The sequence below is a fragment of the Aquarana catesbeiana genome, linkage group LG12, assembly GCF_042186555.1.
Source record: "Aquarana catesbeiana isolate 2022-GZ linkage group LG12, ASM4218655v1, whole genome shotgun sequence".
NCBI classification, from domain to species: Eukaryota; Metazoa; Chordata; class Amphibia; order Anura; family Ranidae; genus Aquarana; species Aquarana catesbeiana.
In genome coordinates, this window is record NC_133335.1 from 92,428,268 (window position 1) to 92,500,356 (window position 72,089).

A 72,089-nucleotide genomic window follows, 5' to 3' on the forward strand; every position below is an offset into this window, starting at 1 on the left:
AGCATTCACTGCTCGTTCCCGCACGTGCTCAGTGGCATCCTGGGAAGCCTGAGACTAGCTCCCAGGAGTCTGGGAGAGGCTAGAAACACGCCTACTCCCACGGGAGGAGAACCAGGAAGTGCAAAGAAGAATAGAAAAATAAAAGGTAATTACGGCGCTTTAAATTTTTTTAAACGGCATGTCAGCATCTAGGCAAGGAAGAGAATACATACAGATATTGTTAAAAATTTGGGTGGAACCCCGCTTTAAATCCATCCAGAGAGATATTTTGTTCCTCCTGTTCAGTGCAGAGAGGGGAGGGGCCGATCTGTGCAGCAAACCCAGACTGGAGATTTGTGAAGAGAGAAGCCAATTCATTGGCTGCATGGATCGGCCCCTTCCCTCTCCACCAAACATGAGGAACAAGAGGTGATGTAGCTGAAACACAAGAGCAAAGCTCTCACAGGGGCGCCAGTGGCCATTTTGTTGGAGTCAAGAGCCGGAAAACTGCTCCGGAGCCAAACATTCCTGGTTTTCCAAGGACAAAACTCAAAATCCTGATTTGGGACGGCCTCCTATCGGGACGAGGGTCCCAAAATCAGTCCCAAAATCGGGACTGTTGGCAACTATGCAGCTGATCAATCTGCTGCTCTGCTCTGCTAAGCCTGACTTCCTGGTCTTTCATTACTTTCTGCTGTGTTAGTTTGTCAGAATGTTTAGATTATCCTGTGCCTTATAGGTCTGGGGAATTTTGCCTGCCTGCCTAGCTGCCTTAGCACTGAAGATTCGGATGGAGAAGTTTAATTTAATTTTTTTTTATTCATTTTATTTTTTGTTTTAAAAAAAAAAAGTTATTTATTTGTTTAAAAGAGAGCACATTCTCTGTGTTTTAAAGAGAGAAGGGCCCAGTGCGAGATAAATGCCCGCAAAGAGGTTCCAAATCAACATTCCAGTCTCAAAGGCGTAAAAAAGGGGACTAGACATGACAAATCGCAGATTTAGACGCCCGTTGTCACGGCAATCCAGATCTCCCTCGCTCTTACCTCACTTTAGTCGCTCGGACCCGAGCCAAGAGAGGTCAAGACATCAGAAAGCCTCTAGAAAGAGCAAATCTGGGCGCAGACGCAGAAGAGGATCCTCTTCTTCGGATAGGTCTTCATCGCCAGCCCAGGCAGAAGAAAGATCCTGTTGGGCCTGCTCAGCTGAGGTCCTCAGAGGAAAGCGGGTATGTGCATTTGGCTTCAAGGGGGCGGCTCGGGACAATGCTGCGAAAGCACACCAGGTTAAATCCTACATTAAGCACACAGACAAGGAAGGGTTAAAGAGTGTTTCTAGGAATCCTGCTCCTCCTGCTGTATCTTCAGGATCTACAGATTTGGATCATGTGTTTTCATTGCGTTTTAACTCTGAAGTCGATAGCAATTCAGATCCATCTGAGGCAGAATTGGTCTCGGAATCGCATACGTTTGGTCTTAGCTTTGGTTCCCCTCTTGGTGGAGACTGTTTAGGATGCGATGGAGTGGCAGGAAGAATCATCGCCTCCAAAAAAACAGCAGAGATACTATTTGTATTTAAGGAAATCATTACCTTCCTTCGCATTCATTTCTGAAACTAAAGAAGTAACTGACGAGTGGGCGAGGCCTGAGAAGAAGCTCAATGTGCATAATAGAGTATCAAAGCTGTACCTACCCCTTGGGCTACTACGCCTAAGGTGGATGCTTTATTACAGAGATTCGCCCGCCACATTACGCTTCAGCTGGAGGATTCAGTCTCTTTTAGGGATCCAATGGGTTGCAGAATAAACGCAGACCTAAAAAGGTTGTATAGTTTGGCCAGAACAGCCTGCAGACCGGCGGTAGCACTCACTTCTGTGGCAGCGCCCCTTAGAGTGTGGGTAGCATAGCTAGTGGATGGATATTTGGATGAAAGTCTGGGAAGTGGCAGTTCTTCTTTGCAGTTTGGCAAGACTGCTGTAGAGTTTGTGGCTGAAGTGGCTGTCGACCAGGTCAAGATGACAGCAAAGATAACGGCTCATTCCGTCACAGCCCGCAGAGCCTTATGGTTGAAGCATTGGTCGGCCGATAAAGCTTCTAAGCACAGTCTGTGTTCAGTTCCATTCGATGGAAGCTGCTCTTCGTGAAGACTAAGAATCGGCTATTCAGCGAGTTTCCGGCGGCAGATTTGGCCTAATCCCGCAGAAGAGTAAAAGACAATAGACACCTCTCCCAGCTGGTCTAGTGCCTAGGATTCGGCGCTCTCACCGCCGCAGCCCGGGTTCTATTCCTGGTCAGGGAATTCTTCTTCCAGCCCTTCTGGTTTAACAAGAGATCCAAAAAAAATGAGGATTCTGAGAGGCCAGTGCTTACAGGCTTGGTAGGCTTCACTCAGTGGAAGAGAGTCGGTTCGACCTTCAGGGAGCTTCCAAGCCCAGGGCCAACAAAGCTCCTAAGGCTTCAGATAAGTCCTTCTGAAGGTGTCACCACTCAGCCCTCTCAAGTAGGAGCAAAACTAGCCCAATTCAGGGAGGTTTGGGCAGGCAAAATACAGGATGCCTGGATTGTAGCCATCATTCGATTGCGTTATCGTCTCAAGTTCAGAACAAGGCCTCCTCAGACCTTGTTCGTAGAACTTCCTATGGATTTGGAAAGGAGGCAATGTTTGCAAGGATATATAGGGGAGCTGTTGGCTACAAGGGCCATCCTTCCGGTTCCAAAGCACGAATTGGGTCAAAGTCCATGTTCCCCTCTGTTTTTGGTCCAGGGGTTTCAGACCAGTTTTGGACCTCAAAGTCCGGAATTCTTACATGAAGGTTCCACCATGCAAAATGGCGATCATTTCTTTTGTGGAGTCAGGAGACTGGATGGTTTCCATCGATCTGGCGGATGCGTATTTTCATGTTTCTATAGACGCATCTCACCATCGCTTTCTCAGGTTTTCTGTAGAAGGCTCTCATTTTCAATTTCAATGTCTCCCATTCGGTCTCTGCACAGCTCCAAGAAAGTTTTCAAAGCTACTATCTGCTGTTGTCGCGTCTCTCAGGGTCAGGAGCACAAATATTCCATTATCTAGACGCGATGCTACTTCTGGGTCCATCTAAAAGCTCCTTCTAGTTCATGTGAATCTCACCTGCAAAACACTAGCTCAGTTTGGCTGGTTGATCAACTTTCGGGAGACACAAATGCTTCCGACCCAAATGTTGGAGTATTTAGGAGTACAATTCAACACGGATCGGGGTCGTGTTTCTCTTCCTCAAAGGAAGGTCCAGGAGATCCAGTCTCAGACAAAAGCAGTGATGACCAGGCCTTCTGTGATGGTGAAGGAATGCATGCAGTATCTGGGGGTTCTATCAGCCACGATTCCAGTAGTCCCGTGGGTCAAGTGGCGCAGAAGTAAGTTTCTATGCAACTTTCTTCTTCAGTCACTCCTTGTTCCAGAAAATCTATCCGCCAGTTCCGATGATCTGGTCCCTGGTGGTGGTTAGAAGCTCACAATCTTTCCTGCGGAGTTCCATTGAAGGCCTCAGAACCAGTAGTGGTGGTGACCAATGCCAGTCTGGAAGACTGGGGGGCACACTGCCTGGGACAGCAGGTTCAAGGCTAATGGAACTTTTGTGGCCCAAAGAGGTCAACTTTCCTGGGATTGGATGCTGTCAGACGCACTCCCTTAGCGTTCCAACCTGTTATTAGACTTCTGGTGGTGTACACAATACCGTGCACCCATAGTGCAGTTGCTACTACTTTTCTGGTGGTGTACACAGTACACAATACAGTGTAGTGAGGTGTTGCAAAACAAAATCCCCATTATGTCCGGAAGGCCACCAAGGAGAGGCAGACGCTCACAGGCCACTAAAAGAGGGCAAGCAGGCTCTGTGTCTACAGTCCACTGTGCTGGCCATGGACATGGTGCATCTTCTGCAGCTGGCCGTGGGGCACGCTTGTCCTTTTTTTCTGCTGCTGGGACAGGGGCAGAAAAATTGGGCCTTTGGTGGTGGTGCCACAACACTGTAACCCCTCACAGATACTCTTGTTGGGCGCAGGAATGGGCCCTGTTATGAAATATTAGATCAGAAATTGTAATTACATGCCCCTGTTAAACAGGGACAGAAAAATTGGGCCTTAGGCAGTGGTGGTGGTGCCCTAAACCAAAAATATTGTTGGAAGCTAGTATCATCAAGATTGAGGAGCAATAGTATAGTCACTCAGCATAGGCAGTCTTCAAGGGATCCCACATCCATAGAAAAATCAATCAGTTACATCAGCATCAGGTGCTTGATAGCTGCTGCTGATCCAAGACTGATTCATTTTTATGAATGTGAGCCTATCAAGGGAGTCTGTGGACAGGCACGCTCTATGATCCATTACAAACCCTCCAGCAGCACTGAATGTGTGTTCATAAAGAACGCTGGATGCAGGACAGGCCAGTAGATCAATTGCATATTGAGCAAGTTCTGGCCAGTGGTCCATCCTCAAGACCCAGTAACCCAGTGGATGCTCTGTTTGAAAGGTCTCCAAGTCTGCTCTTGCCACTAGATATTCCTGCACCATGTAATGCAGACGCTGGCGATGGTTGCTTGAACTGATCAGACCTTGGCGCTGAGGACTGAAAAATTGTCTAAAGTCATCGGTCAGCCGACCACCTTCTCCACTGCTTTTCCTCTGACTGAACAAAGCTGTCATGGTTATGCAGTAATCTTTGTCTGTCAGCTTACCTCTCCTCCATGTGTTCACCTTTAGAGGCCAGCCACTCTCACCTGGTTACTTAAATAATATGTCCTCAAAGCATGGCTCCACCCCAGCCCCTATCAGGGAACTCTATATTAACCTGTGCACTGCAAGCCTGCCTTGTTGATCAACCTTTGTGTGTTTAGCTTCCTGTGCATCTTGCCGTGTCTTCTACATCTGATTCCAGTTACCGGTCTTGGCTTGTTCTTGACTATCCCTGCCTGCTTGTGACTCTGACCTTTGGCGTGTTCTATGTTTATCCTTGTCTGCTAGTCGCCCCGACCTTTGGCTTATTCCCTTACTATCTCTGTCCTCCTGTAGCCTACTGTGGGCGTGAGCTGGGAGACCCTGGGGGTCGCAACCTGGAGCCAGTTGCAGCCCAGTCCATCCTCACAACTAGAGGCTCTGGTGAACACCTACTGGCTCTTAGACTACGCGCCCTGGGGAATCTTATGCTCTAGCCCCTGTGGGATCTGTGTTGGTGTTCCAGCGAACCTGCCTTCCTTAACCATCTAGACTCCCATCCGTAGCAGTCAGCCGTAGGGTCTACTACCTTTGCGGTGCACTCCTGACCCCAACGGTGTGCATCTGTCTCACAGGGTCTGGAAATGCATTGCACAAACCTTTGTTCAAGGCCTCCTGAAGATGTTTCAACCTCTGCCCCCTCTGCGAAGGCAGGATGAGTTCTGCAACCTTACCCTTGTAATGTGGATAAAGAAGGGTTGCCAGCCAGTAATGATTCCTAGGATACCACGAATCCTAGGGTCCTTACGCTGCATGGCCTCTCTGATTCTGCAAAGCCTGCAAATGTTTGCAGAGGCATTCGATTCTGAGTCCTCTGCGTCACTAAGGATCACATGATCTGTAACAACCTCCTCCCAGCCACGTACAACTCCTTGGGTTTCTGGGAACTGAAAACCATCCCTTGAAGACTGCTGCTGATTGTTATCCTCCACGTCCATGCTGACACAATCCTCCTCCTCCACAGGAAGAAGTCCTGTGTGTTTGGCGAGCCTGCATGAATAATATATGGATAAAGGGGACTTTGAGAGGTAAGGAAGTCCTCCACTTCCACACACTGTTCTGCCTCAAGTGCCCAGTCTATTATTCCATGAAGCGTGTGCTCCAACAGGAAGATTAGAGGGACAGTATCACTGATGCATGCATTGTCACTGCTCACCATCTTCGTGGCCTCATCAAATAGTGACAGGACAGTGCATGCATTCTTGATCAGTAGCCACTGGCGTAGCAAAAAGAAGCCAAGCTCCCCTGACCCTGTCCTGGTGCCATACTCACACAGGTACTCATTGATGGTCCTCTGCTGCATGTACAGCCGCTGCAGCATTGCCAACATTGACTTCCACCTGGTGGACATGTCACGAATGAGGCGGTTGGTGGGCAGGTTGCATTCCCTTTGAATGTCAGCCAGCCGAGCACTGGCATTGCATGACCATTGGAAATGACCACAGACTTTTCTGGCCTTCCTCAGGAGATCTTGTAAGCCTGGGTACTTGCTCAAGAACCACTGCACCACCAAATTCAGGATGGGTGCCAAACATGGAACATGGGTCAAGTGTCCCTGTCGGAGGGCGGAGAGAAGGTTGGTGCCATTGTCACATACAACCATTCCTGGCTGAAGCTGGTGTGGCACCAACCACCTCTGAGCCTGCCCTTGCAGAGCTGACAGAATCTCTGCCCATGTGTGGCTCCTGTCCCCTAAGCAGTGGCTTAACCTTAAACTACCTGGAGGGTTCTTTACGGTATGAGCGACAAGGAATTCCCTTCCACTGGTGGTGGTCTCAGTGGGGGGCATCGATTGTTTCAAGAAACTATTAGATAAGCACCTGAATGACCGCAACATATACACAATGTAATACATATCAATGTAAGACATATCACACACATAGGTTGGACTTGATGGACTTGTGTCTTTTTTCAACCTCACCTACTATGTAACTATGTAACTCATGCACTGCATGGCATCTTTTTGCCTGAGTGCTTGCGTAGCCCCTTGAATGCTTATGGAGCACCGCTGGTTCAGAGAATGAATCTGCAGAAGAGGCCATAGAGGAAGAAGAAGAGGAGGGGGTGGAGGAGAGAGCTGTGGCAGAATCACCGCTAGCATTTTGGAGGCGTAGTGGTGGAACAAGCTCCAACAATACTGAACCTTGTGATACATCCTTCCCAGCTGCCAGCAGAGTTACCCAATGCGCCGTAAGGGAAAGGTAACATCCCTGCCCATGCCTGCTAGATCATGAGTCTGCGGTAATATATACCTTACTGCTGACCGTCCAGTCCAACAAGATAAAAACATTGCCTTCCACATGCTGGTAAAGAGCTGGAATGGCCTTCCATGAAAAGAAATATCGTTCTGGAACCTGCAACTGAGGTACAGCACATTCCACAAATTCACGAAAGGGGGCAGAGTCTACCAGCTGAAAAGGCAATAGTTGCAGTGCTAGCAATTTGGCCAAGATGGCATTCAAGCTAGCATTCAGACTGTGAGCATGTGGATGGCTGGAACCAAATTTCTTTTTATGGTTTAGCAACTGGGGTAGGGAAATTTGCCTTCTAAAATCAGATGGTGGTGTACTGCTAGCAGATTGGCTGCAAGTACTTGGGACACCTATTGCTATACCTTCATTCCTCTCAGTGCAGGTTTTCGAGAGGACTGGAGTAGGGTTGGAGATCCCAGATGAGGAGTAAGGAGAAGTCCGCCTTTTTCTTTGATGTGGGTCTTTCAAGTGCTGTTGCCAACGGACTTGTTGCCTTATGAGTTTATGTGAAATCTACATTAATAGCTGTAAAATATTGGAATTATGAATATATTTAATTTATATTTAATTTATTTATATTCAATGAATATATTTAATTTAGCTTTTATCTATGTAGGGCGGAACATATTATCTACACAGAAATCTCTGGTAGACCAGACAAGTCGGTGCCTAGGCTTGTGTATACAAACTGTGGGATCCAAACCTCATTGAGAATACGCGGGTTACCGGAAACAGAACAAGCAGAAAACCTAATAGAAAAAATGAACAATCTCTTCAACCAAATCTTGGGAAAGAATGCAACCAACATAATAGGAATAGAAAGTGTCTTTCCAGTAAAAAAACCTCAAAGGTTCTCAAGGGAAACACCTAGAGATGTAATAGTACGCTTCGAAAAATGGGAAGAAAAAAAACAGATCTGGATAAACCTAAAGAGGAAAACACAAATAGAGTTTGCGGAAGGTAAAATACAAATATTTCAAGATTTGTCTCAAGAAACGTTGAAAAGACGACGGACATTAAAACCACTATTAGGAATCCTCCGGGAGCAAGAAATTCAATACAACTGGGGTTTTCCAGCATGTCTAATAGCAAGGAAAAACGGAATAAGTGCGAGGCTAAGATATGTGGAGGAGATTCCGGACTTTTGCAACAAACTAGAAATCCCCTCCCCAGAACTGGAAAAATATGCAAATAGACAGGAGCAAATAACGGCAGGAGATGACCTGCAATGGCAATTAAATTCAAGGAACAGACATCAAGATGTGGAATCTCGAGGAAATTAATAACTGAGAAAATACCACACATTAGTGCAAGGGGCCTTAGAGTGGAAGGGGGGGGGGGCTGGGGTTGATGGGATGGGAAAAAAGGAAAGTGAAAGGATTGGTAAAACACAACAAAAATGCAGGGAGAGGAAGACAGGGACTCGCGGAGTGGACAGGGGGTCGCCCTATTAGTGCTTAGGCGAGGGGGGAATAGGGTGTCTCACAGAGCTCCGCCTCACAATAAATAGAGCAGAGGGGGCAGGGTGTGCCCCACAAAACAAAGTAAAATGCTCTCAGCTCTAGAGAATATGGGGGTAAAAAACCCATATCAGAAAAAAGGGAGGGGGAGGGTGGGAGGAGGGAAAAGGGAGGGAAGGAGGGAGGGGAGGGAAAGGTCTGATCCACATGAGTGGTTACATAGGCGCACCTATTTTGAGACAAGAGATGAGGAGACCCCGTGCGTCCGCTGGGTGTCCCCTCCACCCGGCCTTCTAAGAGGACCGGGTGGGGGGGAGGGCCGGAGGACGGGCGGGGAAGAAAAGGCACAAGAATGGAAAACGTAAACAGCATAAAAATAATCTCCTATAATGTCCGAGGACTAAATTCCCCAGGGAAGAGAAACATCATTCTCCGAGAACTAGAAAAAAGTAAAGCAGAAATAATTTTCCTACAGGAGACGCATATAACCCAAAACTCAAATACCAAAATGTATTCAAGAAACATACCAACATGGTATCAAGGAGACTCGCCAATAAGAAGGGCCAAAGGAGTAGCCATCGGTTTAGGGAAAAATGTACGTTTTCTAATAGATCAAAGGAAAATAGATCCGGAGGGTCGATATCTTTTTATTACAGGAACTATACAAGGGGTAAAATATACATTGGCTAATGTCTATTGTCCTAATAAGAACCCTAAAAAATATTTGATAGATATCATTAAAATACTAATGGAATTCAAACAAGGAAAATTAATACTAGCCGGAGACTTCAACTTCAGCATGGATAACAAAATGGACAGCACCTCAATAGTAAGGGACAAAGAGGTAAAACAACTAAAGAAATTAAAAAGAACACTATATGAACAGCAACTAATAGATCCTTGGAGAATTCAGCACCCCAGCACAAAGGACTACACATTCTACTCAACAGTACACAAAAGTTACCCCAGATTGGATTACATCATGGTCGAACATAGAAACTTGGAAGAAATAGAAGAAACAAAAATAGGTATAATAACCGCCTCAGATCACAGCCCAGTAACGTTGAGAATGAAAATAAAAGGAGAAGTCTTTGAAAGGGGTCCATGGAGAATCAACGAAACTTTATTAGAAGACAGCGAGACCGAAAAAAGTATCATAGAAGAAATTAAAAGATATTTTGAGGAAAACGATACACCAGAGGTATCGAAAGCAACTATATGGGAGGCGCATAAATCTGTTATTAGGGGCAAATTAATAGCCATAGGGGCAAGAAAAAAACAGGAAAGGAAAACAAACATGCAACAAATAATTAAAGAAATTTATGAATTGGAACGAAAACACAAAAATCAAGTAAACAACAAAATCTTCGGCCTATTATCTCAAAAGAGAGAGCAATTAAAAGACTGGATGGAACAAGAAGAAAGGAAGGAGTACAACAGAGTAGTACAAGAAAAATACAAATGGGGTAACAAACCAGGAAAATACCTAGCAAATTTGGTAAAAAAAAAGAAGTCTTTGAATTACATTGAGAAGATCAAAAATGAAAAAGGAGAAGTGGTAAATAAAACTACAGATATAGCGATAACATTTCAAAAATACTTCAGCTCCCTATATGCAATAAAAGGACAGGAAAGTTGGAAAGAAGCGAATACAAGAACAAAGAGGATACAAGAATATCTAAAAAAAGCAAATTTACCAAAAATAAAAATAGACCAACTAGAAGAATTGGAAAAAAATATTACGCAAGAAGAGGTAAAACTGGCATTAAAGGAAACTCCCGTAGGAAAAAGTCCAGGACCAGACGGGTTCACGGTCAAATACTATAAAAAATTTGAAGAACAGCTGACTCCAAAACTATTAGAATATATGAATTCCTTAGGGGAAGATGAAGAAATAAGAAGTGAATCGCTACTAGCTCATGTTACAATACTACCAAAAGAAGGGAAAGACAAAGTTAACTGCTCAAGCTACAGGCCAATAGCCCTATTAAACGCTGATACGAAGCTGTATTCCAAGATCCTGGCCACTAGGATAAAAAAACTAATCCCACAGTGGATCAACCCGGACCAGACTGGTTTTGTCCCGGGGAGAGAGGGGCGGGACAACAGCCTAAAATCATTACTGATGTTGCACAAGAAGGTGCAGAATGAGACCCCAGTTCTATTCCTGTCATTGGATGCAGAAAAAGCATTCGACAGGGTAGACTGGGGTTTCATGATGGATACATTGCGGCACTTGGGTATCGGGACAAAAATGATGAAGTGGATAACAAATTTGTATAATGGCCCGACAGCAGTCGTAAAAGTAAACGGTAGACTCTCTCCAAAAATTAAGATGCAGAACGGAACACGGCAAGGCTGTCCACTGTCTCCACTATTATACGTATTGGCTTTAGAACCATTATTAGCAACACTCCGCAATAACAAAGAGGTAGAAGGAGCGAGACTAGGAGGAAAAGAGCATAAGATCGCAGCTTACGCGGACGACATCTTGATGTACGTATCCAACCCAAGAGTGTCACTCCCAAACATATTGAAAGAAATAAAAAAATACGGAGAACTGTCAAACTTCAAAATTAATCCAATAAAAACGGAAATATTAAACATAGGACTAGAGAAAAAGGAAGTTCAGTTTTTACAAAAAGAATTCCCATTTACGTGGGTAAAAGAACTAAATTACCTTGGAATTAAAATAACTCCTAGAGTGGAAAAAATTTACCAGGCAAATTTTATCCCATTGATCAATGAGGTCAAAGAAGAAATGAAAAAGTTAAGAATACAGCCACTTTCATGGATTGGAAGAATAAATATGTTCAAGATGATGATACTACCCAAAATAAATTACAGATTACAGATGTTACCAGTAAAGATCCCGCAGAGCTTTTTTAAAATAATTAAAACAATTTTGTTAAAATACATATGGTTTAATAAAAAACCAAGAATCAAATACACGCTGATTACAAGGAAAAAGGAGCACGGAGGTCTGGCCGCTCCAGATATAAGTAGGTACTATAAAGTCATAGTTTTAACACGAATGTTAGAGTGGACAAATGAGAAAAATGAAAAAAAATGGGTGGAAATGGAAAACATAATAAGCGGAGTCACATTACATAAGAATATTTGGATTCCACGGAAATATAGAACATTGGACACTGACACACACGAAATAACAAAAAATTTATTTAAAATTTGGGACACCATTCACTTAAAGAATGAATGGAAATATAATTCACCACTATTAGCACTCACAGGATCGAATTTCTTCACCCCTGGGAAGGAAATATTTGGAATTCAAGGAATACGTAACCCACAATTGAAAGATATCACTAGAAATGGCAAAATAAGAACACGAGTAGAAATAGAGGAAAGGAATGGATGGAAGATGAATGAATGGAATTATAATCAACTAAGGCACTTAGTAAGCACAATACCACACCCACTGAGAGACGAAACGAAATTAACCGCACTGGAAAAGCTATGTAGCAATGAAATACCATTGAAAAACGGAACATCAAAAATTTATAGTACACTGACAGATTTGGAAGCACAAGAAAGACCAGAATACATAAATCAATGGGAAAAAGAAATGAATATAAAAATAGATAACCAAAAAGTGGAAAAAATGATAGAAATGGGATATAATAAGGCCTGGGACATGAAGACTATTGAAATGAATTATAAACTAGTATCAAGATGGTATATGACCCCAGTAAGAATACACAGATTTCATCAAGACAAAACCTCTTTGTGTTGGAGAAAATGTGGCCAAATAGCAACGATCATACACATATGGTGGGAATGCCCAATAATAATGGAGTACTGGAAGGAAGTGTTAAATAACATAAAAGAAATAACTGAAGAAGAAATAGAACAAAACATCTGGACTTGCCTCTTCCATATCTATAATAAACCTAAGAAACAATATAGAAAATCAATAGTACCTAACCTCCTGAATGCGGCCAAGGCCTTAATTTCCAAGAATTGGCTAAAAAGTGGAAAACCAGACATTAGAAACTGGCTAAAGGAAATAGATTATCACTACAAAATGGAAGGAGGAGAGAAAAGGGATAATAGTAGATGGGAAAGTTGGAAAAAATACAAAGTCTCAGACATTTATTTAGATAAGATAAAAGAAAGAATAGGTGCAGAGCCAAGTGGATAAATAAATAACATAAAGGAACGGACCAAACACAGGGGAGGGGGAGGGGGGGGTGGGGGGAAATAAGAGGGACTGAGAGAGAATAAGATAATAGTGGGTTCAAAAAAAAAAAAATAATAATTTATTTATATTCAATGAATATATTTAATTTAGCTTTTATCTATGTAGGGCGGAACATATTATCTACACAGAAATCTCTGGTAGACCAGACAAGTCGGTGCCTAGGCTTGTGTATACAAACTGTGGGATCCAAACCTCATTGTTTTACACATACTCACTTCAAAGGATCCCATGCTGGGATATGCAATGAAGGGAGGCCAACCCGTAATCAATACTTAACTTCCCAGGAAAATTCAAGTTAAGCTCCTGCTCAGAATAGTCACAAGGATTTGCATTAAAGGGGGCTGACTTATGCAAAGTATAGTGATTGAAGATGTAGCCAGTCCTTAACCAGGAATAGGGAAGCTCACCAATCAGAGCCACGCTATGCCAACCAATGAGGCATCAGCATGTAATGATATACGCAAACTAGATGGGAGGGAACACACACACTTTTATGGGAGAGCAACCATCAGAATGGAACCTTGGTGCAAAGGGTAATTATGGGAAAGGTCTGCATTTTACTTGTAACTCTCATTTAACCCAAATCATATCTGAGAGATATTAAATCTCAAATATAGTATACGGGAAAAAGACTGCATGGGAGGTCGTCATATGTCTGGTCAAGCATGTGGTGCCCAAGCGGCTGCTGTTGTGGCCACACTTGATCCGCTTGATCCACCACCGCCTAAGGCCCAATTTTTCTGCCCCTGTTTAACAGGGGCATGTAATTACAATTCTTGATATAATATTTCACAGCAGGGCCCGTTCCAGCACCCACCAAGAGTAACTGTAACTGATGGTTTACAGTGTTCTCGTACCACCAACACCTAATGCCACGTACACACGAGCGGACTTTACGGCAGACTTTGCCCGGCGGACGGGATTTGGTCGGACAATTCGATCGTGTGTGGGCTCCAGCGGACTTTGTTTTCTCAAAAGTTGGACGGACTTAGATTTGAAACATGTTTTAAATTAATCCGTTGAAATCGAGTCCGGTCGAAAAGTCCGCCATCTGTATGTTAGTTCGACGGACAAAAAGCCACGCTAGGGCAGCTATTGGCTACTGGCTATGAACTTCCTTGTTTTAGTCCGGTCGTACGTCATCACGTACGAATTCGACGGACTTTGGTGGATTGTGTGTAGGCAAGTCCGTTCATTCAGAAAGTCCGTTGTAAAGTACATCGAAAAGTCCGCCGGGCAAAGTCTGCCGTAAAGTCCGCTCGTGTGGGCATAAGGCCCAATTTTCCGTGGAGTGTATAGGGCAGGCCATATAGTATATTCAGGCAGTCCCCTATTTTCAAGCATCCAACTTACAAACGACTCCTACTTACAAATGGAAGGAGACAACAGGAAGTGAGGGGAAATCTACCCCTAGGAAAGGAAATTCTCTCCTGCAAGAGTTAATATGGGAAAAACGTGTCTCCACTGATGCTTTATTACCAGTCCTTGTTTCCCTAATAACCCAAAATTTTCAAAATCTAATTCATTGGGACAGAAAATGAGGTGAAATCTTCTGAACAGGGGCACAGACAGCAAAAAAAAATGTTACAGGGGTGATAACCCTGCCCTATATTATCCAAAAAGCTTAAAAATAGATTTTTGGGCTGGAGCTACACTTAAAAAATGTACCCGTTCCAAATTACAAACAGATTCAACTTAACAACAAACCTACAGTCCCTGTCTTGCTTGTACCCGGGGACCTCCTGTATACTGCTGTTCAGAGTATATAGGGCCTGGTGGCCCCACGCCTTTTTTTTTATTTGGGTGCGGGGTTCCCCTTAATATCCATACCAGACCCAAAGGGCCCGGTAATGGGCTGGGGGGGGGCAACATTATATTACAGCCGCAAGCAGTTTTTAAGCAGTTTTAAGCAGTTTTAAATGACTTTTTTCCCTTTAGAAATGTCATTTTGTGCCGGGACTGTTCTAAACACGGGAAAAATGCGCCACTTTACAGGCATATCATAGACACCCCCCAGGCACGATATTTAAAGGAATATTACACTTTTATTGTTTCACTTTAAGCATTATTAAAATCACTGCTCCCTAAAAAAAGGACATTTTTAAACCTTTTTTTTTGCATTGATACATGTCCCCTGGGGCAGGACCCGGATCCCCAAACTTTTTATGACAATAACTTGCATATTCGCCTTTAAAATTAGCACTTTTGATTTTTCACGTTTGAGTCCCATAGACTTTAATGAGATTCGTGTGTTCGCACAAATTTTTGGTCTGCTGTGAACCGAGCGGGGGGGGGGGGGGGGATAGGGTTGTTCAGCTCATCCCTAATGTATAGATTTAAATTGCAAAGGTTTTTTTTTTTTTTTATTTAATTTGTATGTTTATTAAGTTTTCACAAAGCAAAATGCACAATTCATGTATTAGGATCAAAAAGTGAAATATGATAAAGAACATGTATATAAAATAATAAACAGGACATGAAAAAGAACAATAGTAATACATCATCGCTCAGTTTTTGTAGCTGCAAGTGTAGATACAGAAAGGGGACTGAATAAATATCATCTAATACAGACCAATGTTTACATGTACCCGAGATCTGGAGCTTTGCTTTGGAGCTCCAGCTTTGGAGCTGGAGAGATTACCTCCAGTGTTGTATTCTGAGGCATTCCAGATTGCCCATACTTTGTTAAACCTTGGCAGAGAGTTGTCTATCATTGCTGACAAGTGTTACATCCTGTGTATATCAGCTATGGCCATAAGAAATTGCAGAAAAGTAGGGGGGTAGTAGCATAGGTGTGCGCAGCCTATTGCATTAGGGTGTGCACCCTAAAGCTCAAACACACATGCATGTGTGTGTGTCTATATATGTATGACCCTGGCAAATTGAGCTCTCTGCCGGCACAGTGAAAGAGAAGAGCATAGACATTTCTCTTATGGCAGAGCGATAATACTAATGCACATGGGGTGATTAGGGTGTGCCTGGGCACACCCGGCACACCCTGTGCGCACGCCTATGGGTAGACAACCAACACTGATGTATAGCACGTTTTGCTGCTAACAGAATAAAAGCCATCAATCTCCTAGTAGCCTTAGTAGTGTCTGGGAGTGGAAGACCTAATAGGAAGTGTATGTTATTTAAAGGAATAGGGATATCTAGGACCTTTTGCAAGAGGTTATGAACTTGTGTCCAAAAGGGTGTGATGTCGGAACATTCCCAAAAGATATGGTAATGAGTGCCTATAGCAGCACCACATCTCCAAAATTGCCCAGAGGTAGTCAACTTTCGAGCATGTAAGAAATCCTATACCAAAATATAAGTATTTTGTACACATTCTCTCTCTGTGCCACACATCGTGAGACTTGATGAAGAGTCCTCTATTTTCTCCCAATCACCTAAGGATATATGGGACCATTTTCTCATACATGTGTGACTAGTTTCAATCAGGATGGGAGCTGCATGAAAGATTTTATAAATAGATGAGATCAAGTGGGATTCATAGGGGCCCTTCAAGCACAGTAATTCAAATTCAGTTGGCATGTCTAAAGTCAGAGGGGGAGATTTGGTAGCAAAAAAATGTTTAATTTGTAGGAAGTAATAAAAAAGATATTTTGGGATGTTTGGATTGCAGCTCTGTAAAAGAGAAGTTTATGCGTCACTGGGTGTACCAAATGATGTAATTGAAAAATTCCAGCTTGGGTCCAGGGTAACATATGGTTATAGGATAAGCTGTCCGGAATATCTAGGTTGAATGAAATGCTCACAAGTGGCGAGTAGGGATGAGCCCGATGTTCAAGTCGAACGTACATTCGATTGGATCAACAGGTGTTCTCCCGTTCGCTGAATTCGCAAATTTGAGTGCCGCGGAATGCCCCATAATGCACTGCGAGATCGCAGTGCATTGGCATCCTATGATTGGCCAAAGCATGCACCTGACCTGCATGCTTTGGCCAATCACAGCACGCTCTGCTGAGAGAGCCATAATTGGCCAATCATTGCTCAGGCTGGCTAAGTCCATGCCCCACACTATGTTGCTTAGGCTGCTTACCTAGCAGCTGTACATAGTGTAATGAATGAGAGCAGCAAAATGACATTTCTAAAGGAAAAAATTTAATTCAAAACTGCTCGCGGCTGTAGTGTATTGTCGGATCCCGGCAATATACATAAAAATCTTCGAAAAAAAATGGCGTGAGCCCCCCCCCCACAGTCCATTACCCGGCCCTTCAGGTCTGGTATGGATATTAAGGGGAACCCCGCACCAAAATAAAGAGAAAATGGCGTGGGGTCCCCCCAAAATCCATACCAAACCCTTATCCAAGCACAAAACCTCTCAGGCCGCATGAAAAGGGGGGGTACAAGAGAGCAGCTCCCCTCCTGAACCGTACCAGGCCACATGCCCTCAACATGGGGATGTTGATGGGGACAAGGGCCTCATCCCTGCAACCCTTGCAAGGTAGTTGTGGGGGGGTCTGCGGGCGGGGGGCTTATCAGAATCTGGAAACCCCCTTTAACAAGGGGGCCCCCAGATCCCACCCCCCATGTGAATGGCTATAGGGTACATTGTACCCCTACTAATTCACCAAAAAGTGTCAAAGTAAAAATTACAGTAGGCCGTTTTGGACAATTCCTTTTATTAGAGAAAACAAAAAGTGTCCTGCGATGTAAGTCCATCCATCCAAAAATACTCCGCCTCGATGGGGGGCGTCCCCGCGACTGCAGCCTTTTCACAATGAAAGCTCTTATATATCCAAGGGCGGAGTCACCCAGTGACGTAAACTGGTGACTCTGCCCCTCTGACGTCACATGACATCACATGAGATCAGAAGTGGTGGGGTCACTGGGTCACCCCGCCCTTGGTTATATAAGAACTGTAATCACAAAAAGCCTGCAGTTGGCGGGTCGCCTCCAGTTGAGTTTTTCGCTTTTTTGGGGGGGATCTTCGGCACTGTGATTGAAGATGGATGGACATCGCGGACACTTTTTTTTTATTTGTTAATAAAGGAATTGTTAAACTGTCTCCTGTTGTTATTTTTTTTTACCCGATACCCATTACCCTGGGCAAGGGTTGTGGGGATGAGGCCCTTGTCTCCATCAACATAGGGCAAGGTGTTTTGGGGGAGTTTGCGGGGTTCCCCTTAATATTCATACCAGATCCGAAGGGCCTGTTATGGACTGGGGGGAACCCTCGCCGTTTTTTTCAATGATTTTTAGCAATTTTAAATTACATTTTTTCCTTTAGAAATGTAATTTTGCTGTGGTACTGTTATGAACATGAGAAAAAATGCGCTACTTTACAGGCAGACTAAGGAGACCCCCAGGCACAATATTTAAAGGAATATTTAATTTTTATTGTTTCACTTTTAAGCATTATTAAAATTACTGCTCCTGAAAAAACAGGGGTTTTTAAAACTTTTTTTTTTTGCATTGATACATGTCCCCTGGGGCAATACCCAAGTCCCCAAACACTTTTTATGGCAATAACTTGCATACAAGACTTTAAAATTAGCACTTTTGGTTTTTCATGTTTGTGTCCAATAGACATTAACGGTGACCGCACAAATTTTTGGCCTGTTTGCATGTTCTGCTGTGAACCGAACCGGGGGGGGGTGTTTGTCTCATCCCTAGTGGCGAGCATGGAGAAGAGAGAGGGTATTTACTATAGCATCGCTTCCAAATCAACAGAGTGAATAACATCGGGTTTAGACATACACCTCTCAATTGAGGCATAAATTTGTCTGAGGAAGGCCATAGCATGGAATAGGGGTGTGCAGGGGAAGTGACCCCCATTTTAATTTCAGACCATCTGTTCGGGGCATATCTGGACATCCAAGAGGCAATAGCCCTTAAGTGTGTGGCATAATAACAATATTTTAAGAGATTGGGGGCTCCCAATCCTCCTCTATTGCGCAAAGCCTGAACCACCAAGCTTGCTATCCTATGGGAGGCATTGTTCCATATAAAATTAAGAAAATTTCTCTGAAGTGCATTTAAGTGGGGCATTGGGATCAACGCTGGGAGGGTCTCAAATAGATATAGTAATTTGGGAAGTGTCAATATTTTAAATACTTTTAAAGTCTTTTGAGAACATTGATTCTCCCAAGAAGAGAAAGAGGGAGGTTAGTCCAGGCTTTTAGTAAATGGTTTATTTCTGCAAACAGAGGGGGAAAATTAGCCTGAAATAATGTAGAGTATGAGGAAGTTAGTTGGACGCCCAGATATTTATGCGAGTGGGAGCACCAGTGATAATTAAAATTTCCCTGAAGGGAGGTGAGAAGGTTTGTTGGGATATTAATAGGAAGGTCTTCTGTTTTAGTTAAACTTAGATTAACTTTGAACCCTGATATGACTCCAAAAGAATGCAGGGTATCATGAAGGGAGGGAAGGGAGATGTGGGGATTGGTCAGTGTCAATAAGATGTCATCAACAAATAGGGACAGCTTATATTCCCTGCGTCGTAGCATAACCCCCATATACCGGAATGGGAATGGATAGCTGTAGCCAGGGGCTCCAAACTAAGTATGAAGAGCAAAGGTGACAAGGGGGCAGCCCTGTCTGGTGCCATTAATTAGGGGAAATGCCTGCAACAGATGAGAATCAAGCTGTACTTGGGAAGCAGGTTTCAAATATAATGCCCGGAGGTCCTGTATAAACGGACCCGAGAATCCATGCCGAGACAGAACTGCAAACATAAATTACCAATTTAAACGGTCAAGCACTTATTGGGCAGCTTACCTTAACACTAGGGCAGGCCATTTGGGTTTGGTTAGGAGATCTATAAGGTCAATGGTACGTCTTGTATTATCCTTTGCGTGTCTAGTGGGAGCAAAACCTACCTGGTCCTTGTTTATTAGTGATGGGAGTAATAGGGACAACCTATTTGCAAGGATTTTCGTAAATATTTTGTAGTCTGAATTTATTAAAGCAATAGGGCAATAATTGTCAGGGATAGTCAGGTCTTCATCTGGTTTTGGGATGACTGTAATGAAAGCATGTAAGAATTGTGGGTGGGGTACCCCTCATCAGGGAAGCAAACTAATTTACCATGTGAGCATTTAAAATTGGAAGGAAGGACTTATAATAGGAGTAAGGAAGTCCATCAGGGCCTGGTGATTTATGTGATGGCAAATGTTGTATAACCTCAGTTATTTCCTCAGTAGTTATAGGCATATTTAATTTAGAATGGTCACCAGGAGTTATTTTGGGCAGCTGTAAGGAAGTAAAAAAAAAGAGTCAAATTTCTCTTGTGTAAACTGGGAGTTTGGGTCTGCACTCAAACAGTAAAATTCACCAAAAACCTTAGACATGGTCCCAGGGCAGTAGGTTGGGGTACCATTGGAGTGCATCAAAAAATCAGGCATAGAGATAAAGGGACGTGGTTTAAATTTATGAACTAGCATCCTATGAGGCTTATTACCATATTCGTAAAACGTTTTTTTTTAAGCCCATAACATAGATTTAGATATCTTACTTACTATATCTTACTATCTTAATATGATTACAGAGAGAGACAACAGCAGGCAGACGGTGCACAGTGGGGGAAAGGAGTAAACGCTCCTCCGCCGCAGCTAATTGAGTTAGAAGGGAAGATTGTTGAATGTTAGATTCACGTTTCAGGCAAGATCCAGCGGATACACATTCACCCCTGATACCGTGTCCTCATTGAGTTGAAAGAATTCAGTCACTTTCTGTTGCAGTTGAATCTTGATATCAGGGATACCAAGAAAAGATTCATTAAGGCGCCAATGGCATGTCCTAGGGGTCGGAGCAGAAAGAAGAAGGTCAAGGATTATAGGTGCATAATCCGACCAAGTAATAGGATTTATTTCCAAGTTGACAACATGGGCCAGTAAAGGCGCAGATACAAAAAAATGATCAAGTTGGATATATCATTTGTGAGGTGGGGAGTAAAATGTAAATTTTTTCTGGGTTGGATGCTTTACCCGCCATGTATCAAAGAGATTATGGGATCGAATACATTTTTGGAAAGAGGATAACTTTTGAACATGGAGTGATGAGGTAGTTTGAAAAAGGGTGAATCTATCCTTGGTCGGACACATACAAAGGTTAAAGTCTCCACCCATAATCATGAAGGGTTGGGAGAAAGACTGGATTTTCTCAAACGTCCAAGAAACCCAATCTGCCCCGAGTTAGGTGCATACACGTTGGCTAAAGTAAAAGAAGTGTTTATGTGGTCACAGCTCAGGAGAATATAACGACCATGAGGGTCTAGGAAAGATGATTTCATTTGTATAGGACAGAAGCATTTGAGGAGTGCTACCCCAGCCTTGCCGGAAGGATCAGAAGCTACAAAAGTGGTATGGAATAGCTTGGATGCAAATTTGAATGAGCCCTCTGCATGGAAATGTGTCTCCTAAACCATGACCACATCTGATTTAGAGCATTGAACTCCTTCAGTGCCAAACTACGCTTATGAATGGAGTTCAATTCCTTACGTTACATGAGATTATGCTTAAAGCCATAGCAGATACAAAGTGAAAAGAGCAAATGGTATTCTAAAAATTGTAAAAAGGAGTATAGACCATGATGTAAGAAGTAACAAAACCATTATAGTATAAACATTGAAAAGAAGAAAGAATACTGCTGTCAGATCACACTTGTGATCCCAGAAAAGATCAAAAAAGACCTTAAAAAAGAAGAAAAATGAAAAATAGAAATTGAAAAAACAAGAACCACATTGGAATTAGGCCTGAGGAGGACATACAACCAGGAGTCCAAGGTCTATCCAAGCACCATGGAGAGGGGCTTGACGACCCATAAGATTCAACTTATAGGCCCCATCCTCTTCCGAGTAGCTTGTAGAAAAAACAAACAGGAAACATCCAAGCGAGTAACATCAAAACAGGCAACTTTAGGCAATGGGGAAATCAGAAGATGATCTTCAGGTGGAATATATGGTGCTTGCAGCTTGTTGGAGAGTTGAGGAAGCTTTCTGTAAACTTTGCCGGACTGGGGTCCAGATCTTTCCAGGCGTGGAAAGCAGCCTTGGAGCAGGTGCAGGAATCTGAAGATCTTCCTCAGGAACTGGTGGGAGACCTAAATTCCGGATGAACCTCTCACTTTCTTGAAGGACTTTCAATGAGTATTGTGTCCCGTCTCTAGACGCAGAGAGTCGGAAAGGAAATCCCCAGCGATATAGAACTTGATGATTCTGCAGTATCCGTCGTTTTCGCTAAAGTGATGGGTGACAGGTGAGTGAAGATTTGAATTTTGGCTCCTTTAAATGCAACCCGTGTTTTATTGCGGGTGGGTATGGTGAGAGCCACTTTGCTTTCATAATAGTGGAAACGAACAAAGATGTCTCTGGGTTTGGCACCTTGAGGTGGTTTAGGGGCCAGAGATCTATGAGCCCTGTCCAGGAGCCAGTCAATATCCGAGAATTGGGGTGCCAAAGTAACAAACAAAGCGAGGAGGTAGGGACGTATCTCTTTATCATCGACAGATTCAGGGACCCCACGGATCTGTGGATTCTGACAACGTTCCCTGTTTTCTAAATCCTCTTGTTGTATTTGGGAAAATGTATGTTTAAGAGCAACGTTATCTTCCTCTAAGACATGAACATACTGCACTAGTTCATCAAATTTGGTTTCCAGGGTATTTGTGCGTTCCCCCAAATGATCAATCTCCCCTCTGAGCTCATGTGCTATTTTCCCAACTTCTTTAGCACTGTTCTGGGTTAGATTCTGAATCAGGGTTTGCAGCTTTAAATCTAAGACCTCCACAGTGGCCATCAATGCGCATTCTAGCAGTGGAGATGATTGTGCCTTGCTTAGGGGTTTTTCAGTTAAAAGAGAAAGATCAATGAGTGCCAGAGAGTCAGTGGGCTCTGCCGGGTCCTCCAGATTACCTGAGACCGGGGATTGTGGCCTACACAGGAAGCGATCCATAAATTGGGAAGGTCTAAGCGAGGACTGAGGTAAGTTCTTCTGGTATATGTGTTTTCGGTCACTGATCTTACCCATGAGATGCCTGTGAGGTGCCTGGGTGCTTCTGGGATGGGATGAGAGGTCTCCCGGTGTTTTAGATGCAGCTGAAGCGGAGGGGGAGCTTTGGGAGAAGGAACAGAGTCCAGTGCTCGGATCTTACACATCCGCCATCTTACGAGCCGCGCATGCACCCCAAATTGCTAAGGTTTTAACCATAATGAAAATCTCTTACACAATTTTCCTGAACTAATTTCCTCTAGAAGAAGTTTTAGTGATAGATCAGGTGTCTGTAATATGATCTTACTAGATCTCACAATGTTTTCTGTTACTAATGACTGCAAAATAAACACTTAACAATTGCTTAATATGTGTGTCAAAGGTCTTTTCCATATTATCTGGAGAAGAAGCCTATTATTTTCTGATCACCTTCTTTTAATTGAGACAAACTCACTGAGATTGAATTCTCAGATACATCAGTTTGCAATACAAAAGGAATAGAAGAACACATTTCAACAGTATTCAATGAAGGAGCATTCCGCAGATCCCTTTTCAACATTTCAAAGGCATCTTTCTGGATTTGACCCCATTAATCAAACACAACATCTTTTTGGCTCAAAAGATCAAATAATAGTTTAACTTTATCATTAAATTTCTGTATAAACTCTCTAATGATTTACTTCACTCAAACGTTTATATAATGCCTTGTTGGAACAGCAGAAAAGGTTCTAACGTTTTCCTGTGATTAATTGTCTCTGTCCATGACTAATTTGCATATGAAGGAATTCTACCTGACTTTTCATCTACTGAACTGTCTCTGTGTTCAGATTCAGCCCTGCTGTTTGTAACAGTAAATAACTCAAACAAAAGAGTGATATGTTCCTCTATACTTTGTGTAGTCAGCAAAAACTTGTCCACATGCGGGAAAATACATTTCTGATCTAGAGAATTTTGATATTTTTTCAACACTTGTGCACTATACTGTCACTAATGTCCAATTCTGGAATTACTCTAGTGAATGCATACGTTTCTTTATTAAATCTGAAGTTAAGTTTATTTTGACAGCTTTTAGCTAATGGTACTGAAAAATGGTACTGAAAAATGGCTGTTCGAGAATTCCAGTACAGAGAATACTTTGGCCTTGGTATCCAGGTGTGACATTAAATTTAAATCAGGAACAACAGGTTTGTTATTTGTAATGCGTTTATTCAGTGATCTTAAATCAAATGATAAATAATACAAATTATCAGCATTCTTGATAGGCCAAATACAACTATTTACCACTGATTGTGCTTTCTTTAATATTCCTTGTTGTGAAAACTCTGGCAACTTATATTTAATTTGGGGTTTAAGATCTCTATCCTGAATGTCTTCTTCAATATCTTTAAACAAGCCTGTATCATTTTTGGTCTGATTCCAAAGATTTTTATGTGATTGACCCAATTGTTCCAATATGAGATGTTAGTTTTCAGAAATCATGGAATCTCAAAAGTCACATTAGGAACTTTATTGGCCTTCACAGATAATTTTGTGTTTAGTTAAACTGAGTTTGGCTCCTAAATCTATTAACCATTTAGTTTTCCTACCATTCAATAGACCTTGTACATATGGTCTTCCACTTTCATCCAATAAAATTGGAGCAACATAATTTAATGTTGGAGGAGTCAAAACTTAATTTAATCCTGATTTTGGCAATCAAGTAAAGCATCTCTGTCAGTGACAGCATTGTTTGTCATATTGATTGAACTATCATTAACAATCAGTGTACTGATCTGTTTGACTTCTGAGGCATAAGGCTTATCAATCAACCTATGGTTTGGACACAAATGAATAGGTTGCTTAGAAGTTTTCTCATTTTCTAATTCCAAAGTTTTTCTTTGTGAATCTAATTTATATTTTAAACATTTTTTCCGTACATGGCCACATTTCTTACTATAAAGGCAAATAGCATTTCCTGTCTGCTCTGAAACTTTGGTTCTGCCTATGATGTGTATCTCATCATGATTGGGTGTGGCCATACACATGGCAACTCTCTGATCACCATCTTGCTTTTGTCTGTCTATACTTTGTGAGCATTCTGCAGCTGTATAAATTAATTTTGTTTTAAGCAAAACGACATGGTCCTGTTCATCAATTTCTACAGACTGCATATCTGATACAAAAGAATTCTGTTTAGAGTTTAAACTAAAGTTTAATCTCTGAACTCTTGTCTGACTCTGCTTTAGAATTAACACAAATCCTTTTCACATTATTCTATAATTCAGAAATTAACTTTAACTAACTTTAATACATTTCTAACCTGTTTTTCTGAAACTCTTAAGAGAAAATTTCGATTTTTGTATCTTAAAGTTAGCCTGTAAGCATTCATTGAACATTCATCATCTTTAACAAATTTTGACCGATTTTTGAATTCTAATTTACTCTTTCTATATAATTAATCAATAAAATTCATCACTTACCAATATAGGACAGACTTTCTTCATGTAACGCGCATTCCCTCTCTTGGCGGGAAATTACGTCATCAAGAAACAGGGTTTTCTTGCACGTGTGCACGTCCCACCAATTTTAGGTTCATTCGATGATGCTAAAAGTTCATCTGCTGTTTTATATTTCTCCTGAAAGCTTGACTTCATAGCCGTCTTTCCTCCCTTCAAGCGGAAGGAGAAATAATTTTAAAATGTTAGATATTCGAACAAAGCGAAACTGGCTGGCGTGCCACTTTTAAATATAATAATATTCTCTCAATATTCTGTAAACTTATATTGATGAGAAAAGTCTCAAAATAGAGAGCCCGTTAAGTTCTTATGTAAAAACTCAAAAATGGATTTAATATTAAAATCGCATAAGATTACAAGAACGATATTAAAATACAAAATGTAAAAATATCAATAATGTAGTTATATTCTTGAGATGAAGATTGTGTATATAATCAGATGTGTGTGTCTGTGTAAGAAGCTAAATGGTAGCTTCCCTCGTGTCTCTAGCAGTCTGCCTCTCAAACCCTATGTACATCTACCTTTTTACTCCATGAAAACAGCCCCCACCTTCTCCTAAAATGGTATGGTTTAAAGTACTTCTTTGTATTTTAGTTCAACAATCATCTCTAGTGACAAATGGATTGAGCAAACTTTCAATAAACACAGGCTTCAATTCAACTACCTCTTCCTTTCATGTAATAGTGTGAATTGACTAGCAAGCTAACTGTTGATATTATTTTCCGAGAAATATCTCTGTTATTGAAGGAGCGGGAGGGGTAACTTTCAACTAAATAATTCATTCTATACAAAATATATTCTATCTATTTATCATCGAAATCAAGTAATACATATACCAATATATCAGTGACAGTGGTAGGGGGCGCTAGTGTTGATTGGTTCAACTAACAATCAATTAATATTCAACATTGACACATATATGGCATAATAAAGTGCTCCATGCTAAATAATTGAAATTTAACATTTCAAAAACACACGTATTAAAAACATGATTGAATCAATTAATTTAAAAGTCTATATGTTCTTATGTGATATTTTTTAACACTCAACACCATCACCATAAGCTGATAACTGTACAGTTGCACCCTGAGTTGAGTTTCCTACTCACCAGAAGGACGGGACCTCTTTAACTAAAAAGAACGTCAAAATACGCTTTGTTTTGTGGGTCTTTAAACTTGCTTGAGTAGTGACCGGAGATGAATCATGGTATCTTTTTTCTAAATAACATCCTTCTGTCCACCACGTTATCCCATTAAAAATAAGATAGAGAGGGTTCCATAGCATAAAACCATTTATTTTAAAACAACATGCATGTCAAATGGCTGCTTACTTTTAAAAGGTCCTTTTCCCGGCACTGAGGACACTGGCATATAGTACTATTAGCAGGAATGCACCGGCGCTCTGCTCTCATAGTCCGGCGTGCATTCCACCGACGTAGTAAAGTAAACCGGAAGTTCGGGACCCGGAAGTGACGTGATCGGAATGCGCCTCAGCGTACGTTTCGAAGCAATACAGTACATTGAGGCGCATTCCGGTCAAGTCAGTACTGGGTCCCGAACTTCTGGTTTACTGTACTACGACATTGAATCTTTACAGTGCTTGCCCCAGTAAATTTGAAATCTGTTGGTTGTTATGGGGTACTGTACTTTTGTGCCCTGCTATTTGCACACTTGTATAAGCCTCATAGAGTGTGAACTTACCTGAGATTGCCTCTCCTAACAATTACAGCATTGATTTAGGAATGTATTGTGTATGCCAGGTGATAGTAGCATTAAAGGATAAGTTCACTTAAAAAAAAAGTACAAATGTTGTGTTTTTTTTTTGTTTTTTTTTTAGGAGCCTGCAATGCATTGCACCCACTATTGGCAAATTGCAGATGCAATGTCAGACTGCTGCAGACTGTCAGTACAGCTGTCTGTCTGTACCTCCCATATGGGCAGATAGTTACTGAAGTGCAGGAAGAGTATTAAACAACTAAAGCGCTCACCAGTATCCTCACAGTTCACTGAGAACTACAAGCCATCTGCCATGGTGGCAGAGGGGACTTGTACTTTATTCATTCACAGATCTGTGTGAATGAATGACATGGCTTCCAAAGCCATGTTGTTTTTAAAATGTGAAAGTGGGTGTGGGGAGAATATCCCCTCCCCAAGTCTTGGGGGGGGGGGATTGAGGAGTGCGAGAAGATGTACACAGTTGCATGTTACACAATAAATACGGGTGTAACATGCTACTGAAGGTGAACTGAGTCCTTAAGGTGAAAATATCCCATGGTGGCTAAATGAGTAAATTCTCTAATGCACACTTTCAAGAAAATTCAATACTCTTTGCCAGGCCTTATGGCTTAGAAATAACTGAAAAGTCATACTTAGAGTGACCCTATAGTACTGTAGGGCCTGAGGGAAGAACCATGGTGCCTAGCAGGGGGCATGCTATCTGACACACCTGGAAGCTTCAGATTGCAACCATGCTCCTAGCATTACATGAGAAAAAACATTTCATTTTCTGCTCCAGGGAAGAAGGTATTTAGCTTCTTCTAACACGGGGGGTTGGTAAATGGATTTTTTGTAGACAATCCACAGGATCACTATATACAGTATCTTACAAAAGTGAGTACACCCCTCACATTTTTGTAAATATTTTATTATAGCTTTTCATGTGACAGAAATTACACTTTGCTACAATGTAAAGTAGTGAGTGTGCAGCTTGTATAACAGTGTAAATTTGCTCTCCCCTCAAAATAACTCAACACAGCCATTAATACAAAAAGTCATTACTTTTTGTACTTATTTTTGATGAATCAACAAACCATGCTGGCTGCTTATTTTACGCATTAATATTTTAAGTTAAGCGCTGATATTTGGTTACTGCTTTACCACACAGCCATTAATGTCTAAACTGCTGGCAACAAAAGTCAGTACACCCCTAAGTGAAAATGTCCAAATTGGGCCCAATTGGCCATTTTCCCTCCCCGTTGTCATGTTACCTGTTAGTGTTACAAGATCTCAGGTGTGAATGGGGAGCAGGTGTGTTAAATTCGGTGTTATCCCTCTCACTCTCTTTTATACTGGTCACCTCATGGCAAAGAACTCTCTGAGGATCTGAAAAAAAAAGAATTGTTGCTCTACATAAAGATGACCTAGGCTATAAGAAGATTGCCAAGTCCCTGAAACTGAGCAGCAGCATGGTGGCCAAGACCATACAGCGGTTTAACAGGACAGGTTCCACTCAGAACAAGCCTCGCCATGGTCGACCAAAGAAGTTAAGTGCACATGCTCAACGTCATATCCAGAGGTTGTTTTTGGGAAATAGACGTATGAGTGCTGCCAGCATTGCTGCAGATGTTGAAGGGGAGGGGGGTCAGCCTCTCAGTGCTCAGACTATATGCCGCACACTGCATCAAATTGGTCTGCTTGGCTGTTGTCCCAGAAGGAAGCCTGGTGAATACACCCCTCACATTTTTGTAACTATTTTATTTATATCTTTTCATGTGACTACGCTGAAGAAATTACTTTGCTACAATGTAGTGTAGTGAGTGTACAGCTGGTATAACAGTGTAAATTTGCTGTAGCCTCAAAATAACTCATAACTAAACTGCTGACAACAAAAGTGAGTACTCCCCTAAGTGAAAATGTCCAAATTGGGCCCAAAGTGCCAATATTTTGTGTGGCCACCATTTATTTTCCAGCACTGCCTTAACCTTCTTGGACATGGAGTTCACCAAAGCTTCACAGGCTGCCACTGGAATCCTCTTCCCCTCCTCCATGACGACATCATGGAGCTGGTGGATGTTAGAGAACTTGTGCTCCTCCACCTTCCGTTTGAGGATGCCCCACAGATGCTCTATAGGGTTTAGGTCTGGAGACATGCTTGGCCAGTCCACCTTTACCCTCAGCTTCTCTAGCAAGGAAGTGGTCGTCTTGGAGGTGTGTGGGGTTGTTATGTTGGAATTCTGGCCTGCGGCCCAGTCTCCGATGGAAGGGGATCATGCTCTGCTTCAGTATGTCACAGTATATGTTGGCATTCATGGTTCCCTCAATGAACTGTAGCTCCCCAGTGCTGGCAGCACTCATGCAGCCCCAAACCATGACACTCCCACCACCATGCTTGACTGTAGGCAAGACACACTTTGTCTTTATACTTCTCACCTGATTGCCGCCACATACGCTTGACACCCTCTGAACCAAATAAGTTTATCCATGTCCTTATTCTGCTTGTCTTCAGCTAACTGTTTGCGGGCTTTCTTGTGCATCATCTTTAGAAGAGGCTTCCTTCTGAGACGACAGCCATGCAGACCAATGTGATGCAGTGTGCAGCGCATGGTCTGAGCACTGACAGGCTGACCCCCCACCCCTTCAACCTCTGCAGCAATGCTGCCAGAACTCATATGTCTATTTCCCAAAAACAACCTTTGGATATGATGCTGAGCACGTGCACTCAACTTTTTTGCTTGACCATGGCGAGGTCTGTTCTGAGTGGAACCTGTCCTGTTAAACCGCTGTATACTCTTGGTCACCGTGCTTCAGCTCAGTTTCAGGGTCTTGGCAATCTTCTTATAGCCTAAGCCCTCTTTAAGTAGAGCAACAATTCTTTTTTTCAGATCCTCGGAGAGTTCTTTGCAATGAGGTGCCATGTTAAACTTCCAGTGACCAGTGCGAGAGAGTGAGAGTGATAACTAGGGATGGGCCGAACTAGAACATGCGAATAGGCAAAAATTTGTGTGAACATGCAAACCCTATAAAAGTCTATGGGACATAAACATGAAAAATTAAAAGTGCTCATTTTAAAGGCTTATATGCAAGTTATTGCATAAAAAGTGTATGGGGGCACGGATACTGCCCTAGGGGACATCAACGCAAAAAAAAAGTTTTGAAAACGACCGTTTTTTTTTGTTTTTTTTTTAGGAGCAGTGAATTTAATAATGCTTAAAGTGAAACAATAAAAATTTAAATATTGCTTTAAATATCGTGTCTAGTGGGTCCCCTTAAGCAGGCCATATACGGTCGAATTTTGAACGAATTTTCTTTTTAAAATCAGAAAGTTCGTTTTTTTTGTGATCCGATGATGCCACCATTGAGTTTCGAAATTCGGCCAACCAAGCCTTCAATTTCACTGCATGTTGCTACAGAAAAAAAAATTTGTGGCTGGGAATCTTATTTTCTCTCTGTAAATTTTCTTTTCCTATTAAATTTCTCGCATGATTCTCCTATCATTGATTAGAAAATCATTCGTTTTTCTAAAAATTTCCAACATGTCCAATTCCTCAAATTAATTGGCGCACGAAAATCGGCTGTTGTTGCAGCCCACTAATGGTACAAAATTCATACGAAAATTCTTTCATACGATTTTCGAAAGAAAATTCTTACGAAATTCGAACCGTGTATGGCCGGCATAATGCCCCGTACACACGGTCGGATTTTCCGACGGAAAATGTGTGATAGGACCTTGTTGTCGGAAATTCCGACCACGTGTAGGTTCCATCACACATTTTCCATCTGATTTTCCGACACACAAAGTTTGAGAGCAGGCTATACAATTTTCCAACAACAAAATCCGTTGTCGGAATTTCCGATCGTGTATACACAAATCCGATGCACAAAGTGCCACGCATGCTCAGAATAAATAAAGAGATGAAAGCTATTGGCTACTGCCCCGTTTATAGTCCCGACGTACGTGTTTTACGTCACCGCGTTCAGAATGATTGGATTTTCCGACAACTTTGTGTGACTGTGTGTATGCAAGACAAGTTTGAGCCAACATCCGTCGGAAAAAATCCTAGGATTTTGTTGTCGGAATGTCCGATCAATGTCCGACCGAGTGTACGGGGCATTAGTCTGCCTGTAAAGTGGCACATTTGTCTGATGTGTTTTACAGTGCCACAGCAAAATGATATTTCTAAAGGAAAAAATGTAATTTAAACTTGCTGGCGGCTGTAATGTATTTCCAGCTCCTGACAATATAGATAAAAATCAAGGAAAAATTTGGCGTGGGTTCCCCCCCAGTCCATACCAGGCTCTTTTCCGAGCATGCAGCCTGGAGGACAGGATGGGGGTGATGAGCAAGCGCCCCCCCGAACCAAAAAGTATCAAAAAGTAAAAACCACAAAAGACAGTTTTTGACAATTCCTTTATTAAAAAAAAGTGTCCCACGATGTCCATCCATCTTCAATCACACCACCCGATGGACCCGAAAAATAGAAAAAAAAACCCCAAAATACTCCACCTCCATGGGAGGGCTTCCGCCGACTGCTATCTTTTTACTGTGACAGCTGTTATATAGACAAGGGCGGGGCCAACCTGTGATGTAACCGAGTGACCCCGCCCCTTCTGATGTCATGTGCAGTCAGAGTGTGGGGGGTCATCTGGTTATGTCAGTGGGTGGCCCAGCCCTTGGCTATATAACAACTGTCACAGCGAGAAGACAGTAGTGGGCAGGAACCCTCCCATGGGCTTTTTCTTTCTGGTCAGTCGGGCAGCGTGCTTGAAGATGGATGGACATCGTGGGACACTTTTTTAATAAAGGAATTGTCAAAAACTATCTTTTGTGGTTTTTCCTTTTTTGACACTTAATTGGTGAATGGGTAGGGGTACAATGTACATATCCATTCACATAGGGGGCGGGATCTGGGGCCCCCCTTGTTAAAGAGGGCTAACATAATCTGATAAACCCCCCCGCCCGCAGACCCCCACAACCACCGAGCAAGGGGTGTGGGGATGAGGCCCTTGTCCCCATCAACATGGGGACAAGGTGCTCTGGGGGGGACCCTAAAGCACCCTTCCCATGTTGAGGGCATGTGGCCTGGTATGGTTCAGGAGGGAGGGCGGTTGCTCGTCCCCCCCTATCCTCTCCTCCAGGCTGCATGCTCGGATAAGGGTCTGGTATGGATTTTGGGGGGACCCTAAGCCAATTTTTTTTTTTTTTTTTAATTTTGGCATGGAGTTCCCCTTAAAAACCATACCAGACCAGAAGGGCCTGGTATGGACTGAGGGGACCCCATGCCATTTTTATTTCTTAATTCTGTCGTAGGATTCCACTTAACCACTTCAATACACTGTGTTATATACTGTACACTGACTGCATCGTGTGTCTGTGTATATATATATATATATATATATATATATATATATATATATAATGCTACACTGCCTGCATTATGCAGAGTGTGTGTGTGTGTGTGTGTGTGTGTATATATATAGCTATAGATATATATATTGTACAGGACGCGGTGGCTGGGTCCTGGAAGGACGCTATGTTTCCCCTCTGTTTGGACTGTGGTCCCTTTAAGGGAACAAATAAAGGGTTAACTCACCTGTCAGAGGAAATGGGTTTAAAACAAGACAGGAAGTTAGAGAGGGAGTGTAGAGGAGAATGAGGAGGAAGGTGGAGTGTGTGCAGCTTGTTGCTACTGCTGTGTGAAGACAGACCTGTGTCTGGAGAGTGGTCTGCGCTGTGGGAGTCTGCAGCCTATGTAAAGGGGATTCTTTGCCCAGGGACTGGGAAAGGCTGGCCAGCCTTGAGAGTTGGGGAGACTGAGGAAGCCAGTGAGTCCAGGGGGCTGTAAAGAATTGCCAAATCTGTTGAGAGAAAGCAGAGGAACTGCTGACAAGAGAGCCAGGTGGCTCGGTATGTTTCCTTATTTTTGGAGTGCTTAATGAAGTTAAACCCCTGCGTGGGAATCCTGAATGGACCTTTTTGCTTTTGTTTTTTCTGTTTAATAAACGTGGGCTACCAGGCCCTTAACTATAACGCCTGTCTGATGTGGGCTCACTGCACTAAAAACGCATTTATCACTTGAGCTAAACACCCCAATATATATAGATATATCTATATCTATATCTATATCTATATATTATACTAAACTGCCTCTGCCTGCACGCCACTAACTATCCTGCCTCTAGCTAACATTCGCCCATCCCTAGCGGTAACACCAAATTTAACACACCTGCTTCCCATTCACACCTGAGACCTTGTAACACTAACGAGTCACATGACACCGGGGAGGGAAAATGGCTAATTGGGCCCAATTTGGACATTTTCACTTAGGGGTGTACTGACGTTTGTTGCCAGCGGTTTAGACATTAATGGCTGTGTGAGTTATTTTGAGGGACAGCAAATATACACTTTACATTTATACAAGCTGTACACTCACTACTTTACATTGTAGCAAAGCGTCATTTCAACAGTGTTGTTACATGAAAACATATAATAAAATATTTACAAAAATGTAAGGGGTGTACTCACTTTTGTGAGATACTGTAGATATATATATATAAATAAGAAGCTCTATATTAGGAGATACAGATCCAGGTCACCTCCACTCATCAACTCAGCCATGGCAATAAAGCAGAGGTGTGAAATATGTACCAGTTGATCAAAGCTTTTTGTTATAGGTCAAGAAGCAGAATTGTGAGCTACATAAACATGACAGCTCCGTTAAGGTCATAGTGGGACATAAAACTCCTGTTTGTATTTAGGACACTGTGTAATGTATTACATTTCTGCATGAATGCATATTCCAGTTCTTTCCTCTGCCTCTGTATTTTAAAGATGAACTCCACACAGAAAACAATGTATTTAACTATATTCCTCAATAGCTACAAGGGAGATTAATCCAATTTGTGTGCATCAAATACTTTTGCCTACCCAGAAATGACCTTGTGAAAGTAGTAGTGACATCATCATTGTGCTTTTACATAGACTTGTGAAGGGAGCAGACTCAGAGCCCACTACAGGCTGCCTATAGAAAAGTATACAAGGTGGAGGAGACAAAACCAGTCACCCTGCACAAAGAGAGAGAGAGAGCAGCAGTGAGCGATCTACACAGAGGGAATCTTTCACACTGGATTACTGCACAGAGCTGGAAGGAATGCATGAAGCACACCCAGATTCAAGAAGGAATACACATGGCTCTTGTATTTACAGTAGACAATATTTGCTTATTCCAGAGTTTAGCATGAGGCCGGGTTCACACTATTGCGAATTGGATGCGAATTGGATGCAGCCTTAAAGTTCTCTAAAAGAGCAATGACCATGGATTCTCAAAACTGTGGTCAGTTTTGTGACCAAATTGTTGGTCACCAGAATGTCCATCCTATTGCTCTTAATTATGCCTTCTCAATGAGAAAAAGTAAGTATGGTATTATTCTGGTAAGTGCCACTCTAGTTTTTTAGTTAGTTTTAGTTTAAATCACGTTATTACCCTATAGGAAAAAGACAAGGAAGCATCTCCCGCCTCACTACTAGGCTGTATATAGCCATAATGTTCTTATTGTAATGGATCCTCATCAATATGAAATGTTTACAGTGCCTTGAAAAAGTATTCACACCCCTTGAAATTTTCCACATTTTATCATGTTACATCCAAACACGTAAATGTATTTTATTGGGATTTTATGTGATAGATTAACACAAAGTGGCACATAATTATGAAGTAGAAGGAAAATGATAAATGGTTTTCCATATTTTTTTACAAAATAAATATATGAAAAGTGTGGCGTGCATTTGTATTCAGCCCCCTTTGCTCTGATACCCCTAACTAAAATCTATTGGAACCAATTGCCTTCAGAAGTCACCTACATTGTGAATAGAGTTCACCTGTGTGTAATTTAATCTCAGTATAAATACAGCTGTTCTGTGAAGCCCTCAGATGTTTTTTTAGAGAACCTTAGTGAGCAAACAGGATCATGAAGGCCAAGGAACACACCAGACAGGTCAGGGATAGAGTTGAGGAGAAGTTTAAAGCAACGTTAGGTTATAAAAAGATATCCCACGCTTTAATGATCTCACAGAGCACTGTTCAATCCATCATCCAAAAATGGAAAGTGTATGGCACAACTGCAAACCTACCAAGACAAGGCCGTCCACCTAAACAAACCGGCAAGGAGAGCATTAATCAGAGAAGCAGCCAAGAGGCCCATGGTAACTCTGGAGGAGCTGCAGAGATCCACAGCTTAGGTGGGAGAATCTGTCCAAAGAACAACTATTAGTCGTACACTCCACAAATCTGGTCTTTATGGAAGAGTGGCAAGAAGAAAGCCATTGTTGAAAGAAAGTCATGAGAAGTCCCATTTGCAGTTTGCGAGAAGCCATGTGGGGGACACAGAAAACATGTGGAAGAAGGTAGTCTGGTCAGATGAGACCAAAATTGAACTTTTTGGCCTAAAAGCAAAACGATATGTGTGTTGGAAAAGTAACACTGCACATCACCCTGAACACATCCCCACCATCCCCACTGTGAAACATGGTGGTGACAACATTATGTTGTGGGGATGCTTTTCTTTAGCAGCCAAGAGTCCCATGGTAACTCTGGAGGAGCTGTGGAGGACAACTCTTAGTCGGGCACTCCCCAAATCTGGCCTTTATGGAAGAGTGGAAAGAAGAAAGCCATTGTTGAAAGAAAGCCATAAGAAGTCCTGTTTATTCAATATAAATAAACATTATTTCCCAGTCACTTGACTTCCTTCATTGCTGCTGTGTGCTTCATATAAAGTCCCAGCACTCGCTCTTATTTTTAATCAATTATAGGGATGGAGGCAGTTAACCCTTTGGTTCCTGCTTCATTTAAAGTCCCAAAACCCCCTTTTATCTCATTTAACTAACTAATTAGGGATGGAAGCACACCGCAGCAATTAATTACAATACCATCTTAAATCCATGCATGGCCGTTGACACCAATGGCCATGTCAATTTCCAGTTTAAATTTTATCTTTCCTTCCCCTATTCAACAAATCCCCTTTTCAATAATATACACATTACTGTACTCTTATTATTTTTTAACCTTATATTTATTTTAAATTTTTTTGTCCTGGCTGTTATGTCCCAGGTCTGCATCGACGCATCTGTGTTTGTCGGATGGTTTTACCGATCCGCTTGTTATTGTCTCTAATCCGGAAGCTGTGATGCGCAGCACGTCCCATTCCCTCCCCATCGCCGTCTCCCTGGGATGCGGGACGGGAGGACGCACCATCCCCACATGCCGACTTTGCTCTGCACGCAATGTCCACGTGGAATGCCATCGCCGGCTGAGTGTCTCAAACTGGCAGACACATGAGAGAGTTGGATAGGCGCTAATCGCCAGACGGTTGAGCCGCCCAGGTGAAAGTGTTCCTCTCTCTTACGTTGTGTTTGCCTGGGTGATGCTTGGGGCAGGGTGGTACACCTATATAGGCACCTCCTAAGGCCGGTTCACACACACATCACTCTCTCCTCACATCTTGGATCACTCACATGTCCATGGATCTTGACTTCCATCTGTTATCAACAGGTACTCATCCACCTCCACTATTCACCTTTCTTGATTTTCAGCCTATGTGCTCCTTTTTCTTTTTTACTCCTGGCTGTCGTTTTTAGTTTTTTTATCCCCTTTTAACTCCCATTCCTTTTCATTTTACTCACCTTTTCCTTACCTTTCCACTCACACTCTCCATTCACCTCACTTACACATTTATACTTTAATATACCCTCTACCCTAACCTATAGTTACAACCCTAAACACTTTGTACACATTTTTTCACCTAGACCCCCCACTGGGGTCTTCACCTCCACCTCCCACTAGGGCTTTTCAACCACATTCACGGCCTAGGATCTGTCTGTGCCAGTTGTTTTCACCTCTGCAAGCCTTCACGGCCCCCCCGGAGATAAAACCCTGCGGTGTAATCCGGAAGCTGTGATGTGCAGAACGTCCCTTTCCCTCCCGACTTTGCTCTCCACGCCCCTGGCAAGCAATGTCCATGTGGAACGCCATCTATTTTTAATCAATGATGGTGATAGAGGCAGTTATCTCTTTGGTTCCTGCTTCATTTAAAGTCCAAAAACCCCCTTTTCTCTCATTTAACATCCCAAAGGTGGATGTTCATTTCCTAGAAATTAATAGAAATAGGCAAACCGAGGGATGCACGGGAAATATCTCTGAGCAGTGGGGACAAATAAATACAGTATAAGACATAGAGGAAAAGTGAGAGGATTTAGAAGATAAATGTTTAAAAAAAATAGTCAGTCAAAGTAAAATTTCATCTCTCTCCCTAGTCCTCTTTATACACACAGCTGTGTCCCTGAGCCCACAGGTTTGTATTATCTCCTCAGATGGCTACCAGACTGTGCATGAGCACTGACATCTTGTAGGCATACCTGTACTGTATTGTATGTCCAATTCAAGTCTATGCAGTTTTAATACGCAGTCATCGACAGTCCTCTTGTAGTGCAGGAGACGGAGGTGTTAAGTAAGAATCTGAACAGAGTTTGGAGGGTGGGGTTGGCACAGCTGTGTGTATTAAGTACAGTGGGGAGAGAGAATAGGGGAAATTTTTGAAAAAAAGGTAAAGTTGTAATAAGTCATTTCAATGAGGTTTTTAGTTTACATGCAGCTTGAGGGCAAAACATCCTTATAAGCTTTATATTCTGTAGAAGGGATGAGGCGAACACCCCCCGGTTCGGTTCACACCAGAACCTGCGAACGGACCGTAAACCTCATTGAAGTCTGGGACTCGAGCGTACAAAATCAAAAGTGCTAATTTTAAAGGCTAATTTGCATGATATTGTCCTAAAAAGGGTTTGGGGACCCGGGTCCTTCCCCAGGGGACAAGTATCAATGCAAAAAAAAGTTTCAGAAATGGCCATTTTTCCGGGAGCAGTGATTTTAATGATGCTTAAAGTGAAAACAAAGTGAAATATTCTTTAAATATCATACCTGGGGGGTGTCTATAGTATACCTGTAAAGTGGCGCGTGTTTACCGTGCTTAGAACAGTCCCTGCACAAAATTACGTTTTTTTAAAGTAATAAAAGTCATTTAAAACTGCTTGCAGCTTTAATGTAATGTCCGGTCCCGGTAATATGGATGAAAATCAGTGAGACAAACGGCATGGGTACCCCCCACCCCCCAGTCCATTACCAGGCCCTTTGGGTCTTGTATGGATATTAAGGGGAACCCTGCACCCAAGTTAAAAAAAGGAAAGGCGTGGGGCCCCAGGCCCTCTGAACAGCAGTATACAGGCGGTGCAAACAAGACAGGGACTGTAGGTTTGTTGTTAAGTAGAATCTGTTTGTAATTTTGAACTGGTACATTTTTAAAGTGTTTAGCTCCAGCCAAAAAATCCATTTTTAAGCTTTTTGGAAAACATAGGGAAGGGTTATCACCCCTGTGACATTTGTTTTGCTGTCTGTGCACCTCTTCAGAAGATTTTTACCTCACTTTCTGTCCCAATGACAAATGTTTTTTGACAATTTTGGGGTTTTTAGTGAAACAAGGATTGGTGATAAAGCATCAGCGGAGAGGAGACACGTTTTTCCCATATTAACTCTTACAGGAGAGAATTACATGCACCTGTTGAACAGGGGCAGAAAAATTGGGCCTTTGGTGGTGGTGCTGGTGCCACAACACTGTAAGTCCTCACAGTTACTCTTGGTGGGAGCTGGAACAGGCCCTGCTGTGAAATATTAGATCAAGAATTGTAATTACATGCACCTGTTGAACAGGGGCAGAAAAATTGGGCCTTTGGTGGTGGTGGTGCTGGTGCTGGTGCCACAACACTGTAAGTCCTCACAGTTACTCTTGGTGGGCACAGAAAGGGGCCCTACTGTGAAATATTAGATCAAGAATTGTAATTACATGTCCCTGTTGAACAGGGGCAGAAAAATTGGGCCTTAGGCACTGGTGCCACAACACTGCAACCCCTCACAGATACTCTAGTTGGAGCGCAGGAATGAGCCCTCCTGCAAAATATTGAATCAAAAATTGTAATTGCACGCCCCTGTTAAACAGGGGCTGAAAAATTGGGCCTTAGCCACTTGTGGCGGTGCCCAGAACCAAAAATATTCTTACAAGCTATCAGCATGATCATTGAGGAGGAAGAGGATAGTCACTCAGCATAACAGGATAGTCACTCAGCATCAGCATAGGCAGTCTTGAAGGGATCTGACATTTCAAAAAAAATTATTCAGTTACATCAGCATCAGGTGCTTGGTAGCACCCTGTGATTGGTTACAAAACCTCCAGCAGCACTGAATGTGTGTTCCGAAAGAATGCTGGATGCAGGACAGGCCAGTAGCTCAATTGCATACTGTGCAAGCTCTGGCCAGTGATCCATCCTCAAGACCCAGTAACCCAGAGGATTTTCGGTGGGAAAGGTGTCCAAGTCAGATCTTGCCCCTAGGTATTACTGCACCATGTAAAACAGACGCTGGCGATGGTTGCTGGAACCGATCATACCTTGGGGTTGCGGACTAAAAAATTGTCTGAACGCATCGGTCAGACGGCCACCTTCTCCACTGCTCCTTCTTTGACTGATCGAAGCCTCAGCAACACGTCCAGGAACAGGAGTTTGTAACTTCCCAGTCTCTGGGAACACGTTGCACAGACCTTTCTGCAAGCCCGAAGATGTTTCATCCTCTGCTCCCTCTGCGATGGCAAGATAAGGTCCACAACCTTACCCTTGTAACGTGCATCAAGGAGGGTTGCCAGCCAGTATTGATCCCTCTCCTTGATTCCATGAATACGAGGATCCTTTCACAGGCTTTGCAGGATCAGGGAGCCCATGCAGCATAGGTTTGCTGAGGCATTTGGTCCGGAGTCCTCTGGGTCACTAAGGACGACATTATCCACAGCCACAGCCATGTACAAGTCCATGGGTTTTCTTGGGACTGTAAATGATCCCTTAAAGACTGCTGCTGATGCTGAATGCCAGGCTCCACCTCCATGCTGACACAATCCTCCTCTTCCTCGTCCTCCTCCTCGTCCTCTTCCTGTGTGATCGGCGGGCACGCAGGAACACTGTCTGGATAAAGGGGGCCTTGAGAGCTAAGGAAGTCCTCCTCTTTCTGCCTCAAGTGCCCTGTCCATTATTCCATGCAGCGTGTGCTCCAACAGGTGGACAAGGGGGACAGTGTCACTGATGCATGTACTGTCACTGCTCACCATCCTCGTGGCCTCCTCAAATGGTGACAGGACAGTGCATGCATCCCTGATCATGGCCCACTGGCATGGGGAAAAAAACAAGCTCCCCGACCCTGTCCTGGTGCCATAGTCCCACAGGTACTCATTGATGGCCCTCTGCTGTGTGTGTGCAGCCGCTGCAGCATGGCCAACGTTGAGTTCCACCTGGTGGGCATGTCACAGATTAGGCGGTTCTTGGGCGGGTTAAATTCCTTTTGGAGGTCAGCCAGCCGAGCACTGGCATTATATAACCTGCGGAAATGCACACAGACTTTCCTGGCCTGCCTCAGGACATCCTGTAAGCCCGGGTACCTGCCCAAGAACCGCTGCACCACTAAGTTAAGGACGTAAGCCAAACAGGGCACATGGATCAGTTGTCCCTGTCGGAGGGTGGAGAGGAGGTTGGTGCCATTGTCGCAAACCACCATACCTGCCTTAAGCTGGCGTGGCGTCAACCACCTCTGAACCTGCCCCTGCAGAGTTGACAGAATATCTGCCCAGTGTGGCTCCTGTCCCCAAAGCACACCAGCTCAAGCATCTTTTGGCCTGCGTGCTTGCGTAGCCCGTTGAATGCCTACGGAGCACTGCTGGTTGCGAAGACAAATCAGCACAGGAAGATGCCATGGAGGAAGAAGAAGAGGAGGGGGTGGTGGAGAGAGGTGTGGCAGAATCACCACTAGTAGTATTTTGGAGGCGTGGTGGTGGAACAACCTCCGACACTACTGCACCCTGTCCTGCATCCTTCCGAGCTGCCAGAAGAGTCACCCAGTGCGTGGTGAAAGATAGGTAACGTCCCTGTCCATGCCTGCTGGACCATGAGTCAGCGGTAATATGCACCTTATCACTGACCGCCCTGTCCAGCGAGGCCAAGACATTGCCTTCCACATGCCGGTAGAGGGCCGGAATCGCCTTCCGTGAGAAAAAGTGGCATTTGGGAACCTGCCACTGAGGAACCGCACATTCCTGAAACTCATGGAAGGGGGCAGAGTCTACCAACTGAAAAGGCAGCAGTTGAAGTGCTAGCAATTTTGCCAAGCTAGCATTCAACCGCTGGGCATGTGGATGGCTGGGAGCGAACTTCTTTCGGCGGTGCAGCAGCTAGGGCAGGGAAATTTGCCTGGTACAATCTGACGTTGGTGTACTGATAGCAGATTGCCCCCAAGTACTTGGCTGTGACACACCTAATTCTACACCTTCGTTCCTCTCAGTGCAGGTCTCAGAGAGGACTGAAGGTATAGAGGGGTTGCAGATCCCAGCTGATGAGGAGCAAGGAGAGGTCCTCTTTGTTCTTTGGTGTGGGTCTTTTAGGTACGCTTGCCAACGAACTGAATGGCAGGTCAACATATGTCTGGTCAAGCATGTGGTGCCCAAGCGGGAGATGTTTTGGCCACGCGAGATACGCTTGAGACATATGTTGCAAATAGCAGCGGTGGGATCTGATGCACTCCTCTCAAAAAAGGCCCACACCAAAGAACTTTTGGAATAACACGCAGAGACAGCAGCGCCCTGCACATGCGGATCTCTGCGGTGTGATGCAGTCGGTGTGCTGCCCTTAAGCTGGCCCCTGGAGGGCATCCTGCCTCATTGGTGATGTGCCTCCTCCTCCTCCTCCCCTCTATCAGGCACCCACATGGAGTCAGTGACCTCATCATCCCCTCCCTCCTCATCACTGGAGCAAAGCTGACAGTATGCTGCAGCCATAGGCGTGCGCACAGGGTGTGCCGGGTGTGCCCAGGCACACCCTACTCACCCCATGCGCATTAGTGTTATCGCTCTGTGTAGCAGCAGGAACATGGTAAAGATCTCCCTCTTACCTGCTCTGCCATAGGAAAAGTGTTTATGCTCTTCTCTTTCACTGTGTCGGCAGGGAGATCAATGCGCCGGGGTCATATATATGTAGGCACATACACATGCATGTGTGTTTGAGCTTAAGGGTGCACACCCTAATGCAATAGGCTGTGCACGCCTATGGCTGCAGCTGGGGGAACATGACTGCCAGATTGCTGTCCTTCTTGGGCACCCCCCCTCTGGGCTCACGTTACTGCCTTCCTCTAGCTGGGTACCATCATCGGAGCCTTCAAAACGCTGGGCATCCTCCTGGAGCATGTACCCAACACTGTGGTCAAACAGTTCGGGTGACTCCTCAGGAGGACATGGTGGGGCTAGGGAAAGAGTGACTGATGCCATTGAGCCGAGGGAAGAGGCCGCGTTGGCAGCTGCTTTGCCAGACAAAGTACCCTGAGCCTGAGTGAGAGAGGATGAGGAGGATGAGGACGGCTTGGTCATCCACTCTACCAAGTCTTCCGCATGTTGCAGCTCAACACGGCCAGCTGCCGAAAAAAAGGACAAGCGTGTCCCACGGCCACGTACTGATGAGGATGCACCGTCTCCACGACCAGCACTGTTGCCTCTAGACACAGAACCTGCTTGCCCTCTTTTATTGGCTTGTGACTGTCTGCCTCTCCTTGCTGGCAATCCAGACATACTAATGGCCTGCAGTGAGATGTAGCTGCACAAAGCTGGAATGTATATATATTTACTGATACTGCAGCTAGCAGAATCAACTGCCTGCCTGTAGTATTATTAGTATGAGAACACCAGCAATTGTCTTCAGGTAGCTTTAGGTGCAGAGGACGCAGTACACTAACTGTAAATACTGTAACTGCCTGCCTGTGGTATTAATAGGAGCAGAACAACAGCAATTGTCTTCAGGTAGCTTTAGGTGCACACCATGCAGAGGACACAGTACACTAACTAAATACTGTAGCTGCCTGCCTGTGGTACTAATGGGATCAGAAGAACACCACCAATTTTCATCAGGTAGCTTTAGGTGCACACTGTGCAGAGGACACAGTACATTAACTGTAAATACTGTAGCTGCCTGACTGTGGTACTAATAGGATCAGAAGAACAGCACCAACTTGCTTTAGGTGCACACTGTGCAGAGGACGCAGTACACTAACTGTAAATACTGTAGCTGCCTGCCTGTGGTATTAATAGGAGCAGAACAACAGCAATTGTCTCCAGGTAGCTTTAGGTGCACACTGTGCAGAGGACGCACTACACTAACTGTAAATACTGTAGCTGCCTGCCTGTGGTATTAATAGGAACAGAAGAACACCACTAATTTTCTTCAGGTAGCTTTAGGTGCACACTGCAGAGGAAGCACTACACTAACTTGTAAATACTGCAGCTGCCTGCGGTACTGTACTAATAGGATCAGAAGAACACCACTAATTTTCTTCAGGTAGCTTTAGGTGCACACGACGCACTACACTAACTGTAAATACTGTAGCTAATAGGATCAGAAGAACACCAGAAATTTTCTTCAGGTAGCTGTAAATACTGTAAAAACACCTGTCAGTAGTAGGAAGAGAATAATCAGAACAGATCTAGCTAAATATATACAGTGTGTGTATGTATGTATGTATGTATATATATATATATATATATATATATATATATATATATATTTCAATAAATTAGACTATACTACAAACAGCGCTATTGTTGAGCAAAAACACACATGCATGTGGCCAACTTCACACGAAAGTCCTTAAAGAGTAGTGCAGAGCTTAAAAAGTGGTTCTGAGAGTGTTCATAGGTGATCATAAAACAGGATCTCAGTGTGCACCTTCCATCGGTCAGTCCAATTTCACCACGTGAGAACCCACTCCCCTCAGGGGGTTAAACTCATCAGAGCTAAGAAATAATAAGCCTCCAATAGAAGAAACATCCAAGCCACAAGTTACTGCCAACACCACTCCGGGGGATTCACAGATGATCAGGGCTCCCTTTCTCTGTTGTTTCCCCTCCTATATTCTCATCCACATACCAGTCGGACTCCCATTCCCAGTGTGGTGAGGGGAGCTGGAAGCTGTCCAGTTGTTGTTTCAGACCAGTGACATCACTCCATTGCCAGCGATCACTGGGAAGAAGCTTTTCATAGAATCCATCCACTGGATTCCAGCGCTGCCTGGGGGGGAGAGGCGTCGTACGTGTCCCCGGGAGCAGTCACTGACAGGCAGTGTTGGAGTCCAGTGGATGGATTCTGTGAAAAGCTTCTCCCCAGTGATCGCTGGCAATGGAGTGATGTCACTGGTCTGAAACATCAACAACTGGACAGCTTCCACCCTGGCTTTGGCCAATTACGTCTCTCTGTACAGACGGTGCTGTGATTGGCCAAGCATGCGGGTCATAGTGCATGCTTGGCCAATCATCAGCCAGCAATGCACTGCGATGCCGCAGTGAATTATGGGCCACGACGCGCCACTCGAATTTAGCGCGAACGGCCCATATCGTTCGTAATTCGGCGAACGAATGAACACACGATGTTCGAGTCGAACATGCGTTCGATTCGAACATGAAGCTCACCCCTATTCTGTAGTAGTTACCTAAAGAGGAACTTCAGTCCCTTTAAATCATGGCTTTGCAATTTTTCAATGTTTGCCCAGCCTTCAGGTCCTCGAAGAGCTCTTTGGCACATCTACACACAACAGAGGGATTTTTTGCACATGCAGAGACTATGCAAAGTTTTGAGACATCCACGGCAGCCCCTTCTTTGTGCATGAGCACAATTTGAAGCCATGCAGGATGTCTGCTAATGCATAGAATCGGTGGGAGGTGGGCACAGGAGCACTATTCCTCTCCTAGGCTAAAGATGTGTACTGGACTGCAGCACAAAATAAAAACCATGAAATTAATATATATGTATAGCATTAATATCCAAATGTCAAAGATGGAAAGGAGAGTAGGCAGGGCAAAATGAAAGTCCGATTTCAAGGATCCATGGGTAGTTTAACTGATTCAGTTAGCCTATCATTGACCGGTTTTGCAAAATGTACTCATCTATAGGTATGTTGGTGAGCAGAGCAAGATTCTTGATACCAGAGGTCTCCAGATTTTCCAAACAAAGGGTCAGTTTACTATCCTTAAGACTTCAGAGGGGCCAGACTGTGGCCAGTGGGAGTAGAACATTTCCTAGTGTCGATAACAATGCCTCTTCATTGGTTCATGAGAAGAATAGCACCTCATTATTGGTGTCAGTTGGAGGAATATTGTCCCATCATTGGTGTCAGTGGGAGGAATAGTGCATCACTGTTGGTGTCAGTGGCAGGAATTATGCTCCAGTGTTGGTGTCATTAGCAGGAATTATTCCCTATTGTTAATGTCAGTGGGAGAAGTAGTGCCCCAAGGACCAAATAAAGGCCAGCAAAGGGCTGCAGTATGGAGACTGCTGCTTTATACCCAAACCTAAATGGTTAACTTTTTGTTACAGCTGTATTTTCCTGAGTTGAATATCAGGGAATATTTAACTCTGTCTAGGCTGGTGAAGTCTCTGGACATCTGTAGCTGTTGACCAGCATGTTGACACTGTTGAAGGTTGTCCCAGAGGATCCATGTGGCGGTGACTGGGATCGCTTGATCCTCCAATGGGAAACCTTGTAGATCGAACGACTCAATGCTAACATCCCCCCTGGCCTCAATGAGGTCTTGAAATATAAGCCTTTCTTGTGACACTACACTATAGTGTTAATTAATATTGATTGGTTTTGACCCAAGCTATTTGCGTAGTTCTCTTGGTTCTGATTCCCTTATCCTCCCACCTCCCCCCTCTTTCCTCCCACTTTTCCACTTCCTCTCTTCCCTTTTTTCCCCCTCCCCCTTTCCCATGCCCCCCCCGTTTCCCTCCCTCCCTCTCCCCTTCTTCCCCCTCCCCCCCAGCTGTACCTACTGTCTGTCACGGACTTTAGGTTTTGGGGAACCATTCCCTGGAGAACTGTGTTTTAATGTGATCTTAAGTTATCCAGACAGAGTTGGTCACTAATTGCTTTTGGCTTCTTATGCAAAAGTTAGTCCTATGGGGGAGGCGGATGGTCTGGGGTGGTCATTGTCATGATAATAGGATTAGCTCTACTGTCTAAAGTAACCATTGTGTGAGATAATAGGAGTAGCCATTATCTGATGGTTTTCTGTATAAATTCAGTGTGTTTCTCAAATAAAGCAGTTCTTATTCTAGTTCACTCCAAGACTGGTGTTGTCTGGTTCTTCTTTTTTGTTTATAGCCAGATCCATTGATCTCGTGTTCCAGGACTTGAGAAGCAGCTTCTTGGTGGAAATACCCAACAGGGTATCCGAATTCCGTCACATTTGGTTGGCAAAGGTGGGATGCTTCTTTGTGCCTGGAACATCCAAATCACCAATGGGACCTTGTCGGATGGATCTTTGCTACTCCAGCCTTAAGCGAAGCACACTTAAGGATCTGCTTGAATCAAGGGGACAGAACACCATCAACAAGTCAAAGGCCACCCTAATTGCTGAGTTGAGTGACCGAAGCAGAGGGCCAGCTATGGATGGATGTCCGAGCTCCAGCAAGAGATCCAGCGAGAGATCCACCTTCACCACCTGCCCATATCCAGCTATCCACCCGGCATCAGTCACCCTCTCTGCAATGGTCCGACTGGCTATACCCATCAAAAAGACTGGGCCTTGCTGCTATGGGTGTAATCAAATGGGACACCTGCGAGCTAACTGTCCTCGGAATGTCACCGCCACTTCATGGAACCGTGCTGCCCTTGGCCCAGCCCGAGCAGCCACTTATTGCCTGGAGCCCTCACCATCTACCTCAACTGGCTGGGGTGAAGAGAAATTTGGGATACTTCATGAGGTTAACCCAATACAAGCTGCTGCCAACTGCAGGCATCCCTGACAGGCCGCAAGGGTGAATGGGAAACCAGCCCAAGGACTCAGGGATAGCGGAGCTACTCTTACCTTGACAAAAAGGAGGGTTTCACTATGTCAGATCAAAAGTGTGGTTGCCACATCCCTGGTATTCAATTGAGAAAAAGAAGTCCCCCTTCGTGTAAAACTGATACATAATCACACACATAGGTTGGACTTGATGGACTTGTGTCTTTTTTTTTTCAACCTCACCTACTATGTAACTATGTGACTTTATAGGCAACAGACACGTGTATAAACAAAAATTGTATTTATTAAATATACATAAAAAACGTACTATCATATAATGACCGATCTTAAAAAAGACATAAGAATATTACAACAATATATAAACATCAAAAACAAAACAAAAAACAAGTTACATAGTAAGTATGACAACACAATTAATACTCTTGGTACTGGGTATTATTATATAACTATCCTTGACCTATGCAAAGGGTACTGGCAGATTCCTTTGGATCCGGAATCTGTTTCCGAAGTCAGCATTCATCACCCCTTTGGCTTGTACCAGTCTAAGGTCATGTCATTTGGGATGAAGAATGCTCCAGCGATGTTCCAGAGGATGCTAGATCAACTCCTTGATGGCCTCCAGGATTATGCCTGTACATATCTGGATGACATTGTGATCTACAGGGATACCTGGGAGGAACATCTACTCCACCTGGGTACTGTGTTAGACCGCATCAGAGCTGCGGGACTGACCTTAAAGCCAGAGAAATGCAGCATAGGGATGTCTGAGGTTCAGTACCTTGGGCATCATGTGGGCCGTGGGCAACAGCATCCTGAACCAGCTAAACTAGAGGCCATTGCCAACTGGGTCACCCCCCAAATGAAAACCCAGGTCTTGGCATTCCTAGGCACTGCAGGGTACTATAGGGGGTTTGTTCCCGACTACAGCACAATTTCTAAACCCCTAAATGACTTGACTAGAAAGAATCTTCCCCGCCAGGTCTTGTGGTCCCCAGAGTGTGAAAATGCTTTCCAGAGCCTGAAAAATGCTTTGATTTCTGCCCCAGTTTTGGCTGCTCCTGACCCAAACATTTTTGTGTACATACAGATGCTTCTACCTTCGCGTTGTGAGCAGTGCTAAGCCAAGTGGGAGCCGACGGCAGTGAGCACTGTGTTGCCTACATCAGTCGCAAGCTACTACCCCAGGAGGTGGGGTATGCAGCCATAGAAAAAGAATGTTTGGCGCTGGTGTGGACCTTGAAAAAACTTCAGCCGTATCTCTATGGACGATCCTTCACAGTGCTCACTGACCACAACACTTTCATCTAGTTAAATCAGACGCTTATTGAGGTGGAGTCTTGCCCTGCAGCCCTATAAATTTACTGTGCAGTACAGGCCGGGCCGGCAAAACAACAACGTAGATGGACTTTCACGGTAAACTGAACTTTGATTGTACTATAGCCATAGGCGTGCGCACAGGGTGTGCCAGGTGTGCCTGGGCACACCCTATTTGCCTTGTGTGCTGCATATTCCCCACTGTTTAGACCACTGATATTTCATTCCCCCCCAAAAAATGTTACACAAGCCCAAAAATTTTGGGAAAAGAAAATGAACAAAATTACACTGTCCACTGCCCTACTGACACCATCAGTACACATACACATGCATATGTATTTGAGCTTTGGGGTGCACACCCTAATGCAAGAGGCTGCGCACACCTATGACTATAGCTCTTGGACATCCCCAAGCAGACCCGTATTGGGCCGGGTCTGACGGACTAATGCCGCGTACAAACGATCGGACATTCCGACAACAAAACCGTGGATTTTGTTTTCCAACGGATGTTGGCTCAAACTTGTCTTGCATACACACGATCACACAAATGTTGTCGGAAATTTTGAACATCAAGAACGCAGTGATGTACAAGACATACGACGAGCTGAGAAAAATGACGTTCAATAGCCAGTGCGGCTCTTCTGCTTGATTCCGAGCATGCATGGAATTTTGTGCGTCAGAATTGTGTACACACGCTCAGAATTTCTGACAACAAGTTTTGTTGTCGGAAAATTTGAGAACCAGCTCTCAAACATTTGTTGTTGAATTCCGACAGCAAATGTCCGATGGAGCATACACACGGTCGGATTTTCTGACAACAAGCTCACATTGAACATTTGTTGTCCGGAATTCCGATCATGTGTACGCGGCATATGGAATAAGGGGGAGTATTGTCACGGACTTTGGGCTGCAGGAGAACCATTCCCTGGAGAACTTTGTGTTCGAATGTGTTCTTAAGTTATCCAGACAGAGTTGGTCACAAATTGCTTTTGGCTTCTTATGCATAAGTTAGTCCTATGGGGGCCGGACTGTCTGGGGTGGTCATTGTCATGATAATAGGATTAGCTCTACTGTCTAAAGTGACCAGTGACCATTGTGTGAGATAATGGGAGTAGCCCTTATCTGATGGTTTTCTGTATAAATTCAGTGTGTTTCTCAAAAAAAGCATTTCTTATTCTAGTTCACTCCAGGATTGGTGTTGTCTGGTTCTTGGGATTTCTATAGCCAGATCCATTGGTCTCATGTTCCAGGACTTCAGAAGCAGCTTCTTGGCGGAAATGCCCAACAGGGTATCTGGATTCGGTCACACTGTCCTTTCAAATTTTTGCATATTACTAATATGGTCTCATTGCTTCAATGGGTAACAGTCACATTACCATGTATAAACTGCTGTTTATGCCACTAGTATTGTTTAAACATATGTTCCGTTATACTGTTTTCTTTTTATATGTTCCCTGTTTTGATCCATTTAGCTGTCTATGCCTCGATCGACCAATGATTGTGTGATGGAGGGGAGGGGTTTACACTCCCCTACAGCGGGCATGTGTTCCCCTAAGGTAGGAGGGCGGTCTGACTGGTGTTCAGTCACCTATGCCCCCTCCCTGCCTGGATCGCATCTGATTTTTCAACCTCTTTCATGTATGGGCTTGCGCATACGCAGTGCAGGGGAACTAACTCGGTGACGTAATGCGCTGATGCTGTCCGGCGCTCTGTACTCGCCGGGTTGGGGGTATTTAAGGAAACACAGGGTTGCTGCTCCTGCGACGGCCCCCCTTCCCTGTGAAGGAAATCTCAGCCTTCTGGACATTTTATGGTGAGAGATGTTTGGTTGACTTGCCCATATGTGCAGCTTTACCTGCTTCTAATTTTATCCATGCCAGCTCCACATACTTAATGGTACACCTGTTGGTATTTGTGTCTGAAATGGTGTAACAGCACTTTGTACTTGTTAGCACTCCAGCCTCCTCGGATTCACTCCACCTTCAGCCTTAGTGGCTTCTTTATATATGCCTTAAACTAATTATAATGAATCTTTAATTGATAGCATTATTCTATACTTCTTTAGGAAATCTCCTCAGCCACCATTGACTTGACAGTTTATTTCAACCACACTGTACCAACCTCTGCACCATTATTTTAACACACTACCTTCCCTCACCGTTCACCATTAAGTGGCTGCTTAGTGAGGTGGGCTGATCACAACAACACCCTCCCTCATTCTTCCCAGGGTGGAGTTTTTTTCTTTCAATCAAGATTTGTTTCAGATCAGTTCAAGGATTGTTTGAAACTTTGGGTGTTTTGAGATGTCCACACACTACACCTCCTCCCTTTCCACCCCCGTCCTTTTTCTCCCCTCCTTCCCCCTTTCCTTCTTCCTCTCTACCATCTCCACTTTATTCTTCCACTTCAGCCCTTTCCCTTCCCTCCCTCCCCCAAGATCCCCCCCCCCCCTTTTTTTTTTTTTTTTTTTCCTTTTTTCTCTCTTCCTGTTCCTCTTTGTCTCTCACTTTCTCTCCCCATGTCTCCTCCCCATCTCTTGTCCCCCCCCCCCCTTTTTTCCCTCTCTCCAAATCTTTTGCACTAACTTTCCTCTCTTCCTTTTTCCTGGTGTAGTGGGAGACAATACCCTAATAAACAATAAACATATACTTTTTTTATTTATTTTATCTTATTATATTTATTTTCAGTACCTGATCACGTGTGTCTGCTTATTGCCCCCTGTACTCATTGTGGGGGGGAGCCTTCAGGCACCCCTTATCCTCACTGTCCCTATTCGCTTGTTCCTTCTGGGTAAGCAACTATGTTATCCTGTTCCCTCTTATATCATGTTTTGGTATGCATTATTTGCATTATGGTGACTGAAAATTGTATCGATCTAGATTAAATATATTTAGCTCCTTCTGAAAAATTGGTTCCCACCGTGAAACCTGTAGAGGCCCCATCTACATCCAAAGAGTAACCACATTTCATTAGCGAATACCAGCTTGGAATGTTAAGGATCTTTGAAATGTTTTGCAACTGATGTTTTTTACTTCTTTAGACATATGTCCTTGTTTTTAAAGTGATTGTAAAGGCTTGTGTTGGTTTTTTTTTTTTTTTTTTTTTTTTTTTATAACAAACGTATCATACTTGCCTCCACTGTGCAGCTCATTTTGCACAGAGTGGCCCTGATTGTCCATTTCTGGGGTCCCTCGGCGGCTCTCACAGCTCCTCCCCGCATCAGATAACCCCCTCGGAGAAGCGATCTTCCAGGGGGTTACCTTGCGGGCGCGCTCCCGAGTCCAGCATTTGCGCTCATAGACACGAATGCCGGACTCAGCCCCGCCCCCCAGTACCCACGTAATTGGATTTGATTGACAGCAGTGGGAGCCAATGGCTGTGCTGCTATCAATCTATCCAATCAAGAGCTGGGACCCCATGGAGAGAGTGACAGCGCGTCCTCGCTGAGGGAAATATGGGGCTCAGGTAAGTAAAACGGGGGGGGGGGGGGGGGGGGGGCGGTCACTGCCAGGTGTTTTTTCACCTTAATGCATAGGATGCATTGAGGTGAAAAAACATGAGGGTTTACAACCCCTTTAACTATGGATGAATAAAACATTATATTTTAATAATGCTATTGTAATCCTTGGGTACCGAAATAGTCCTTTTATTCTTTGGTTAAACCTCTCTTTAGATCTATATTGACGCTGTATAGTTTATACTGCTTATGAAATTTATACTGATATACTGAAGTGTTGATCCTTTCATTGTGATTGTGCTAAAAGTTATGGTTGATTATTATTAGTATTAGACTGGGGACAGTGTGGCTGGAAGGGAGATTTAGACAATAAGTGTGTATGACTTTTTATATGAACTTTGCCTACCAAAGCAGTTACATTCAGTATACCTAATGCATTCTGGTCCGGTGATTAACAGCTATTTCACAATCCGCTATATTTGGAAATTGCCAAACCTTACAGTAAACATTAGACCCCTTTCACACTTTGGCGCTTTTTAGGCGTTTTAGCGCTATTAACCCTTTCTTCTGCTGCTAGCGGGGGTTAAAAGTGCACTGCTAGTGGCCAAAAAGCGCCGCTATAACAGCGGTAAAGTGCCGCTAAAACTAGTGGCGCTTTACTGCTAATGCTTGCACCTCCCCAGTGTGAAAGGGGTCTCAATGTGGTAAATGGATCCATATATAAGAGGCTCGGGTTCATTTTAGACAAAGCCCATTTAAAGGTTCTTTTACCGGGTTATTTCTGACACAGAACTTTGTTTTTGGAACAGTTTGATTTGTTTTCAGAGAAAAGTATGTAGATGATAAGGGATAAAAATATAAAATGAAGAGAGGGAGAGAACAGTGGAAAACGACAAGTACTGAATGCTTGACAGATGGATGTGCATTAATCAAATGCTTGGGTAAACAGATGAATGTTAAGTCTGTTTTATATATTTTCAGTTAGAAGGTCTTTTGGACTGTACAGGAGAGATAAATCCACAGAATATGAGGGAGTGAGATGGAAATAGACTAATATTGATTGATACAGTGTCATTATTTCCTAGGTCCCCGTGCAAGTAAGATTTAGACTATTTCTTAATCCCTTTTGATGACAAAGCTGTTTTTGCATTCTTTGCACATATGTTTAAAAATCATGTTAGACCTGAAGATTACTTAAAACACCTCAAGCATATATTTTCTGAAAGGAAGCACCCTGGAGAACAAATGGATGGTAGTGCCAATTTTTCATGTCACATGATATTTGCATAATAACAGTTTATCAAGTACAAAGCTTCAAAAGCAATATGTTATCAAAAGTTTTTGTAAAATATAAAAGATGAGGCTGCATCAGGTAAATAGATACCCAATATGTCAAGACTCAAAATTGTGTGTGCCCCTGAAATAGTGCCAAACTTTAATACTCTAAAATTTCCATAGGCATTGCTTTAAAATCCACTACAGGCCATCCGTTTAGAGGTAATCATGAGTAATGGGCCTAGAATTATTGCTCTCAGTCCTAGTCTCAGTGTTTAGTGATATGTAACATGTATAATGCAATCAATGTTTTCCTGTGTAGGCTATTTCCTCAGGGAAGAAACAGTAATGCCCTGTACACACGGTCGGACATTGATCGGACATTCCGACAACAAAATCCATGGATTTTTTCCGATGGATGTTAGCTCAAACTTGTCTTGCATACACACGGTCACACAAAGTTGTCGGAAAATCCGATCGTTCTGAACGTGGTGACGTAAAACACGTACGTAGGGACTATAAATGGGGCAGTAGCCAATAGCTTTCGTCTCTTAATTTATTCTGAGCATGTGTGGCACTTTGTGCGTCGGATTTGTGTACACACGATCTGAATTTCCGACAACGGATTTTGTTGTCGGAAAATTTTATAGCAAGCTCTCAAACTTTGTGTGTTGGAAATTCCTATGGAAAATGTGTGATGGAGCCTACACACGGTCGGAATTTCCGACAACAAAGTCCTATCGCACATTTTCCATCGGAAAATCCAACCGTGTGTGCAGGGCATTAGAAATCTGCAACAAAGTTTGTTAAAATCCTTGCAATGTACATTGATCACCCAAAGCGATTTCTTTTCTCAACAAAAGTGAAGTTACTCTTTAACTTTGCAAATGAGTTCTCGTAAGTGAAATCATTGCTAGGTATTATTAAGATAGGTGTATGTGACACTTTCATCACAGTACTTTTTTGTTATACATATGTGTTATTAAAGCCTTGTACACACGATCGGATTGTTGGCCAACAGAGCATCAGACTTTTGTCCGAAGGGCGTGTGCCAGGAACTTGTCTTGCATACAAACGGTACACAATTGTTGGCCAACAAACATGAACGTAGTGACGTACTAGATGTACTGTACTACGAGCCGATAAACAGGAAGTTCAATTGTCAGGCTCCACCCTTTGGGCTCCTTCTGCTAATTTTGTGTTAGTAGAAGTTTGGTGAGTGTTGATTCGCGCTTTTCAGTTCGTGCTTTTCAGTTTATTTCTGAATGGCCGTTCATCAACCAGCCATGTTGCGGGAATTGAAGGAGAAAACGTGCTATTATTGCCCTTGAAGTTATTGCTTTGACCCAAGTCCAGTCCAGGAACAGGAGGAGGAGAATTTCTTGGACCAAAAATTGGTTGCTTAATCGTGACCAAATATGTCATATCTCTTTGCTGCGGGAGCTCCAGGAGAATAATCCGGAAGATTTTCGGAATTATCTCTGGATGACGGACCCCTGCTTTTACCAACGCTTGGCATTGTTAACCCCCTATATTAAGAAGCAGGACACAAGCATGAGGCTTGCCATTACTCCTGAGCAAAGGCTCATAGCCCCCTTGCGGTACTTGGCAATGGCGAGAAGTCTCCAGGACCTCTAGTTTACCACTGGGATCTCCCCCCGGGCTCTGGGACTCATTATTCCAGAGACCTGCTCAGCCATTATTAAAGTCCTGCCGAAGGACTATATTCGGGTAAGTTTTTTCCTTTAACATCACATGCTATGTATTTAATGTTTGCTAATGTATTGTATTAATTTCTTCATTCCATAATTAACATTATGTAATATGCTGTGAATGTCCTCTTGGTCCTCATGCATGCTGTAAGCTTTTCCTGCTCCTTTTTTGGCCTACATGCATATTTTCCTTCACTAACCTCCCCAGCATGCTATCCTGGGCCCATACACACCTAGCCCAGTAATTTAACAATGTTTTTGTTCAGATACATTTTTGTGTTTTCCCTAAACACCCCCTAAAATGTGTCCAAATGTTATTGTCCAATTCAGGCAGAGTGCAAGAGGCCATTTTTTGGGGCCCAAACTCATTTGTAATCCTCCCACCCCCCCCCCAAATGCTAAGTCAACAGATACAAATACTCTATCTGCTGACTTTGAAAAACACATACACACTATCCCTCTTTTGTGGTCATATTTCTGGATGAATTCACCAAAGCATGTAGTGCAAGGGCCTGCCTGATTACCTTCAAATTGTAACGTAGAAAGTTTTTGTCGCCTATTATCTTGATAGGTTATTTCTGAATGTCAAAATGTGCTGCAATTTTGACAGTGTATCCATATTTTTGATTATGACACTTCTTACCTGTCCACTGGGGCTACCAATAGTGTAAGTAAGGAGGGGCTGGCCAAAGTATCACACATTATTTATGCAAACAACTCTCATGGAAGTAGAGAGGGTTACCTGTCCAAAACATCTACCCATTACCCCCCCCCCCCCACAATAACATTTTTAGAATGGGCCACCATAGGGGGTAAGGGATCAGATAAGTTGACCTTACACTTTTGTCTTTTAAATACTCATTTACATTTTATACTTATGTTGGCCAAGCATGTTTGTGTCAAATCTGCTTGCAATGTTATGTGCAGAAGTAGTAATTTTTAATCCACAGTTTCCTTCCAACCCACAGCAATGGCAGGACATTGCATCCCAGTTCCATCACCAGTGGAACTGGGATGCAACGTCCACCACCACTTTCCCAACTGTGGTGGTGCTATTGATGGAAAACATGTCCGGATTGCCCCACCACCCAACTCTGGCTCATATTATTTCAATTATAAGGACTTTTGCAGCATAGTCCTGCTAGCTGTAGTGTCTGCCACATATGAGTTCTTGTTTCTTGATGTTGGGAAGAACAGACGCAACTCTGATGGAGGAGTAATTATGCAGACAGAATTCTACAAGCGGCTCTAGAATGGCACCTTAAACTTGCCACCTGCTGAGGAGAATGTTGAGGGCCTCAATTTTGTTTTTGTTGCCTTTGCTCTAGGGGAACATCTTATGAAGCCACTTCCTATGAGGAACCTCACCCCAGAGCAGAGAATATTTAATTACAGGCTCTCTTGTGCCAGAAGGGTGGTTGAAAATGCCTTTGGCATCCTCTCCAGTCAGTTCAGGCTGTTTTTAACACCAATTAACCTAGCACTATACAAAATCAACCATGTGGTATTGTGCTGCTTTATACTCCATAATTTTTTGCGGAGGAATGCTAGCAGCTACCTTGCTTCAGTGCCAACTAATGTGGACCCTGCAGTGGCAGGCCCAACTGAAGAGGCTGCAGCTCGGCCATCTGTGGGCGTGATGACGGCTCTAGAAACTGGCCGTGCTGGATTGCCCTCTCAAAATGCCAGAGATATACGTCAAAAATACCTTGATTATTTTGTGGGCAGTGTCTTGGCAGCAATTTGGAGCTGATCCTGAATAATATTTTTATTTGATCATAAACTCATATTTCATTTGCACTACTGTTGTCTGTGTTTCTTATCTGTATAATATGTTCTCAAATGACCTTTATTTTGGCCACTTGCTACAATAGTGCAAACATACCTTATTTGTTACATGAGGTTAAATTCTCCTCATCAGCTAACTATTATGGTGTGCTGCGGGTCTCCTACACACACAATGTTTTTGTTCTTAATGGATCTAATGCATTAATTTCAAAAACATTATGGCTTTTCAACTTCTTTTCATTTTTTGGAGGCCAAAAAATTTCTGGAGTTGGCCACATTTAGGAGCACATTGTCACTGTAACTACAGCAACTTAACAAATACACTGGTATTAAGCGTTGAAATAATAAGCCAAACATTGTTCGGTAAAAAACCATTCACATGTGCGTTTTAAAACAAACCAACATCTTGGTGTATAACATGTATGTTTGCCATTATTTTGCCTTTTTTGTGGCTAAACAGGCATGTTCAAAAACATAAGATACACATCCCCAACTCAGGAACTTACAAAGTTCGATTTTGGTAAAGTGAAAGCCAAATGAGAAATTAGTATCCCAAGACTGTGTGGATGTTGCCTTCCTCAGATGGGGTGATCTCTCCCCTCTCAAAGCCAAAATTTGAAGCCACGTACACGTAGAGGCTGAACTATTAAATGTCCCTTATGATCCCCTGCCAAAAATGTGTTTAGTTCCAAACATGTTATTTTAGAAACCCCCAAACACACAGTGTGTCAACATGTGCTATCTCCCATCACGCGGTATCAATGGACACATTTTGGGGGTGCAACCCCTTCCTCGTAACTAAAGTAGGTCAGAGGAAGGGGTTGCACCCCCGAAAAACACGTCCCCCATGATGAGAGCTAGCACATGTTGACACACAGTGTGTTTTGGGGCTTTAGCAAACTAGATGTAGGGAAAGACACACATTTTAGAAATGGGATAATGAGGGAAATAACAATGTTAAGGCACAATGTGCAGCTTCAAATTTTGGCTTTGCTATTCTTAAAAACACAGAAAGATTACATTTCACATTACTTAGGGCAGTGTTTCCCAACTCTCCTTCTCAAGATGCAAACCCAGGTCAGGTTTTCTATATTTGTTGAATTTGGCACAGGTGATGTTGTCATTTTCAATGTCAGTAATTCACACAGTCGTTTTTAGACTGAACAAAGTACAGAAAACAGGACCTGATGGTGCACCTAGAGGAGTGGAGTGGAGAAACACTGAGTACGGAGACTAAACTTTCTCATTTAAAAGTCCAAAAAACATGGTAAATATTAAAAGTGCAAACAGGAGCCAACAAGTGGAACAAGAAACTTCCAACCAGGCAAGAGGAAATTAGAATTTGGCAAGCATGTCTACAAAATCACGTATTCTTTGCTGTAAAGGAGTGGCAGCCTCCTTTATTTGCTTCAGATCCTTCAAACAATGCAACATATCTGCACTCATTCGGTCAATTGTGCATCTTGAAAGATCATGACCTAGTAAGAAGACAAAGTATTAAGGGAACGATGGTAACGTGACTGAGGCCCTTCATAGTGAGTTATGGTCAAGTTACTAGTCAAACTCAGGAAATGCTTACCTACCCAGTCTATTGTTGCTTGCAACCTGCTTGCCCTTCAGACACCTACACTACTAGGAATGTACCCACTGCAACTACTCAGCAATTTTGGCCCTGGTGCCTGGGTCTCCAAAACTCAGGTACCTAGCAAAACTGACAGCTCCTTCCACCTCTTCCTTCTCCATACTAATGTTAAGGCACTACATACTTTGCTACTGTGTGGAGTGGGTGTTTTGTTTGTTCAGCTAAACACTCGACATGTATACACATTTGAAGTCAGATTCCAAGAATACTTGCTTGCGCAAACAAGAGGCTCCCGAATACTTTCTTCCTCTTCGGGGTCGCTTTGGCCCTCAGTGTGACTTGCGTCAGGGGATTTCACGTCCACAACGGACAGGTTTGTGCTGGGTCCAGGAGTCAGATCCCATGCCTCCAAACCAACATCCTGGGTGAGCTGACCACACTCACTTTCCTCTAAAAAGAAACAATACACCATTCATTAAGGCACCTCTAGTCCCATCTGTTTCTAGCATCCATTTTGCTACATTAGTTGACCAACCTTGCACTTGGTCTGATGACAATGTTTGCTCCTGACTAGTGTATTCCACCATGCTGCACTGTTTTTTTTTTTACAGTGTAAAATGCATAGAAAAGGGAAGGTGATGTCATTTTACAGAGGGCAAACACTGGACAAGTGCCAACATTGAAAAAGTCCTGCAGTTGCCCCCCCCCCCCCCCACCCCTCATGTCTCCTATGAGATAGGGGATATATGATGATCATTCTAACAGACGTGACTCTGTGTGACTGGGATCCCTGGGGCCTCTCCTCTACCCGTGTCTACACTGGCAAGGCTGCATTAATGGGCACCAAGTTCTGCCCTAAGCCCGTGGCCTTTGGCCCACCTAGAATAACCCCTGTCGGTGGCTAAATGAGTGTGTTTGAAGTTGTCACCTACATTTTTGGTGAGAAGATGGCCTTGTTGCCTCCCCTGTTGGGGCCTGAGCGAGGGTAGCCTTCCTTTGTCCCTTCTGGTGGCTTGGCTGTTGCCTCATTTTTTGGTGCCTCCCTGTTGAAAGAAGAGAAAAAAATTAGGTACAAAAATAAAGTAATGTCAAAAAACAGAACCAAATAAGAATGTTCATATCTGCTTTCTATTTGACTTCATCTTTAAAATAACAATTCAGACAAAGATTATAGAAAACATTGTATATAATTCTCTTGAGCTACTTGGAGAAAGCACATATACAGACAGCTAATTTACACATATACATATTGGTTAGATATAAATATTGCTTACTTTTTTGATGATCTTATGTATGGACTCCATCTGGTCTTGCTCACAGTGTTTGAGATCAGACCATCATTTTCAGATTTGGTCCTTTGTTCGTTGCACCGAAAATTCGTCCTGCAAAACAGCGATAACCTTATCCAAAATACTGTCCTTTCGGCTGTTGGGCCTTTCATAATTGTGCAGCTTGCAGTCGTAGTCTTGCTTCTCTAGGATGCGCACCATCTCACTCTTGCTCATGGGGGTTGCTTTGTGCCTCCTCTGAGCTCCACCCCCGCGGGGATGCCTGTAATCTGGAAAATTCGCCATGTTGTCCCTCCCGAATGTTCCACTGTGTATGTCTCATGCAGAAGAGAGATGGTCATGTCCCAGCGTCATGATGCACTGAGAGCGGAGTTTGACGCATACGCAGTGTATATAAAGCCAGAATGCACGGTCGATGGAACGGCCGTAGGAACAATCTTGGAGAGAAGGACGTTCACTTGCAAACACAAGAAGGGAGCCATAAAACTAAGGGACAATTTGAATTTGGGGCATAGGTGGTTAGTGGCCTATACTGCTTAGATTGAGGCCTATATTGGGACCAGCTTATTGATAGAGGTAATACACCACCCAGGTGTACTTCAGGTAATGCAGGAAGAGCTTCAGTGACACCCGAATTCATGAGAGACCAAATAAGACACAGGGAAACAAGCTGGAGTGTGTTCATAAGATCTCTAAGCTTTACTGATTACCACAGTGGCTTATATGCAAAAGAAAGAAGGGAGGAGCTGTGTTTTAATGCATATGTTTCTAAAGGTTTATACAAACTCAGTATTTTCTTATCATGATTAAAACTGCTGAATTTAGTTTAACAAGAACTAGTAGATGATTTTGCTCATACAACAGGCTGCTTGACTAGATAACAAGAAATAGCTAATGACTTTTGCTGACACAAATTTGGCTTAACCACAATATCTCATAGGGTACGGTTCTATGCAAACCTTTAAGCTGATTATGGTAAAACACAAACACACACACAGCAAAATGTTCACTTCTACTGTATGTAAAATGGAAGAGAATCTTTAAGATGGAGTCACAGTTGTTTATACATTCTATGTACACTACATTTTTGAGTTAAGCCAGATTATGGTTTGTCTTGTGTTCTGTCTTGCAGGCATCATATAATTTAGCATGGTGGATAAATTTACAGCGCCTGATTTATTTATTTATTTATTTATTTTTTACCACAATTCATCGACCTGTACCAGGAGCTGCCCTGTCTCTGGAAGGTCAAGAGTCGAGATTACTCCAATAAAATCTTGAGGAAGGCAGCGTGGAGAAACTGCTCGAGTTGGTGAAGCCTTAGTATCCCAGGGCAGATCAACTATGTCAAGAACAAAATTTCCAGCCTGAGGAGTACTTTTAAAAGGGAGCACAACAAGGTCATGGACTCCGAGAGATCTGGAGCAGCAGCGGATGACCGATATGTCCCCAGGCTGTGGTATTACCACAGCCTGAGGTTTTTGACCGACCAGGCAGAACCTAGGCCATTGCTGTCTACGCTCCCTTCGACATCTGCTGAGGCCACAGCTCCAGAGGTTAACACAGGTCCTGCTGCACAGGATGATGTGAAGGAGCCCAGCTTGACCCAGGTATAGCATTGTTGAACATATTTGTATCCAAAAATACAATGATGCCCAAAAATGATTTGAACAAGAATGAAAAATTATGGGGTCAGAATGATACTGCTATTTATCCACGTTCAATTTGCAACAGCAAGGAGATCAAAATTGTGTGTGATTGATGACCAAACCCTAAAAAAAAAAAGTCCCATTTTCATACACAGGAAAGTGTCAGTCAGGAGGAGCCCGTGGCCAGCAGCCAGATGGAGTCCCAAATCCCTCCCCTATGCCCTCCTGCTAAAAGGGCCAGGAAGAGCAGAAATCTGGACAAGGCCACAGCTTCCTTCCTCAGCCAGGCAACTACTGCCGTCCATACTGACCCATATGAGTGTGAGGGATTTTTGGTGTGGTGACAGCTAATAGGTTAAGGGGGATGGCCAGTGACTAGAGGAGAAGAAGTGAGGAGCTCATCCTGCAGCTCCTCAACAGGGGGGCGACGGGCGAGATCTATGCCACCACCCACCTATGTGATTTTGTGGGCCCACATACACAACCTCCACAGTCAACCCACCCACCACAGCCACCCCACCTACCCCACCCAATCTAGCAGCATGGCGGTCAATGTCAATACCAGCCCCAAGACCCCCAACAAGGCTGCTGGTCAGGGGGTTTTCACCCCTTCCACACTTACTAATTATTATTTTATTTTTTGGTTGAATAATGATTTGATTTGTTATGTTTTCTATATTTTTGGATGCATTGAATGCACTTTTTGGTTAAAGTGGATGTAAACCCGAAATTTTTTTTTTTTTTTTTTTTTTTTTGATGTCATAATGTAGAGTATAAGATTTCCTATCATTTGAGCCCAGTCTTGCCACAAAGCGTTAATCCAGCTCTGAGCAATCCTCTTTTATTGTTCAGTGAGATAAAACTTGACAAACAGAGAAAAACTTTGTCAAATCCTCCCCCTTGCTGTGAGTGACAGGTGATTTACATATCTCGTGCACTAGCCTAAGACATGCATTATTTTTTAATTCCCACCCCCACTCCTTTCTTCAGCAGCTCTGCAAGGATTGGCTGTTCCACACCTCAGCATGATTTGGCATGCTGAAGTCATGTGGTTACTTTTCTGTCTTTTCACTGGATGTTAGAGATCATAGCAGAAGTTCGGTGTAAGAAATACACAGGAGAAAATGCATATTGACAAGGGGAGTGTAGAGGTGGGCGGGGAGTCTACTGACATCACGACTCCATCCAGCGAGCTCCAGGCAACAGACCCACCCACAGAATCTGCAGTTTTTGGGTTCTCATAACAGACAGAGGGGAGACATTTGACAGGTAAAGATACATGCAGGAGGCATGTATATCCTTATAGATAACCCCTATGGCAGTAGTTTAGAAAGGATGACATTGGGTTTAAATCCACTTTAAGTTCTATTAGCAGATAGCATGTCTAATTTTATTTTGTTTTCTTTTTTTAATGCACAATAAAAAATTGTGTAGACTAATGCCACGTACACATGATCGGACATTCCGACAATGAAATCCTGGGATTTATTTTCAATGGATGTTGGCTCAAATTTGTCTTGCATGCACACGGTTGCACAAATGTTGGAAATTGCGATTGTCAAGAACGCGCTGACGTACAACATGTACGATGGCACTATAAAGAGGAAGTTCAATAGCCAGTGCGCCACCCTTTGGGCTCCTTCTTCTATTCTCATGTTAGTAGAAGTTTGGTGAGAGACGTTTCACACTTTTCAGCCTCGTGCTTTTCAGATTGTTACTGCTCTTCAGTTTGTGCTTGTGGGTTCGTATCTGGATTTCAGTGCATGTAGTCAGTTTGCATCTGGTTTTCAGTGCATATTTTTATATTACGTATTTGATTTTCAGTGTGTTCTTGTCTGCTCATTTCTGATTTTCAGCTCGCTCTTCTCAGGCCTTTCTGATTTTCAGTGCGTTTTGTTAGTTCGTTCTGACCAGCCAACCGTTTTGAAGCCATGTTGTGGGTACGTACTCATCGTAGAGTTCATGCTGTACAGGGGCTTGGTGTTGGGGTTCTTACTTTGACCCAAGTCCAGTCCATGAACAGGGCGGGGAGGAGTTCATGGACGAAGAATTGGTTGCTCCAGTGTGACCAATTCTCTCATATGCCTTTGTTGCGGGATATCTGTGAGAATAATCCTGATGATTTCAGAAATTATCTCCGGATGACGGACCCCGTTTTTGACCATTTGTTGGCTTTGCTGTCCCCTTATATTACAAGGCAGGACACCTGCATGTGGCAAGCCATCAGCCCGAACAGAGGCTAGTTGCCACGTTACGGCAACTGGGAGAAGTCTGCAGGACATCAAGTTCTCGACAGGCATCTCCCCCAGGCTCTGGGAATCATTATTCCAGAGACCTGTTCTGCCATCATTCAGGTCCTGCAAAAGGACTATATTAAGGTAAGATTTCTCCTTTAACATCACATACTATGTATTTAATGTTTGCTAATGTATTGTATTTCTTTCATCATTTTTTTTTCACCTTTTTTTTGGGTCCCGAAATCATTTGGAACCCCCCCTCCCCCAACCGCTAAGTCAACCGATACTAATCCTCTATCTGCTGACTTAGCCAAACCCATACACACTATACCTACCTCTTTTGTGGTCAGATTTCTGTATGAATTCACCAAAGCATGTAGTGAAAGGGCCTGCCTGAATACTTTCAAATGGTACTGTTTAAAGTTTTGTTCTCCTATTATCTTGATAGGTAATTGCAGAATGTAAAAATGTGCTTCAATTTGGACAGTGTGGATTTATATTTTTGTATTATGACACTTCTTACCTGTCCAGTGGGCTGCCAATAGTGTAAAGTAAGGAGGGGCTGGCCAAAGTAAAACACATTATTCATGCATTCAGCTCTCAATGAAGTGGAGACGGTTACCTGTCCAAAACCTACCCCCCTAAAATTTTTACAATGGGCCATCAGAGGAGGTGAGGAATCTGATAAGTGGACCTTAGATTTTTTTTTTTTTAAATACTCCTTCAAATAAATGTTATACTGATGTTGGCCAAGAATGTTTGTGTCTAATTAATTTGCTTGCAATGTTATGTGCAAAAGTACTAATTTTTTTTTCTTGTTTCACTCCAGTTTCCTTCAATGCCACAGGAATGGCAGACCATGGCTTCCCAATTTGCCCAGCGGTGGGACTTTCCCAACTGCGGAGGGGCAATTGATGGGAAACAAGTCCACATAGTCCCACCCCCCAACGTGGGGTCATACTATTACAACTATAATGGGTTTAATAGTATTGTGATGTTGGCGGTGGTGTCGGCGACATGCGAGTTTCTCTATGCGGACGTGGGGAAGAATGGCCGGATGTCGGATGGTGGAGTAATCGCCCAGACCGAGTTCTAGGGATGGCTCCAGAGTGGTGGCTTGGGATTGCCACCTCTAGAAGACAACGTGGCTGATCTGCCGCTCGTCTTTGTCACTGATGACGCGTTTGGGCTGGGTGATTACCTGATGCGGCCGTTCCCCATGAGGACCCTCACCCCTGACCAGAGGGTTTTTAACTACCGGCTGGCCAGAGCCAGAAGAGTGGTGGAGAATGCTTTTGGAATAATGGCCAGCCAGTTCCGCCTATTCCTTGCGCCAATCAACATGGCGGAATATAAACTTAACCATATAATCCTTTCATGCTGCATTCTCCACAACTTTTTAAGGAGAAATTAAATGAACCATGTGGCCTCAGTTGGGCCTGAGGCCAGATTTCAAGACCAAACCCTGACAGTGCTGGTCGTCCTGGCTTGCCCCCCCCAAAGCGACCACGAGGTCCGTCTAAAATATATGGAGTACTTTGCGGGTAGAGGGGCCATTGATATGCTAGCAAATGTTTGATAAACATTTTTTTTAAATAAATTTGTATTTTAAACTGAAAAATATTTCCTTTGATTTACTGCTTGTGTTTCTTTTAGCTGTCTCCTAGGCTATCCAATGGGCTTATTTTTTTGGCCATTTTCTTCAATAGTGCAAACGTAATTTATTTGATACATGAGGTGACAATCTCTTCTTCAACTATTATGTTGTGAGTCTGCTACACACACACACCTTGTTTTTGTTGTTAATGTATGTAATGCATTAATGCTAAAAATATTCAAACATTTTCAGCACCATGAATTAATTTTTTGGATTGACGAAAATGGCCTGATTGTTGCAAATTATAAAGCACTGAGTGTTATTTACTAAAGGAAAATCCACTTTGTACTACAAGTGCACTGCAAAAGTGCACTTGAATCTGCACTGAAAGTGCACTTGTAGTGCAAAGTGGATTTTCCTTTAGTAAATAACCCCCATTGTCACTGTAAACACCAACTTACTCCAAAAACTGCTATTGAGCATTGAAAGAAGAAGCCACACATTGTTGAGTAGAAAAAATTTTACTCTGTGCACATTCACATGTGTGTTTAGAAAAGGGTTTTTGAACAAACCAACATATTTTTAGAAGAATTTTTTTTTAGACATTAGAAATATCCTTTTTTGTGGTAAACGGGCATGGTTTTTAAAACCATAAAACAATACACAACTCAGGAACTTACAAAGTTCAACTTTGATAAATTGAAGGCAATATCAGACATTACTATGTCCAAACTGTCTTGATCTTGCCTTCATCAGATGGGGTGATGTCACTCCTGCGAAAGCCAAATTTTGAAGATGCACACAAATTGAGAGTCAAAATGGGGATTCCCCTCATGATCCCATGGCTAAAGTCAACATGTGCTAGCTCCCATCATGGGGGATCAATGGACATGTTTCGGGGGTACAACCCCTTCCTCTCAGCTACTTGAGTTGCGAGGAAGGGGTTGCACCCACAAAACGCATACATTGATATTCCGTGATGGCAGATAACACATGTTGACACACACTGTGTGTATCTTCAAAATTTGGCTTTCAAAATTTTTATAAAAATTAAGAAAAATAAAAAGAACTAGTAACATTTTGGTGTGTTTTATATTCTGCCTAAAACATCAGTGATGTTTTTGAGTCTTTTTTCCACATCATTGATGTCTTCCTTGATCTTCTGTAAATCCCTATTGCACACCATGATCTCCCCGATGAGGATGTGTGCACTTGCACTTGCGAAATGTGTATCTTCTTCCACAACACCCACATCTAAAAATACAAAAACACACCATGTATTATAAATATGCAGTTATACATCTATTACCTGAAGCTGTGGTCTCAGACACTCACCCGTTGCGGTCACTATTTCGCCCACTTCATAAACCTCTCCTTCCTCCACATCCTCAGGTTGTTGTGTGCTTCTTTAGGAGGTTGTGGGTCCCTGGTGTCCTCAGATGTCCCAAGTCTTTTCTCCCCTATGTGAATAAAAAAAAGGTATACTTAGCACACAGATATTTGAGGGCAGAAATAGGAATATGAAACATTGCTTGGAAGTGTCGTACAATTGTCTGTTTTGGCAGAATTCCAAGCTGAAGACATGATTTTTTTCCCTTTCTTAAAGCTGGAATACTTAACCTTTTTGGTAAAGTATCACACATGTAGAGACCCCTAGTATCCATTGGAGCACCTTTGTGGGACACCCTAAAAAGTTTGTTCTGATGTCCCACACTAGTGCTCCTGCATCCAGATGTGTAAACAGCTGCTCCTTTCACTAAACCAAGTTTGCATTTCATTCTAGTTACAAACCCATCTAGACAAGAATGTCATAAACTTCTTTGAATACAAATGGGCATGACCAAATGTAGTTAACTTGCATCTGCCAAAAACATCGTATTAGTGAGCGAACGAACGATGTTTACTTCGAACAATTACTGTGCCTGCAAACCTGAAAGTTGCCATTTTAAATTGTACAACAGTAAAGAAAAGCACATGGAGCAGCACTAAAGTAATAATAATATGAACACACGACAACTACTTACTTTTTAGAAGCAGTTTCCTGAACCTTCTGTACTGCTCCTGCTCCCTCAATTTCAGGTCTGACCAGTGTTTCCTCAATTGATCCTTGGATCGTCGTACCCCAAAATTCCTGTGCAGACTTTTCACAACTTTAGTCATGATCTTGGCCTTTCTCACATTTGGGTTTGGGTACGGTCCATGCTTCCCATCATAGTTGGCCCTCTTCAAGATGTCCACCATCTCGACCATCTCTACAAAGGACACATTTGAGGCCTTAAATCTTCTCCGGGATCGGGACGTTCGTGGCTCTGGCCTTTCGTCGCTGCTGCTGCTGTCTGCATGCACTTGTTCTTTCTCCGCCATGTGCTCTTCCACTATACCGAAAGAGAAGGGGCGAGGAATCTACTAGCTAGAAGGTCAGGGGTGGGCGGAGTTTCATGCATGCTCAGTGTATAAAAAGCGGAACACGCGTGCATCGTACGTACAATCTGTGAGCGGAGGAAGGAGTATTGGAAGCGCCGATCGTTCTAACGAAGGTACAGTTTTAACTTGGGGCTTCAGTGGCCTATACTGCTTAGAGATTGAGGTCTATATTGGGACAAGATTAGGAGAGTTTAGCCTGACATTAGGGTTTGTCTTGTGTTGTGTCTTGCAGATAAAATGATTCAACGATTATGATTTCCTCCCCCAATTCATTGATTTGTACAGAGAGCTGCCCTGTCTGTGGCAGACAAAACACCCCTTTTATACAAATCGACTAAAGAGGAAGGCAGCACTGGATAAATTGCTGTAATTTGTGAAGTTGCAGATCCCCACGGTAGACATCAAGTGCAAAATTGGTGGCCTGAGGAGCACTTATAATAGGGAGCCCAAGAAGGTCCAGGATTCCATGAGATCAGGAGCAGCAGCAGATGACATTTATGTACCCAGGCTGTGGTACTATGACAGACTGCGATTTCTGTCAGACCAGACTGAAATCAGGCCATCACTCTCAACCCTTCCTTCCACTCTTCCTTCCACCCCAGCTGAGGCTTCCGACGCCCAACCTGGGCCTTGCACCCAGGAAGAAGATGTGGAGGAGCCCAGCTTGAGTCAGGTATAGCATTGTTCAATATATTTCTCAAAATTGTGTGTGATTGATGAACAATAAACTAAATGTCCCTTTTTCATACACAGGAAAGCCTCAGCCAGGAGGAGGCTGTGGAAAGTGGCAGCCGGGAGGTGGTAGGGGAAAGTGGCAGCCAGGAGGTGGTGGGGGTAAGTGGCAGCCAGGAGGTGGCCAGGCCCTCCACCTTTAAGAAAAAAGGCCCAGGAAGGGGAGGAGCGTGGAGGAGTCAGCACTTGGGTTAATTCGGCAGGCTTTGGCGGCCCTCAGAACCCCCCAGTTTTCTTGAGGCCTATGCCTGCATGGCTGCCAACAAAATGCAGGAAATGGAGGTGGGCCAATGCCTCATTTGTGAGGAAGTGATATATATGGCCCTAAATAAGGGTTTGAGGGGCGAACTCACAAGCAAAACCCACCTGTGTGAGTTGGACCATCCTCCTCCACCTCCTGCCACAGCTCCAACACCAGAACCACAACCTGGAAGCAAGCGTGGAAGCAAGCGTGGAAGTAAGACAAGAAAGTGATGGCCTGGTTCAGTCTGGTCTGGCAAAAGACGCAGGCTGTTGTATGACCACAGCCTGGGGACATATATGTCATCTGCTGCTGTTCCTGATCCTGAACTCCTCAGGCTACCAATTTTGCATGTCAAATAGTTGATGTGTGCCCTGGGGTACAAAGGCTTTGCTAATTTCACCAGTTTATTGAGCATTGCCTTCCTCTTTATTTTGTTACGACCCCTAATAAATGTATATTTTTTTGCACAAATCATTGGCTATGTGTTTGAATTAAAAAAGGACAGTTTGTGAGTAGGCAGGTACATTTAAAAAAAAAACAAGGTCAAATTAACAAGGGACACCAACACCAACCAACCTCCTTGAGGTTAAAAAATACAAGATCATAATGGTTTTGTGGTAACTTGACACACAAAATACCAAAAAATATTATGGAGATCACTAGAAAAAAAAAAAAAAAAAAAAAGGATATCTTGATTTTAAAAAAAAGGAGATCACTATAAAAATTCTAAACATTATTATGGAGATCTGACGAAAAAAATAACAAATATTATTCAGGAGATCACAAGAAATAATAAAGAAATCAGTTTGCCAGAACTCTGTGTGAATATCAGCAGCAAAACAACTGCATTACTCTAGCATTATAAAGAAGAAGAGAATGCGCTGCATTGAAAGATTTCAAAATCTTCCGTCTCGTACTGATTCAGAGAATGCGTGGAATTTTGTGCGTGAGAATTGTCTACACATGCTCGGAATTTACAAGAACGGATTTTGTTGTCGGAAAATTTGAGAACCAGCTCTCAAATTTTTGACAAAAAATGTCCGAAGGAGCCTACACATGGTCGGAATTTCTGACAAAAAGCTTCTATCGAACATTTGTTGTTGGAATGTCCGATCGTGTGTACGCGGCATAATACTTGGTTATGTGTCTTACTTCAAATGACAGTTTGGGAGTAAGCCAGTTACATTTTCAAAAATACAATGTAAAATTAACAAGGGACACCAACATAGTTGGATCTTTGAGATTAAAATCTACAGGATAATAGTGTTGTGGTAACTTGGCCAAAAAAAAAAACAAGCATAATATTATTCTTGATATCACTAGAAATCAAAAGAATTTTCAAATACATTTGCCGTAACTCCATCAGTATCACCAGCAAAGCAGTTTCATTATTAATATAAAGAAAAATAGAATTGTGCGTTGCATTTTGACAATTCATAATTTGCCATGTCACAAATGTTAATTCTCCATTACGATCGCTAGTTTACCAGACCGACTGCTTCTGGCTCGTCCTTGCTTCCAAGCATGCGTGTTTGTACTCTGGACTTTTGTGTGACGGACTTGTGTACACACGACATGAAAATCTGACAACAGACCATTGTCTGCCGAAAATGTACTAGCCTGCCATCCAACATTTGTTGGCGGAAAGTTGGACAACAATTGTCTGAAGGAGCGTACTAGTGGTCGGATTTTAGGGGGCAGCGCTACACTTTTTTGTTATTCAATCCTAAGCTATAATTTGTATTTCACTCCTTCAATGCCTGAAATTTACATGGCCCTGCCAGACAGCAGAACCAGGTTGATGAGTTGACTATTTTCTGCTGCAATTAAGAATTTCAACTAGGTTACCTCCCTCCCCAGCCAGTGATTGGACAATAAAATAGTAGCAGAATACTTATTATCCACCTGTCGACCGCCTCATGTAGGAGTACGGCAGCAGAGTGGCTCTCCTGCACTGGATCACGCATTTAATATGTGATCCAGAACTTCTAGATAGGGGGCACAGCACAAACCGATCAGTGGGTGTTGGTCAATGATTGACCGCCAGCACCTGCTAATCAGTGAAGAGGATGACAGGAATGTAAATGTAAACAATACAGAGCTCTGTCCTGTCAGCGGGGATGTGCCGTTTTTTGTTTCCCTGCAAAACAGCACACAGTGAATGCACCAATCACTGTTAGGCACACATTTAACCCCTTGATTGCCCTAGATGTTAACCACTTCCCAGCCAGTGTTATTAGTACAATGACAGTGTATATTTTTAGTCCTGCTGATCACTGTATTAGTGTCACTAGTTCCCACAATGTGTCAGTTAGTGTCAGATTTCCCACCATACTGTCCCAGTCCCGCTATAAGTTACTTATTACTGCCATTACTAGTATAAAACAAAATAAATAAATAAAAGTTCCAGTATACAGCGGGTAATATAATTATTGAACATGTTACCAAACATGGTGTGTATTATGGCATCCAGAGAGTTCAGTTTTGGTCTCATCTGACCAGACTATATTCTTCCAGTATTTCACAGGCTTATCTAAGTGTTGTGCAGCAAACTTTAAATGAGCTTCACAAAGTCAAATTGTTCAGGCGCAAGGAGTACATGCAGACAACAGTTCAGGGAAACATACAGCGGATGGAGCTGTTATAGTCTTTATAGTCATTGATGCGGGTAGTATAGTAACAAGGGCATATAATGTTAGGCACTGGAGGCTGCTGTCCTCAGAGTTGAGCCAGCTCTGTGTAAAAGACAAGAAGGAAGGAAAGAGGGGAAGTGCCACCTAAGTGCAGCATCGCAACAAAGCATTTATTTCCAACGTTTAAAAACACTTACAAGATAAAAATCTTAAACACGCTTATTGTATAGTGGGGTATCTGCCACTATCCTCAGTCAGCGTGGAAAGCACCTGCGGACGTGACATCACCAGGAGAGGAAGAGGTGGCTGGACAGTTCAGGCTACACGCTCTGAGCTTTCTGCTCCTTCCAAAGGCCTGGGGTGGTAGTGCAGCATGCAGCTATATTTATAGAGGGAGAGATGTCTAGCCGCGGTCATGGGACTACAAGGACCAGAGGTTCTATTTACAAAATAGCATGCAGAGCAGTGGCATCGTTAAGGGGTGGCTATTGAGGCTGGAGCCCCGAATCTGGGGCCCATAGCCCCGAGAGTGTCCCGGGCTGTCTGACACAGAGCTTCCCTCACAGTCGCCGCACTCTCACTGAGTACTTTGCACTCGGTGGTTCACTGACAGCCAGAGAAGGGAGATCAGTGTGAGACGGGAGGAACTTTCTCACTCAGAGCTCCTAAGCAGGTGAGAGCAGACTGAAGGAGAGGGGGGGAAACTCTGTATACCCAGCCTCTCCCCTCTCTGTATACCCAGCCTCCCCCTCTCTGTATACCCAGCCTCTCCCCTCTCTGTATACTCAGCCTCTCCCCTCTCTGTATACTCAGCCTCTCCCCTCTTTGTATACTCAGCCTCTCCCCTCTCTGTATACCCAGCCTCTCCCCTCTCTGTATACCCAGCCTCTCCCCTCTCTGTATACCCAGCCTCTCCCCTCTCTGTATACCCAGCCTCTCCCCTCTCTGTATACCCAGCCTCTCCCCTCTCTGTATACCCAGCCTCTCTGTATACACTAGCCTGTCTTCTATATACACTACCCTCTCTGTATGTAACACTCTGCATCTTGTGGCAGGTAACATTACAAGTTTTCCGGTGACCCAGATGTAAGGGGGAGCTTTCTGGGGACCCTGATGAAATGAGGGGGGGCTTTGGGTACCCTGATTTAATGATAATATATTACTGTATGTTGCACACACACACACATTATATACATGTGTATGCCCGCCCAAGCGTATGACTTTCTTTACTTCGCTGCTATGGGCTTTAACCCCAGATCTTTTACAGACTTAGCAACGCCCCTGATGCAGAGCAAAGCAGCGAGTGGAAAAAACACCCACATATATACTGTATATATGGCAATGGGTCAGCAGAATGAAGAGCATATAAAAACATGTGAAATACATTTAGTTGAAAATATACAATATGTATATGATGCAAAAAAACG